At 45.9% G+C, this 72,089-nt stretch overlaps 1 long non-coding RNA gene across 1 annotated transcript; it reads left to right on the top strand.

Annotated features, from left to right (window-relative positions):
• The first annotated feature begins 46,641 nt into the window (after nucleotides 1-46,641).
• Nucleotides 46,642-47,704, top strand: LOC135368581 (uncharacterized). Its single transcript, XR_010414824.1, has 2 exons — nucleotides 46,642-46,742; nucleotides 47,563-47,704. It is a non-coding gene; the product is annotated as an uncharacterized LOC135368581 (long non-coding RNA).
• The last annotated feature ends 24,385 nt before the right edge of the window (nucleotides 47,705-72,089 follow it).

The raw sequence follows: 72,089 nt of genomic DNA, 5'->3' as shown, positions 1-72,089 counted from the left end.
TGATTCGAGGTACTTAAATTTAATATTTTTTCTCTTTCTTTCGTACATTATGGGCCAAACAATCCTCCATTGGAACTGTCGGGGTCTTATTGCAAATGTCGATGACATAAAAGACCTCTTCGAGGAACATAGGGCGGTTTGTTTTTGCTTACAGGAGACAAATTTACACCCACAAAGCATAAACCACTTTCGGAGATACACCGTGTTCAGAAAGGATCGTTTAGGGTGCGCGCGCGCATCGGGAGGTGTGGCTGTCGTTGTCCCGCAGTCTATACCTGCAAGGGCCGCACCCCTGGTAACAAACCTAGAGGCTGTTGCCGCTCAAGTATGTCTCGAACGGGTAATTACTGTCTGCTCTCTGTACTTACCGCCAGCAGAAAACATAGACCAAGCAGAGTTTGAACAGTTATGTGATCAGCTTCCTCAGCCCTTCATGATTCTCGGGGACCTTAACGCCCATAATCCGCTGTGGGGCAGCTCAAGGCTCGACAGTCGTGGCAAGCTAATTGAAAGGGTTTTACTGTCAAAGCAGCTCTGCCTTTTGAACACTGGTCTCCCAACGTACATAAATTCTGCCACTCAGACATTTTCACCCCTAGATATTTCTTTGTGCAGCCCCTCTCTGTATTATAATGTCAATTGGGATGTGCAAGCAAACCCTCGCGGTAGCGACCATTTTCCAGTTGTACTTAGATTTCCTGGTCCAACAAGTAGCTTAAGAACACGACCGCCTCGATGGAACCTTTCCCGCGCGGATTGGAGTAATTTTAAGAAAACAGTTGATTTGTCATCTCTGTCTCTTGAGAGAGGAGATATTGAAGAAGCAAACAGAGTGGTGACTGATGGGATCATAAATGCAGCTGTTCTATCCATTCCACAAACGTCTGGGAACCTGCCAAAGCGCTCCAAGCCTTGGTGAAACACCGACTGCAAGGATACACGGAAGGAGCAAAATCGGGCATGGAGTATCTTTCGCAAATATCCAACCACAACAAACCTAATCCGGTTTAAAAAGGCTAGGGCTAAAGCCCGTTGGACACGGCGCCAAGCCAAAAAAGCGTCGTGGAAGGACTTTGTCTCAAGTCTGAATAACAACACACCTTCAAAGGTAATTTGGGACAGGCTCCGAAAAGTAAAGGGAGATTATGCTAGTTTTTCTGTTCCCCTACTACAAGTAAATGGCGTTGTATGCCAAAACGTGCAAGAACAGGCAGACGCCTTTGGAGAACACTTTCAGAGCATATCTAGCTCTTCACATTATAGCACTGACTTCATTAAAATCAAGGAACAGTGAGAGAAGCAGACCGTCCCCCTTGGATCTGGCAATGGGTACACTTACAACTCCTTATTTACAATGACAGAACTGCTGAGGGCCCTATCACGCAGAAAGGTTACTGCACCAGGTCCAGATCGTGTGACATACAGCATGCTAGAAAACCTATCCAATTCCTCGTTAGAATGCGTTTTAGATTTCTTCAACACCGTATGGCGAGAAGGATCACTCCCCTCTGGTTGGAAAGTAGCGACCATAATCCCGCTGTTGAAGCCAGGAAAGGATTCATCAGATCCATCTAGCTATAGGCACATAGCGCTCACAAGTTGTTTGGGAAAAACTTTTGAACGCATGGTCAGCAACCGCCTCATATATTTTTTAGAGGAAAATAACTGCTTGGATCGATACCAATGTGGCTTTAGGGCTGCACGGTCGACAACGGACCAGCTTTTGCGCCTTGAAACAACAATTAGGGAGGCTTTTGTAAGAAGTGGGCATTGTGTCACTGTATTTTTTGACCTGCACAAGGCCTATGACACCACTTGGTGGTACGGTATTGTTCGAGACTTGTATGCAATGGGACTTCGCGGTCGCATGCTGCGCTGTATTTCGAATTTCCTCGAAGGGAGAACCTTCAGAGTCCAGGTAGGAACAACACTGTCCCGACCATTTGTACAGGAGAATGGTGTCCCACAGGGGTCAGTTCTAAGTGTCACGCTCTTTATCGTGAAAATGAACTCAATAGCAAAAGCAATTCCTCCCTCAATTAAGTACTCGTTGTACGTTGATGACGTGCAGATTTCCTATTGCTCTTCAAATGTTACTGCATGCGAGCACCAGCTCCAGCTGACAATCAACAGGTTAGTGAAGTGGTCAAATGAAAATGGCTTCCAGTTCTCTCCTGTCTGTGTCCACTTTTCGAGGCTTCGGGGAGTTTTCCCTGAGCCAGCTTTGAAGTTGCGCAGCCACCCAATTAATGTACAGCCTGAGCACATATTTCTCGGGCTCATCTTTGACAAAAATCTGACATTTCTGCCACACATGAAACAACTCAAGAATAAGTGCATTAAATCCCTTAGCATTCTAAAGGTACTTTCACACCGGTCCTGGGGAGCAGATCGCGAAGTACTGAATCGCATCTACATCTCCACTGTCCTTTCTAGATTGGACTATGGATGTGCTGTTTATGGGTCGGCTCGACCAACTGCTTTGAGGATACTCGATCCGATACATCACCAGGAACTACGCTTAGTCCTTGGTGCATTCAGAACATCGCCAGTGGAGAGTTTGTATGTCGAGTCGAACCACTGGTCACTCGCAAGACGGAGGTTTTTTTTCTTAGCGCCACATATGCACTTAGGGTTCGGTGTTACCCCCAACATCCAGCGCTCGAATGTGTGCAGGACACTCAATACAAGCAACAGTTTTTGAATAAACTGTCACAACCACTTCCTTTTTGCATGCGCATCTCTCAGGAAGTTAAACGATGCAACTTTGCTGAATACGATTACAAGGTCATGGAATTTAACCAAAGGCTGCCTCCATGGCAACCACCTCCATGTTTCAACAAGTCACTAACAAAATTCAAGAAATCTGACACTTCACAGGCTGTTTTGTTACAAGAATTCCTTCATCTTAGAGAAAGCTTTAGCAAGCACACAGAGTTTTACACTGACGGTTCAAAAACCAGCACAGGGGTTTCGTGCGCCATGGTTACGGGTTCACACACGAGCTCACACCGTCTCAGAACCAGCACGTCCATTTTTACCGCAGAAATGTATGTGATAATTTTAGCACTCAAGTACATATTGCACAATGAAATTACATCATCTGTAGTATATACAGATTCTCTGAGCTCACTGCAAGCTATTTGCAAATTGCACCCAACTAAGGACTTGCTTGTTCACCATGCGAGGTGTTTAGCGAGTATGATCTCGGAGAGGTCTTACAATCTGATGTTCTGCTGGATACCCAGCCATGTCGGGATACCTGATAATGAGAGAGCTGATAGTGTTGCCACAAGTGCACTAACTGAAGACCCTCTTGAACCCTCTTGAGGCCCCGATTCAGGATATTAGACGGGCATTAAGAAACGTCATCAATGATCAGTGGCAGATATTTTGGGACACGCAGGATAAAAATAAGTTACATTCTGTCAAGCCTAATCTAGGGAGAAACTCATCTCCACTTCCTAACCGTCTGCATGAGGTGGTACATTGTCGGCTAAGGTTGGGTCATACATTCCTTACTCACGGGTATTTGTTGCGGCGTGAAGACGCCCCGGAGTGTCACCACGGGGGGGGGGGGGGGGGCGCTTTCTGTTATGCACATCCTCATTACATGTCCATCCTATGAAGATGTTCGTCGACGTCACTTCTATCGTTTTTACAGATATTGTTTACCGTTTCACCCGGCCCTTTTGCTGGGTGATGAGGCTGAAGTACCTTTTACAGCTGTGTATGAATATTTCAAGGACATCCAGCTAATTGGTCTCTTGTGATCTCATACTGTTATTTTAGTCATTTTATCATATGTGGTAACTGTCACCGGTAGTACTTAAATAATCATCTCTGATTTTACTTTTGCCATCGTACATACCATTGCTTGGTGCTCTATAGCCTTGGTAGCTTTTGCGCCAATAAACCGTAATTATCGTCATCATCCTTTCCTCTTCCCTTGCCGTTTGCTCTGACGGCGCTGATTCTGGAAATTCCACGCCTTGGCGCATGTCGCCGTGTAACGCGGACGTGGTTCTTCATGTTAGGTGTCGCCGATATTTCTTCTGAAGACTCCTCTGTCGGTTTGCACCCAGTAGGAGCGCGGGGTAGACATAACCTTGCCCTGACCTTTTTGTACTTGTTGTTTTCGTCCCAACGCGGGTCTTCTCGGGTCGTTAATAACTGTGGAGGGTGTTGCGGGACCCTACTTCGCAGATGACGCCCCATCAGTATCTGTGCTGGGCTTTTTCCCGGGAACGCTGGGGTGTTTCTGTAATTCAGCATTGCGAGATGAGGATCGTCTGACATCTGAATCAGCCGTTTGACCGTTCTGACCGTTCTCTCGACCTGTCCGTTTGCTTGAGGAAAATACGGGCTAGTGGTCGTGTGTATGAAACCGTACAGCTGTGCGAATCTTTTGAATTCTTCTCCGGAAAATTGATGCCCATTATCCGTCACCAACTTACGGGGAATGCAGTGCCTAGCAAAAATGGACCTCAACCGCAGAATGACTGCCCGTGGTGACCAGTCGTCCGTTAGTTGTGACACCTCCGGGAATCTTGAGCGGTAGTCCACCACAAGTACATACTCTTTTCCGTCAGGGTGGAACAGATCCACTGCTATCTTGTCCCAAGGCAGCGATGGTGTCTCTGTAGGAACAATGTGTTCTGAAGGCTGCATTCTGTATTCTTGACAGACAGGGCAGGCTTTGACAATGTCTGCCAACTCCTTGCTTCGGCCAGACCACCAAACGGAGTCCTTTGCCTCTTCTCTGCACCTGTAGATTCCCTGGTACCCTTCGTGAATGCGACTAGTATCTCTGCTCTCAAAGAAATTGGGATCACAATGCGTTGTCCACATAACAGGATATCTGTGCTCGCGGAAAGCCTGGATATGTGCTCGTGGTTTGCATTTCTTGCTGGAGCGTAGTGTTCGAGGGCCATCCATATTCGCAGTATTCTCAAAGTGATCTGCAGACACCGTCTTGTTTCTGAGCTTCGCGAACACGGCTCAGCCTTTTATCCGACGCGGGAATTATGTCAATTGCTCCCTGGACATACGCAGTAACGTCGTCGACAGTGAGGTCGTTTTTATACCCTTCGTATACAATTATTCTCTACGGCAGCGTTTCCCAAACTTTTGGCGGTGACGGACCCCCGGAAGCGATTAGAACCAATTCACGGACCCCCCCCCCCCTCCCCCCTCCCACACACACACAAATATACCGGGATACGCGCTGTGTACACTGCATTGCAGACCGCGTTTAATATGCGCGACAGGGTATGATAAGGAACGAAATTACATTTGTGCAAGCATAAACATGGTCAAATGACTGTCTAGACAGAAGCGAAGTTGACTTCCGACGCCGCGTTCAGTGTGAAGGATGGTGCTGCTTGCTGGATGCTACAAGGGCACTGATGTCAGGTTCGATTGAAGACAGCAATTTTGGAAGTTCTGTGTGTTTGGAAATCGGGCAGCATGTACGAGCGCGTGTTTGTGGGGACAAAAATCCTCACTGAAATGTGAGAGACGGTCGCGGACCCCCATGGACACTCTCGCGGACCCCCAGGGGTCCGCGGACCACACTTTGGGAAACACTGCTCTACGGTGTCTGTCTCACTTCTGTATTTCGCTTGCCTAAAGAGCTTTCTGTACGGTTAGTATACATTTCTTTTATACCATCTCTATGTCAATTTTGTATTCACCCTGCATGAAGACTTTTGTATAAAAATTGTATTCGCTTTTGGTCATACACATAGAGTTGATATACACTTATATAGAAGTCTATAGGTACTATATACAGTGATGGCCACTAACTACTTCTACAGTAGTTTAACTATAACTACTAACTACTTTGTGATTGAGTAGTATAACTAGTAGTTCAACTACTTTTCAGGGGAGCAGTTAAAACTACTTTTTTTAACTACTGCAATGTAGTTTAACTACATCTATAACTACTTAACGTTGTCAAACAACACCAATCCTTTGTAGTGTTATTGGACACCTAAATATGAATCACGAGCAATGATAAACTTTGGCTTGAGCCATTGCTACGATCGTCAAATACAAAGCTTGCGGCGGGATTCTTTCTGTGCCTACGCGATAAACTAAGTTGCAGAATTATTTCACAGCAAATGAGGCTTCACTAGACAAGCATTAAAAGTGAAGATTTAGTACACATGCACGACATGCACGACACAATTGCTCTGCACCTCCGTTCTCATCAAACAAGTAGCTCAAGGTAAAAGTCGGAAGCACAGTCGTGCCGTAAAGCTTGCGGCAAAATCCGAAGTAGTTGCACCTTCAGTAACCTAACTACTGTAGTTAGCTACTTAAAATAGTAGTTTAACTAGTAGTTGCCACTACATTTCTGCAAGTAGTTGGTAACTACTTTTTAACTACAATCAGGTAGTTTAACTAGTAGTTTAACTACATGCCATCACTGACTATATACCTGGTCTATAGGCCATTTTCATAAGGGATAAGCCGCACCGCAGATATGCAGCAGGAGTCATTTTGGGGAACACTTTGAAAACGTTCCGGCGGCTAAGTCGAGGGCAATAGGACGCGACTGATTTGTTCGCTAAACAAGTGATGCAGATACAAAATCAATAGTGACTTTAATTCCGTGAAAACGGGTATGACTTTTTCGATAGAAGAGAGGCTAACGTCAGAAATATTGCAGAGCGGCTCGCTAAGGCATTTTCTGAAAGCTGTGTCTATAACTTCCGTCGAGATTCTCCTCCAGGATGCGTCCACCTACTGGGCCACTTGGGAGTGGGTTGGAGGACGGCTCTGACGTCTTGCAGTGAATATTCTTTGGCCACCCTGCATCCATGTTTCCCACTCCTGACGAATGTAGGCCTTGGAGGTGTTGTAACAACAACGTCGAGTGGTTATGCACATATCTGTTCCTGCTTTTCCTAGAGAGTCCTTTACGGCGTCGCACAAACGTGCCCGCATAGAGTTCATCATGAGCACGCTATTGGAATTGAAGATGCCACGTCTGTTACAGCAGTCTTCAGTCGACACATTCATCATCTCTTCATTCATGCCCCCTTTTTCGTTGACCCAGATGATCACACCCTTTGGAAATTCTTTCGGGGTAGTCTTGTGCTTGAATATGATCATGAGCGGAACCTTGCCTCCCGTCGCCGTGCAGCATAGCACAACCGTGAAAGAAGACTTTCCTGCATTATTTGTAGTAATATGAATCGCCTTCTTTCCTCTTTCATCAACAGTCCGCCCCATAGGCATGTCGAAGGTGAGCGCCACTTCGTCGGGGTTGGCCACAAGCGAAGCGTCTACAGTGGCGGTTGCTACAAACTTTCGTAAGCTTCTGACCTTTTCTTCCCCATTCCCGAGGTAGTGTCTAGTCCACCGTTGGCCGTGCACGAACGCTGAGGTGGTTTCGTTCCATAAACCTTAATCACCACGATGTCCTCCAATATATCGCTGATGGCCATTTCGTCGGCGCGCTGCTTTCCCTTGAGGCGGGTTGCAACCATGGAAATAGCGCGAGAATTCTCTCTTGCCATGTAGATCCAGATCAAGGTATATATAAAAAGGTAGCGACAGTCCCACAGGGCCCTGCGTCTTCAAATCTACGCCATCGTTTGACGGTCAGCGCCATCCATCCGTTGTGTCGACAACTAGAATTGTGACGTCACTCATGACAGCCGGTGACTTCAGAGTCAACGTCAGTTGTGACGTCGGTGCACGTGTTTATGCACTTCCGTTAACTTCCCTTTCCCCCACATCCCGCACGCGCTTCGTTTTCCTTTACTTCCATCGCGACACCGAACAGTTGTTCGCTGGCCGATGGATCGTCTGTTTGGCCATGGATGTGGCCCACAGAAGAGAGATATGAAACACTAGACAGAGAACACGTCATGTTAGAGAAGAGTGCACTGGTAACAAGTTTGATGACAAATCACTCATAGTAACATATGACAACTCGGGTGAACATTGAGAGGTTTGTGTGTGGTAGCCTGACGTTTACAGGGTCCGCAATCAGCATACACAAGGCTATGCACAGTACAAGACATTGTGTGGTGCAGTTATGATCTCATAGGAGGCTAGTTTCATCTCAAACCAAACAATCCGGTACACTTGATGTCTCGAATGAACGGGAAAAAATATATATGTTGAGGCCATCGGTGAGTTAGGTCAAATAAATGATTTCGGAATTATCTGCGCTGCGCGGTTCGGGAAATAGGAGAGGAAGAAAAAACTGCCTCTCAGAAGACGACAGGTTTGAGCGTTCCCTATAAGGCTATTTACTGTCGCATCATAGTAATTTCTTGATCTGGCTTTAGACCACCTAGGGCACAATAGGCTCCTGGGTTGGCACTGCTGTGTCGGTTTTTGTTTGTCTGCAAAAAAATGTCAAAGTTGACTCAAAGCGCCGAAAAGCACCATATTCACTGAAACTTTGCGGGCGATGTAAAAGACGGATAAGATTGAGCTTTATGCCGTTTAATTTGTCATTGATGGGGCTATCGAGTTATATATAATTTGTTAGTCTACTCTGTCAGGAACATAAGCGATACCTCTTTAAGCAGCATCATACCACCGAAAAATGACGAATTTCGGAAGCCTTTATCTCGAAAACCCCACCACAAACTTACGTCGAAAATTTTATATGTTGTAGGGAGTCCCTCGGACTAGGCGCAGAAGAAAAATAAAAATTCGGATTTGCTCCGTAGGCGCACTGTGGATTTTTTGCCACCCCTATACGCGGAGCGCATTCAAGCGGTGGCACTGTGTCCCGCGTGTTTTAAAATATAATTTTCCAATGGGACTTTCAACTTCTGTCATATGAAAAGTAATTGCTAGCATTTGAAGCCGTTCTGAGCGTTTGCGTTCATAACAGTGTTGCAATCGCTGAATGTAGATTGTGGAGCAACCAGATGTGCTCGCATTTTTTTGCGGGATGTCACACATGAATTGTAAGTGCTGGGAGCCCGTGAAGAACAGAATGCTTTAGAATACTTTTGCGTCTTTATAAGAGGTATATTTGTCCACGGTAGCATATTTACAGTACACAAAATAGAAAGAACTTGGCAGCGAAGAAGACAAGGTAACGAAGGTAAGAAGGTAACGTCAGTTATGCAGAGCATCCCGGGTGGATGAGAGTGCCCGTGTCATGAACTGCTTTAGGGTGTTGTAGGAGCCACTTTCCTTAATGTCACTTTTAATGGCAGGTTCTTGTCAGATTTTCTTGATAGGCTCTTCTCACGTTACATGCTCCTTACTCCTGGATGTTCCTTGCAAGGCAACACCGAAAGCGGTCTCCAGTTTACGACTTGTGTTTCTGCCCATTTCTTCATGTATTTGGGAGTGTTTCCGCTGTGCATATGCCTCATCTTTACCTAAGCGGTGTGACGTGAATGGCTTCAGATGATATATACACTAAAATGATTTCTTCGACCACGTCGGGCTGGTGCACAAACGGCTCACCCTGTGAGCTCCCTTCAAATGTGAGCGACATTGCTGCTTGGTGTGATTCAGCCAGCTTTGCTGTGAAGTACTTGAAGCAGCTTCTGCACAGCTAGGCCATTTCTGTTACGCCTTCGGATTGATCCGCTGGAACCACATTCTTTATGGCAGCTACGCCGATCTCCGAAGCAAAGCGAAAGTTCTTTGTCCGAAGCACTTTTTTCCTGTGTATGAGGCGGTAGTCAGCGTAATACACACGGTCAGCGCTGTACAACGAGCAGGCCATTGAGGTAGGTGTGATGCCAGAACGACACAGTACAGTAATGCAGATGTCTTCACATACTCTGTATAAGGGCACTCCGTGCACTTCTGTAGTCGAGGATGATGCGAAATTTTGCAGTCCAAGCACGTGCAGACTGATACGTATTCAGTACAAGTCATACAATCGCTTCTACAAATACACAAATACACGCTTCTCAAAGTACACGCTTCTACAAATCATACAAATGCTTCTACATATGCACAAAGATGCGAAATTTTGCGCAAGGTGTCTTCCTAGAGCTAATCCCACTAGGGCGAAGAACATATTGGACAGCGACGGCAGTCGAGCTGTTTCGGCAAGGTTCACAAAAGGCACCATGAATTAGCCGTGTGCGATCATCATCACGAATCAGCTGTGCGATTTCCGCCGTCCGAGGTCATGCAGCCGTAGGAAAGGAAATGTTCTACAGAATGCTGGAAGTCACTGCGTCTCTCCTGACATAATGTGTACAGTAAATATGCTTGTTTATAATCACCCTGAACAGATATACCTCTTACAAAGATATAAAAGCATTCTGTTCTTCACGGGCTCCCAGCACTTGCAATGCATGTGTGACATCCCGCACAAAAAGTGCTAGCACATCTTGTTGCTCCACAAGCTACATTCAGCGATTACAACACTGTTATGAACATAAACGCTCAGAACGGCCTCAAACTGTAACAATTACTGTCATGTGAAGACAGAAGTTGAAAGTCCCTTTAGAAAATTCGATTTTGCAACACGCGGGACACGGTGCCACCGCTTGAATGCGCACCGGGTATAGGGCTGGCAAAAAATTCACAGTGTGGCTACCGATCAAGGCCGAATTTTGATTTTTCTTCTGTGCATAGTCTAAGGGACTACCTACGACATATAAAATTTTCGAGGCAAGTTTTTGGTGGGGTTTTCGAGATAAAGGCTTCCGAAATTCGTCATTTTTCGGTGGTATGGTGCTACTTAAAGAGGTATCGCTTACGTTCCTGACAGAGTAGAGTAACATTATAATATATATACATAATTATATATACCTGGATAGCCCCATGAATGACAAATTAAACGACATAAAGCTCAATCTTATCCGTTTTTTACATGGCCCGCAAAGTTGCAGTGAATATGGTGCTTTTCGGCGCTTTGAGTGAACTTTGACATTTTTTTGCAGTCAAACAAAAACCGACACAGCAGTGCCAACCCAGGAGCCTATTGTGCCCTAGGTGGTCTCAAGCCAGATCAAGAAATTACTATAATGCGACAAGAAATAACCTTGTAGGGAACGCTCAAACCTGCGCGCGACAATATCGTCTTCTGAGAGGCAGTTTTTTCCTCCTCTCCTATTTCCGGAACCGCGCAGCGCAGATAATTCCGAAAGCGTTTATTTCTCCTAACTCACCGATGGCTTCTACATATATTTTTCCCTGTTCATTCGAGACATTAAGTGTACCGGTTTGTTCAATTTGAGATGGAACTAGCCAGGGGCCCTGCTCAATTTTGGATTACAAGAAAGCTTTCAACGAAGCTAGTCCATTCGACCATCGCACGTCACTGCGACACAAGTTCTACAATCTGTGGTAGTGCACTATGGAATATATGCCACCGGTATGACACGGTACCGCAGGCAATAACTCTCAATATACAAGGGGTATTCAAGGCAAACCGTGACTTTCTGTCTCCTGAGTGAACAAATGGCTCGCGCTACTTCTTTTTCGTCGTTTTCGCACGCGACAGACCTCCGCGTTCACCACGTGGTGGTGCAAAGTTTGCGCAAAACAGAAGACACGTGCTGGACAAGATGGCCGACAAAGAGGTGAGCGCGCACATCGAACAACGAATTGTCATGTAGTTTCTCGTGAATGAAGGCGTAGTGTCATCTGAAATTCACAGATGACTTCAGGCTCAGTATCGCCACGATACACTTAGCCGCAGCAAAGCGTTTGAGTGGTGCAAACGGCTCCTAAACGGCCGTAAATCAGTGCAGGACGATCCCGGCCCGGGCGGCTCAGAGCCCAGTGTCAGAGTTCCTGAGAACATCCAACTTGTAGAGCGCCTGATCATCAAGGACCGACAGATAACATGTCTCGAACTTCAACAGAAACAACAACAGAAAGAGCAGGGCCGGTTGGTACAACTCCATTTGTAGCGACAAGAATAAGGACACACGGTTAGACACTGAATGGGAAAGAACAGGTCGCAACTTTCAACCACTTTTACTGGAATGAGCCGAACATGAAACCAAATACAATGGATGGTACAATGGATGGTGATTTCTCGAACTGGCTCGAAAGACGGACCTTTCTTGGAGGAACGTTGAACACTATCCTTCATGAACACCTCCAGTTTCGGAATATTAGTGCCCGTTGGGTCCCGAGGCAGCTCTCCGTGTTTGACCGGCACAGAGGACTGGAAATCTCCCAAGAACTAAGGTACCGTCTCGACACTGAAGGACAGCCGTTCCTTGATCGGATCATCACGTGCGATGAAACGTGGATGCACCATTTCACTACTAAGTCTAAACGCGCATCAAAACAGTGGAACCATTCGGGCTCGCCAGCTCCCAAGAAGTTCTGTAGCACCCCGTCTGGGGGTAAGGTCATGGCCACGGTTTTGTGGGACAAGGCTGGCGTTGTTCATGTTGATTGTCTGCCCAGCGTTAATGCCATCAATAGTGCATATTACTGCCAGCTTCTCAGGATGTGCATAAGGCGCTGAAGCAAAGTGGCCGGGCCTCATCACCAAAGGCGTCCTCCTCCAGAGGACAATGCACGCCCACATACCACGCATCTCACGACACGCACTTTACAGGAACGTGGCTGGGAGTTACTGCCACACCCCCCTTACAGTCCAGACCTCGGCCCCAGCGATTTCTATCTCTTCAGGCCACTGAAGGCGTTCCTTGGGGCCGCCACTTCAGCTGCGATGACGAGGTCAAGAATGCGGTCCGATCATGGCTCCTACGCGCAGGTAAGGATTTCTACGCTGCTGGCATCCAAGCCCTGGTGAAACGCTGGGACAAGTGCAATAGTGCAGCTGGAGATTACGTTGAAAAATAAAACTAATTTCTCGCCTGTAAGTTCATTTTACTTTTGCGAAAAATGAAAAGTCCCGATTTGACTTGAACACCCCTCGTACAATCTGTATATGACCTGTAACTTTCACATACAGATCACAAGTGAACGTAAGACGCACCAAGGCGGCACTCGAAAGGGCTTGGAGAGTTATTTCATCTGGCACATCTGTGATAATTCCGAGTGGATTGCTTCACCCTTGTAAAAAGTGTTGAGTAATCCAATGCAGCAATGGACCATTTGCGTGGGATGTGGCGCCCTCTCGAATGTCGTCTGCAACTGGCTGAAATAAAAATGCATGCGAGGAGGAGCTGCTGCTGCAACAACAGTGCGAAGTACAAAATGCATGATAAGCGCTAAGTCTCACTATATTACTCAGTAAAGCAGTCAATACTACGAACAATGTTTCTAAGCTCCCCAGAAGCATTTACCTGGTCTTCATGTGCACCGAGTAAAACTATGAAAGGGGTTCAACAAATATGTACAAACGACAGCCCCAATAATTGCAACCTCAGCCCTGCTGCCCTCGGATGCACTGTACAGTCGTTCAGCTCTGCATTTTTGCGTCCTCACGGATCAAAGCAAATGCACTCCAAGAAAAGGACTGAATACGTCACCATACACTGACTGAGAACACAGAGCTGAAATGTTTCGTTGGAGCATTTCTAAGATTTCCCGAGAGCTTAGACCTGACCCCTTGGGCAGTAAGGAACCCGTCAACATCGCACTCAGAAGCTTCGTCACAGATGTTAGCAAATACAGCAATATCCGCGTTTACATGAATACGAGACAAGCATATCGCTTCCAGTAGTCGAATCGAATCCACCCATGTAAACGGGTCAATGCGATAGGAGAGCGTATCGCATTTAATTCGCTAAACAGAGATGGACCGAGACGGTGGACGCGCATTCAGATTGTGCATGTAAACAGACGTTCGCATCAAGAGAGGAAAAGGAGAATTTTAGTTGTCGATGCGCCAAAAAACCCTAATCATCATCATGATCAAAAAGGAGAATTATGGGAAGGCTCCCGCCGCGGGACAGTTGCGTCGTCTGCTACTGCTAGTAGCAGACGATGACGAGATGGCGACAGCAGGACGTTCCTACTCAGTCTTCGCGCGCGAAGAAACACAAGCACTCCTCGCAGCGAACTCAACATTAGTGAACTATTCTACTCAAGGCGCCAGAAGAATCAAGTACATTTCGAAAGGGTTGAAAAATAAATAGATGTTCTCGGGTAGAAATGGAGCTGGCAACACTTGCGGAAATACTAGGCCGTGATCTACGCGCTGAGTCATCGGGCCGGGCCGCATAAAAACATGAAGGTCCGGGGCCGGGCCATGTTACGATGCGCCCGGACCGGGTCGGGCCCGGAAAAGTCGGCCCGTGCAGGGCTGTATGCACACCTGCCACTTTTCGCTCTTTTGTGTACAACCCAACAAAGATGATGTCAGGCATGTTGGATATCCATTCGGCTACTGTGCTTTTTTTCTTTCAATGGCCAGATCTTTGTATTTGCAGCAACTGAAGATAAATATAAACAGCCAGTGTGTATGTCAGCGATTGCTTCTGATCCCGAGATCGCGGGTTCGAACCCGGCCGAGGACGCCAGCAACTTGGCGGCAGGGAACAGGTTGCTTAGGCACGCCGTCTTCCGCGAGGGACGTTAAATACGGGGAGCCGTGTGATGAGCTTTCATCGCACGTTAAAGAACCCTCAGGTGGGCAAAAGCAATCCACAGACCGACCGCTGTGGCGTCGCTCATGATCTCAGTTGTCTCGCGACGTAAAAACCCAATTATTATTATGTCAGCGATTGGTCAGTCACTGTCAGTTACTGTTGTGTGTCGTGCTGTTTCTGTGTTTCCTGGTTCTGAGATTTTATCCATTTTACTACACCAACTGAAAGCAGAGCAGCTGCAGCAGCAAGCAGATATAATGTTTCAGCAAGAACAAGAACTCCCAGATGAAGAAAGACAACACATGGAGAGAGTTGTGTCCGGCATAAGCACGTCATACTTCTAAGCCACGCAAATGATGTTAAACGAAATGAACATGCAATCTCGCCCAGTTGCCTCTTTCAACAAAGTTTAATCCAACATAGCCGTGACCATTATGTTTTGTTGTAGTCATCCTTTTAGCACTTTTACCCCACCATGTTTTGGCGCATTATAGCCTCCGTCGATGCTGCGCCATTAAAATACTATTCATCATCATTTTATCCCACCATGAATCTCTACCAACAAGCCCAAAGACAAGTGTTACTAAATTATATTTAATCACTTATAAACTTTTTAACATCCAGCATCAATGTTGCCAACATAACTAAGGACAAACAAATGGGATACCACAAGTATTCAGATGATTTCAATATATGTTATATATTGAGAAGAATAAATCGCATTTAAATGGTGATGATATATTAGAAGAGATGCACAGATACAAATGGAGGAAAGAAAAAAGAAGACATAAATAATACATTTAGACAAATAAAGAAACTAGTGCTAAAAATAGTGTTCATCTGCAACTAGGCACTTAAATGTGACATTTGCACATTTCTGAAGTACGAGCAGCAGATCTTTTTTACATACTTAACCTCAACCACACTCGTAGCATGTTTTTGCACCATGTGTTTAGCAGCACAGCGAGCAGCACATCGGAAGGTGTTCATGATAACTGTTCTGAAAATATAACTCAATCCATGTTTCTTTAAAATAGGTGACATCCAGGGCCAGCGAGAGTGTGGGGCAGCCGGGGCTAGAGAGTGGGACCCAAGACCTGTCGCAATCATATAAAGAAGCAAGACTTGGACTGTGTAACCGCCGCTGCCAAATTGTTACGTGCGGCTGCCAAATAGCAACCTGGAAGAGCAATTGCTGTAAGGTACTGTACACAACTGCAGCCTTTCGTAAGCATTATTGCGACCGTCACTGAAGTTTAATTTAGCCGCATATAACCGAGTAGCACTCCACGTGTTAAAAATTGCGATAATGAACACGATCACGGCTCGAGCTTAATAGCTCGATTGCATCTTTCAGAGATTCAGTTTATCAATTTCTTGTATTTTTAGTGCTGAAATACGATCAGCGGAGTATTTGTAGATTCTGATGATATAAATTCTGAGTAAGCCATATTTTATCTGAGCAAAAATTGCGAAACAAAAATAACGTTGCTTTCTCGGCTTGACTTGTAAAATTCTAGGAGCTAATTCTTGGGTCAAATTCACGCAATGTGAAAACAAAATATCCTGTTCATGAGGCAAGACAGTGTGCACTGTGGATTTTTCTTTTTTTTTCAGAAAAGAAGGTAATGACCCTGACTAGGAATTGATCTACAATACTTCACTTTAAGGGCAAGGCCTGGAATCCCAAATTTACACTGAAATTAAAATGAAAATCAGACTATCCACAAATTCAGTTGCATTTTCCTTCAAAATACGTTTTATTACAAAGTAGGTTGTTCATAGAGGACACAAGGCACAAGGGCGCATAAAACCGTCATGGAGATGTATGTACAAAGTGAGTGTGTATGCATATCCTCAAAGTGTTTCGACAAATAAAGATGTCAATAATGACTGCTTTTTACATGACAAAACATAGATTGTGGTGTTATACTGGCGCCTCCAAAGCTTTGAAGCAATTAGGTTCATGACATCATGACAACAACACTGCAGCAAAAGTGCTCGAATAATGGAGCAGTTTTCGAACACTCAATACAGTACAGGGAAAATAAATTTTTGAGATTTCACTTAAAGGGACGGTCTCGTACTCCCTGCCCTTTTCATAAAGCGTACCGTTCGATTTCCCTTTGTTAAAAATGGAATACTGCTAATTTACACGACAATGATGCTTCGAAATGAAGTGTCGCTGACGACGTACATGGAGAAGGAGTACGTGTTTATTTAAAAACCGCATTAGATACTCGCGGAAAGAAAACACGTGACTTAGCTTCCACGTATCCGATTGTGCGCCACATTATGGGAGACCCCACAGTCAATGCTCGGACTACATTCTCCGCTCGCGGAGGTATATGCCTGAGTGTCCCCATTTCGAGAGCAAAGGGAATTACTCAACCCAAGGTGCTTCTGCAAGTTACAATTTTCATGACAACGACGGCGCACCCGCAGGCCGACGTCATACGTGACGTATGCATGAGAGAAGCGTAGTTCGTCGTCTGCTCTTACGGCACGTTTCGACAAATTCCTCGAAAACGACTTGGTTATTCGGAATGAAACTTTGGCGGTTGTATGTGTACAGTACTCGTGAAATTAGTTTTGGCTAAGTTTCGGAATCGCCCGGGCTGTACGAGACCGTCCCTTTAACCAGAAGCATGAAACAGTTTGAAATAACGAGACTCGACTGTTCAAGGTATATACATATATTTAAAACTATTTGCTATTCATTAAAATTACACATCTGTTTCTTTTCACTCAAGACGGTTCTCCATGTGGAACAAAAAGGAAGTAGGAAAATGTGGCATGCAAACAAGCAAAAATCTGTTTGTCTCACTACGTTTCGTACAAGAAAGCACTGCTCCTGCACCAAAACTTTTTTTTCTGCTCTGCATTATCATTAAAAGTGTGTGCTCATATTTCGCAGAAGTAATTGCTGTGAACGGTTGAGCTTACAGGGAACAAGCAGCACTAAAATATTTCCCACTTCCGTAACAATAGCACTTTTATACGGATCAAGTGAACAGTTCACTGTTTCACCAGTTGGGCAAACCACCCTCTGGAGACTTGTTGCTGTCACCGAGTAGCAAAAGTTATGCCTGTCAAACCCGTCGCAGTGAAATACATTCATGACAAGATACAATGTACCCGATGAAAAATAAATAGTGTCAATTTGCCCAAATACTGGGATGTCGGCTTTCTCCAAAATCATTATGTCACCTACATGGTACACACACTTATTCACTGTACCAGTGTTGACACTGAAAACTGTGGAATCAAAATATTGTTTGGCACACTCATGAACGTCTTCTTCTCTGATTATTCTCGCAGCTGACATAATGAACTCATCCCCAAAGGAGAAAGACTCTAGCTCATAACACTGCTGCAGCTGGTGTCTTGATGCCAGTGTACTGCAGATATTTCTAATTCTTGATCTTAGATGCCACTGCCTTGAGACTCTGGTGTTTTGACTCAAATCTCATTGAGCAGTACTGGCTGAGTGGCCCAAGTTGCTCGATGAAGCGAGGGTAATGCACAAGAAAGTGCAGTTTTGGCTTGATTGATACGTCAGGGTATCTGGTTACAAGGTGAGAAGGGCCACTGGAGCATCACATGTGACATCTTCACCCTGATAAGCGTTGGAGGTTTACCAATAGGGACACTGAGCTAACAGATAGAGATAAGGTAATAGGAATCACAACGGTAATATTCACACTGAGAGCATAAAGTAGGAGGAACCCACATGCTGGAAAGGACACTGAACAAAAAGCACGAAACATGACACTACTGGCACGCAACTAACCTTTACTTCACCAAATCTAAGGGCTTCTGGACGTATCTTCCAACACGCACACAAGAAAGGACGTCCAGGCATCACGAAAGTTCTTGAATTTTAACTTGAAGATATGCTACAAAGCCACGTGATATCTCAGGAGCAAAGCTGAGGTTAGCCACTTCACGATAGAGTAGGAGTATTTCCCAGTCCGGGTTTCCCACTGGAACACTCTCGCCGAAAATGAGAGGCACGAGCCGCAGGAGACACCATTTCTGTGATGCAGTCCCTTTCAGTTTAGCGTTGCCATTGATGAAAGATTTTGGAACAGGCTCGGGCTTATTCTTCCTGTCATGGAAGCCGTATGGGAATGTATTTATCTTGCTTAAGTCATCAAACTTGAGAACACCGTCACTAATAAGTGCAGCAAGAACCTGTCGCAAAACATGCTCAAACGAGCCCTCAAGGATGTCATGCATGATATCTGGTGGTAACTGCACTGTGACGTCAAACCGTGGCAATTGTAGCAATGGAGAAGGCCCTGTCACGCCCTATATTCTCTTACTGGCATTGCTGTTCACTGGTACGCAAGGCAGATGCATCTTGTGGGCATCTAGGCTCCTGATCACACAGTGTTGTTCTGTAGAAATTCTTGGAATGGCTTTGGATGATGCAAGACAGAACCGGCAGAACCGGCCTGCGTTAAAACAGCAAGTGAAACCTCCAAGACGGTTGAGAGAGAGATTGTCTCCACAAAAGCAAAAAATTGTAGCTTTTATATTTTGTTGGGTGTTTCCAAGGAAAACCGATATTCCGTGCTGCTCGAGCTCTCTGATGTCTTCGAGCAAAGGCTTCAGAAACTCGTCCATGCCAAACTTATTAACGTGCACATTGCGTGCTAACAAAAGAAGATGGATTGCAAAATGGATTGCAGCTGTGATCGGTATTTCGGGTGAAGGTTTAGCAGCAAAAAGTAAACACATACAAGTTTGTATTTACCACGTGCTGCACCCAAAGGATTAGAAATCTCCAGTTCATCAGTGTACATGAACAGGAAGAGAGTATACTGCTCTGGTTCTGACATCAAGTCTCCAAAACTTCTTTGGTAGAGTGCACCATCAATGAAGTTCTTGAGCAGCGTTTCACTGTCATGTCCATTTGTGTCCTGTCGCTCAACAAACTTAGAGGAGAACTGTGGCACTTCACATAGACATTTTAGCAGCGGTCCAAGAGGAACATACTGAAAGCTTGCTTTCTGATCTGAAAACTTGCATTCTTGAGGACCAGCATACGGGAAAGTATTCGCAAATTGCACTCGTTGATGATGTGTCTCTAACCCACTGAAGATGTCAGTCAGAAAGGAACAGCTCAGACGTCTCTTCACGTCCTCATTCTCTTCAGAACAGGTCAAGGCTTGTGAAACCTGCTTTGCAAATGTTTTTACAATACTTTGCAGTAGTGACTCAACAGTGACTCCCAGTGACTGAACATGGCAGAAGCAACTGCATGTGGCACCCTGTGCTTTTCTGCTGTCTTCAAGTAAAACTTGCAAATTGCCCTCCTCGTTTCGGAAATAAACTCTTTAAATTATGTATGCTGCTCTTTCGGACCACAGTCGTGTTCTGTACCATGTGGGTGAAACACAGCGTCGGTAGATCTATTGGTTATTTGCTCTTCTGCGCAGTTGGAATGCTCATCTACTTGCTGCTGTTGAACTTTGCGGACACTGTCGTTCAGTGTGACACCGATACAGGTGCTTCCGATATGATTCAAATCTGCTGTAGTTTTTCTGGCAGCCATTTATTCCACAAACAACGTGGAACTTGCAGTCGAACGATTGGTTTTGTGCGATGTGATTCACCACACCTATCATTCTGTCGGCGCAGAAACAGCATTTCGGACAATACGTGACCGGTATTGTCCAGAGGGAGCAACGACAGCAGAAGAGGAGCCTTACACACTCAACAGCTAGTTCACTTCCATTGGGAGTAACATCTCGGTTATCTGCGACCGATGCCAAAAGTGGCCGGAAGTGGCGACACTTTCTCCTCATACGGTAGTTCCGTCCGCGAGAAGTCCCCTGGAAGGCACTGCTTTACTCCATTACGTATCACAAGGCGACACAAATCCGTACTGCGTTTCGGCTGGTTAGCAGGCTCATACGCAGTATCGTACTCTCTGTCTACGCCGACGCGGACGTTTGGCCATGTGAGTTCGGCAGGTTCGGCACGAAATATAAACGCACAAAGGGAAGAGCCATATGGAAGCGCTCTCTCTTCTTGAATGGGTCGTGTTGCCAGACTACGCTGTGCACATCGGCCAAGTCAGGCGGGCTCAAACCAGTTCATGTTTTGATTTGCTTTTGTGCTTTTATCACTCGAAGTGTGTGTGTTTGTCTCGTTATTGCCTTGGTCGTCTCTATGGTTGACGTAACCACCGAATTTTATTTCAGTTTTTAATTTACAACAGTAGAGAGGAGGTATATGTTTACGAAGAAGAAGAACAAACAGCCTTTTTCTACGCTCTCAGCAACGGTGACCTGCAGTGTTTGTCAATAAACTACATATTTTTCCCTTGAAAAGAATGATTCTCTAACAATGCACACACCATCCGAAATTGTGCAATATCGGTAAACTGAGCCCCAGAGAGTGAAATTATTGTGCGCTTCGAACTTGATGGGCACCCTGTGATGCTTGGTTCAAATTGTGTCGTGCGAAGGCTCCTTTGCCATTGGGCATGAAATTTTCCACATCTCCTGCGGACTATATTGGGGGGGGGGGGGGGGGATATGTTTATTATATATAAAAAAAGTAAGAGGGTAAGGTTAGCCACCGGTATGGCGGCTTGCTATTCCCAGGGAAAAAAAGGGAAAAATAAAGGCAAACCCTTCGTTTATGCAGCTGATAAATTGCGAGCGTCTGCAATGTTTGCTCGGTTTTTCGGAAGACCATCGCTACTGTAATGTTCGAAAAATAGCTACCAGGAATCCAGAGAAAATAAAAATGGCATTCGATCCAAATGAAAATTTTCATGCATCAGTATTTTTTTTTTTTTTTTTTTTACACGACGCTCAGAAACAAGGAACATGTTTCACTCTTTTATCAAAAGGATCAGGTCATTAAGTTAACATGAGTCAAGAATTACATCCCCTTTAATCCCCCGCCACCTGCAGTTTTTGACTTTTTACTTGCTCGTTTTTTTTTTTTTTTCCTTTTTGTAATTGTGCTCAAGAGATTCAGCCGTTACGCATAATAATGTTTGCCTCCGAGACGTATTTATTAGCTTGACAAACAAGGAAAGGTCAGTCAGTGGATGACGGCTTGGTGGTCCTGCCTAACCCACCTTGCGGTAAGGATGAACTTGCCGAGAGGCTGTTCAATAAGAACCAGCGTCGATGCCATAGCTTCTTGTATTTTTTCTTGTTTTCATAAACAGCAACCCTACCTTCTTTAGCCGTTCCCGTTTATGTATGTACCCTTCACTTAAAATTCATGTAAGCGGACAGGATTTGCGATAAAACGGCCGCACAAGACAAAAAAAGTGTGTGTGTATGTGCAAACAATATAAAGACGACACTAAAAAACACTGAAATTTAGAAAGGAGGTCTTTCATTACATGGTCGATTGGGCGGCAGTTTTAATGTGAGGTTTTTGTCTGAGGGTTTTGTCCGGCCATTCCACCGAACGCCGTTTCGTGGAGTCCGACTTATCCAGCGCCATTTTATCGAAAGCTTATGACCGCTCTAAATAGCACCACTAATTATTGCCTACGAAATAGCAAGCAGGGCGTCCTCCTGTCGCGACCGGGCGACCAATACATCCCTCGTGAATTTCAAGCAATGTCGAAATAAAGTTCCGCTTCAGAATGATACCGCTATGTATATTTGGGGGTATCCCGAAATGCGACCGTTAAGAATCCACCGTTTAGAATCCCATATGCCCAAAATCCCAAACGGTGCTAGCGTAGCGTTGCGTGCGTGCCCAACTGTGGGGAGCCCCCAACGGCGCGGTGAACTGTCAAAAAAACTTCAACTAACCTAACCTCTGAAAACTGACCTAACCTAACCAAATTCTAATAACTTTTGCTACTCTGATGTGACCGCCATGCTAAGCTTCACGGTCTCCGAAGGCTTTGTTTTTATTCACGACAAAGACTTCAACTGACGTCAAAATCACGCTATGCCGTGAGGTTTGTCAGTAATATCCATTATTCAACACTATCATTCCGCCATTCTTCATATTGAAGCTCAAATGTAGAAATCTGGGATTTTGAACATCTAGGATTTTAAACTGTGGAATATCGTGGCATCCCCGTATATTTTACACTAGAACACGTGGCCGCTCGAGAAGATACTAAGGGCAGTCGAATATGCTCGAAGTCCCTGGAGGCGGCTGCCTGAGGCCATGAGGGCCCTCACGCTGGACCTCATGAGGGACAATGCCTCACGACTGTCCTCATGAGGAACATTCAGCGTGGTCTGACCTTACTCACACTCACTTCATCGTCGTGAGGTGAGGGTGAGGCGTCCTCATGAGGGTCCTCATGAGTGAGGCCGCCCAGCTATGCTTCAGCGTCGACGCCGTACTCCCTGCCGGCTGCCCTGTTCCTGTACTGGTCCGTGAAGTCAACAACTTTTAGTTTGAAGTCACTGTTGTAGATATGCCTCCGCGTTGGACTCATGCCCCACCTCTAACTGCCCTGCCGGTGCAGATTGCCGCGAGGGCTGTCTTCTTGTCAAATGACTAACTTAACTTAGGACTGACGCTTAGCGGATTGTGCCCTTGTTGCGTGTTTTGTTGTTAATCGACGGATAAATGGTCTTCCAGAGGACACTAATGACTGTTATCTCTTTCTTTAAAGCTGCATGGGGGAATGTGCCAGGAAGGTCAGTTTGCTCGAACGTGGATGCGACCCTGTTACGTATTGTCCGTGCCTTGGCAGGGCGGTCCCGTTTCGGAAAAGATGAGACACTGACGGCCCTTTTGTTTAAACAGAGGTATGTGGAAAAATACCAGGGCAAAATACTCATCAAATAAGCCGCACAGCGGCCGTAAAAAAAAAAAAAAAAGAAAGTAAAGAAAAAGCGCGCGCGTGCGCCGCGATTGCTACGCGTGAAATCACGGTAAACATCCATGACTTGAAAACCCGAGACGAGGTAAGGACGAAAACAGACATACATGTCTGTTTTCGTCCCTACCTCGTCTCGGGTTTTCAAGTCATGGATCGTCACCACCAGCTCGCTTGCTACCTAACTTTCCTTTCGTACGGTAAACATGATCAGAACTGTCGCAGCGCATTTCTAGTCTGCTAATCGGTCGAACTGGATACTAGCTTGGCCTAGCCAAGGAGTCTCTTGACGCACATGCGCGCCGTCACTTTGACGCTCCAGCCACTGTGATGTTCGTTTTGTGTTAATTTTGTGCGTTTTCCCCAAGATCACGGACATGTTCCCAATGTCAAGTACACACTAACTAGCTACTAACTAGCTTGCAGTTTGCTTCTATCCAAGCTGAGATGTACAAAGCAATGCACATCTCCGCACAAAGACCGCTTTTCTATTCCTGAGGTTATGTACCTTGGCGTATCTCTAAAGATATCGTTTAGGCCCAATGTCGACAGCCACTGTAGCTTGATACCTTTGAATATCGCTCTTGGACAACGAAACACCGTGTATGTGGACACGTAGTTCACACCCGCTCTGCACTGACTCCTTCGAAACGGCTACGCAAAGTTAGGCTCGCCGCTTCCCAATCTCGCTCCTCTAAATTGAGTAAAAAATTGTCCAAGGCACACTGGAACTGAAACTAACACGGAATGTGGGCATTCCACATCGTTAATTAGAAACCAAACACGCCAGAGGGCCTCCGACGGCGGATCGCGGAGCTGCGCCATGCTGCGTCAAAATTCGATTTTTCCTGCGCCAAGGGCTGCGCCAGAACGCTTCAAGGCATTCCGAGCACTGCATTGATAAAAGCAGTGTTTGCTTCTTCGGATCATGAGAAACCCACGGGCGTCTGAGGACATCGTAGCAGGTTTGTGAGTGAACTTAATTTGTGGGCACAAGCAGGAATGAATCGCCTGTAAAGTTTTATCATTCCCTGATGGTCTCGCAGCATGCGGGACGACGCCGGTGTTGCAGAATTTCGCACTCCTTCAACCTTGCGGTCGAGAGGCCGAATGCCTTCGCTGCTGCTGAAGTCGCCCAACATTCCACCGAGGACCAAAGTCGCATTTCGCAGCATTGACAACGATTCCATACTCAGCCAAGCGAGTGAAAATGGTACGAAGATCGTCCTTGTGCTCTTCCGGTGAAGAACCTGCGATGAGTATGTCGCCGAGGTACGCGAAGGGAAGTCCCCTTAGGACTTGGTCGACAAAACGCTGGAATGTCTGCGCAGCGTTGTGGAGACCACAGGGCATTCGGAAGTATTCGAACATGACAAAACGAGTCACAATGGCCGTTTCCGTTACCGGCTGCCATCTCTAGTGACTGGCGCGAACATTTTCCAAAAATATGCAAGGTGGAATGCACTTGCGAGCTCTTGCACGATCACGGTGGTGGTACTAGCACATGCAAGCTGGAGATGGGAAACGCGGCGATGTGACGACGGCGAACGCTGCGGTGGGCAGGAAGAAGACCATTGGGGGGCTGCGACTTCAAGTTAAAGTACTGCAATGTGGTCGGCGAGCACAGAAATATCGGCCAAGTGTGCAAAGCTGGCGATGTCTGCATTGGATAGACTGGGCTCAGGTTGTGGTGATGGGGCTACGCAGACAATCTGAGGTTCTGTCATCAGGGAAACCCTGTCAGCGAGATGGGAAAACTTCGTAGGCTGATTAGAAATGCCCCTGAGAGCTATCTGGGCTTCGGCTTACCTAAGCCAGACCACGGGTTCCGCAGGCTCGAAAGAGGGCAGTGAGTGACACGGCAACGAGGTGGAGTGCGGGCGGAGCTGAAGAAAGAAGTGCGGTCTGGGAAACGGCGTGATAGAGAGCCGAATTCAGAAGGGATAGCGAAGGACTCTAACCAGGAACCTGAGGCGGCGGCAGCAGAGTGGTGTTGGAGCAGGAGTAGTGTGCCTCGATACTAGCTCCCTCAGCATAGGGTGAAGATAATCGCGTCTTCTCCTACGAATTTCCGCCATATTGCCTCCCACGCACAGCTCGCAATGGGCCCACAAAAGTGTAGCTATACGCTTAGCGACACACTACATTTTCGAATTTAGTCAACAGTAGCAGAGCAGGTTTGAAAAAGTTGGTGAAATCGGTACACAGCATTCGTGCATGATAAGCGTGGGAGTCATTATGGAGCTAGAGGGAACTAGTTTACAAGCACCCTAGGCAAGACGGCCGTCGAACGCCGCAGGAGGTGTTCCGGTAGTGATCTTACAGAATAAATTCTGTACCGCAAAGATCCAGAAGTCCTCCAGTCGTTCGGGACACCACCCTACTGAAAAATCCTATATGTAGATCCTCATATGATGTTATTGGATATATGACCTATAAGTGGTGTAGGTACCACAGGAGTTATAGGTTTTATAGGTGCAATATAGGTATTATATGAGATGTAGGACCTGCGTCTCCTATATGATCTGTACATTGCGTGTATGGGGACACGGTATGAAATTTGGCTGTGGCGATACATGCATACACATGCAATGAACAAAAATAATAACAGAGGAGTACAATAAAATACCGTCTACTTCCCTTTATTTATTAATACCATTCACAATTTTTTTACATTCAAGGACACAGCTGTAAAGGCTTGCAATGCCGTGGAGCAGATGACGGAGTTGCATGGGTGAGGCGTATTCCTCATCTGTTTCACAGTAAACACAAATCAGTGAAGAGCTCTGCAACGTACTTTGACGCGACTTACTTGATGTCTTTCAACATTTCCGTGACGTATCTGTTCATTTTCCCACGTCGTGTGTGTGTTGGTTCATCTGCGTTGTTCACGGAAAGGCAGTGTCTAGAGAACCGCCGCGGCGGTATTCTTCGCTTGCCTTGCTCGGATCGGCTGCGGAACCGCCGCCGTTGTGCGCATGCGCTATGTTGCTGCCGCCGCTGTCATTGCCGCCGCCGGCCGTGCCTTTTTTTCTTCGTGTGTTTGTGGGGTGCGTCACTCAGTCTCAGAGCTGAATTTATACCGTGCTTTGCCGACAGCATTATTTTCTTTTTTGTGTGTGCATGGAAACGGTTGCTGTCTGATGCAATCCGCAACTGAACACCTATACGTAGTAATGTTCACAAACTGGGACTGTGCGCGATCGTTGCCTCGGGCTGTCATTCTGCGTCTACAAGTCCGATATAAACCATTATGAAATATACTGTCACGAGTAGTTTTGTGGGGTGCTAACAGACAACATGGTCTTTTACCGAAATTAGTAAACTTAGGCGGAGCTAAAGGAACCACACCTGATACGATGTTCAAATGCACTTGTCGCGCATTATGCGTCCTCCGCTTCCCGTGCTGCAAGTGGGCTTCTCGTAATGCACTGTTACGGGACGGGGCGACGACTTGCGAAATTCAAGGCAATTAAGCAAAACGAAAACCCGAAAATTACACAGACGTTTGCGCTTGCTAACAAAAGCTCACAAACACCTTTGTGTGTCCTCTTCACTTTTTGAATGATGAATGAAACAAATGAAGTGTATTTCTGTTCAGTTACACAAGAGAATCTTCTTCTGCAAAGGCTACCACAACATTTTCATATTTACAGTACTCAGGTCTATGAGAATGGTTGCCCTTGGTGAGAAGACTAGATTAGGGCAGCGACATATCAATATTAAGTGAACTGCCTGGAGCAACACAACTGATATTACTTCCTGCATTTCTTGCTCGTGCATGACTCACAAAACCAGTTACTGTTTCTAGGACCTTTTGTCAAGTGGCAGCACTTTAAGTGTTGCCATTCCAGGCAGCAATCACAAATTATGGAACTGCTGGTGCTCAGGTCATCATTGCAAGCTTTACAGTGCCATGGCTGCTGCTGTTTCACTTCACGGACATGCTGAGCTAGCGCCCATCCGTTTTGTGTGAAGTATTCTTGAATGAGGTCTAGATTCACCCCTTCGTCCAAAATGGCTTGAGTGAGTGCTTCTGGCGCTTTGTTTCAATTTCCTGCTCACCTGGATCAAGAAAGGTAAATGAAGGTAAAAAAGCACTTATGGTTATTTTGTACAGTGCACTTAATTGACTACCTCCAAAGGTGTATGTGTAAGAAATTAACTTGAGAAATATTTCCTTCAACCTCCCATACATCTATACCTCAGAAATGGATGTAAAAACTGAAGAATCGTTTTGTCAGTGAAGTTCTATGTGTGTCATGTTTAATTTGTCCGATACAAATTAGGTTCCACAGAGAAAGGGATCCTTAAAAAACTTGCGCTATATTGACTTACCAATTACTCCTGTCCGTTTGATAGCTGAGTTTGCTGTATCTCGTGACACGAACCACTTCAGCATTTTGAGTTTTTTCTCTGCTGCAGAAAGCTTTGCAAATGCCACTGGATGGTATCTATGTCCCTTTGGAAGCCCAATGACGGTTACTTCAGCACCTTTTGGGCGACCCCACTTTCTCATTGCTGGGGCCACCTGTATCTTTTTGCCGTCACCAAGAATGGCAGGTACAGCACGCACAACACGCTGCATCGAAGCATTGTTGCTGTTACTTGATCCTGCTTCTGCAATCTCGTGGTTGAGATCTGTAAGTGTACCATTCATCATCAATAGCTGCAAGAAGGCTGAGCTTGTTGCACTTGTGCTATTTGTTTTCGGTGAGCTGGAGAACAAACTATGTCGTTGCTAGGGGAAGAAAATTAGCAAAAGCTCTTTGGCTGCACGTTGAACATATGTTTGTAAGTCCCAAACGACGCCACACCAGCATTGGACAGCTGTTTCAGCCTTATTAGGCCTTCATCAGCAATGCGTAGGTGGGCGACGTTTGAGCGAGTGGCGTCGGAAGGTCACGTGGAACGTGATGTCCTCCCGTCAGGGTGAGTGTTGCTATTTCGTGTATATAATTCAACGTATATGCTGCTGTACTCTTACCCGACGCCTCTATACAAGAGGGCTCTCCACTGTGACATGGACCTTCATTGATATCAGATGCACTCTCAGTCGGATTCTCACAGTCAAATGGGGACGCTAAGCTGTGAATGTTCACTCCGTCCAGCTCTCCTTGTTCACTGTCCACCACATCATGAAGTTCTGGCAAAAAAGGATGCTCCTGAACTGATGGCGAAGAATTGCTTGTAGTGGCAGTTGGCAACCCTACTGAAAAATCCTATATGCAGATCCTCATATGATGTTATTGGATATAGGACCTATAAGTGGTGTAGGTACCACAGGAGTTATAGGTTTTAGAGGAACAATATAGGTATTATAGGAGATGTAGGACCTGCGTCTCCTATATGATCTGTACACTGCGTGTATAGGACACGTTATGAAATTTGGCTGTGGCGATACATGCATACACATGCAATGAACAAAAATAATAAGAGAGGAGTACAATAAAATACCGTCTACTTCCCTTTATTTATTAATACCATTCACATTTTTTTACATTCATGGTCAGAGCTGTAAAGGCTTGCACTGCCGTGGAGCAGATGACGGAGTTGCATGGGTGAGGCGCATGCCTCATCTGTTTCACAGTAAACACAAATCAGTGAAGAGCTCTGCAACGTACTTTGACGCGACTTACTTGATGTCTTTCAACATTTCCGTGACGTATCTGTTCATTTTCCCACGTCGTGTGTGTGCTGGCTCATCTGCGTTGTTCACGAAAATCGATCCGTGAAAAGCATCTGAAATTCACAAATTCGTCGTAAGTAGCAGGGCCACTGGAGCATCACATGTGACATCTTCACCCTGATAAGCGTTGAAGGTTTACCAATAGGGACACTGAGCTAACAGATGGAGATAAGGTAATAGGAATCACAACGGTAATATTCACACTGAGAGCATAAAGTAGGAGGAACCCACATGCTGGAAAGGACACTGAACAAAAAGCACGAAACATGACACTACTGGCACGCAACTAACCTTTACTTCACCAAATCTAAGGGCTTCTGGACGTATCTTCCAACACGCACACAAGAAAGGACGTCCAGGCATCACCTGTAGAGCAGAATAACACATCCACAACAGTTCGGTGCACCAGAGGCGCCCAGAGCCACAACGAAACGCGAAAAACCGGATGCGAGAACAAACGCGTCCGACCTCAATGAACTTTGCAAGCGAAATGCAGAGCCATTTATAGGGAGAGTTTGGCCATTCTCTGATCTTTTGCCGCCTCGTGGGTGGAGCCTATTTTGACGTCAGAGTCGTCGTTGCGCCGCCCAAAAAGACTGAATCCAAGCAGAATCCGCTTATCAGTCATCTGATGCGCGCCATATTGATGCTGTCCGTCAGCTTTCTTATTGCAATGAATGCAATCTACAGGAATAACCGGCTTATGACCCACAGCCGCCTCCGATAAGAGGGGTTTTGTTGCCAAACTAAAAGAGTTCAAGGACGAAGGGCTTTCGAAGGACAATGTACGCACGTCTCTTCCCTCCTTGCATCGTAAACAACGATCAGCATCAATATGGCGTCGGCGACCGGCTGACAACGGGACAACAATAGAGCACGGCGAGGGAGGTGGCTTAGCCGTGACGTCGCATGACGCGCTTCAAGTTAGGCTCCTCCTAATGGCCAAACTCTCCCTATAAACGGCTCCTGCGAAATGGACGCCAGAGCCCCGCCTGGTGGCGGCGGTGGAAGGGAAGGAAGATGCATGCTGATCAGGCGCTCCTCGCACTATGGCAAGAGAACGGAAAGTCGCGCGAGGACGGGACTAATACTGTCGGAAAGAGGACGCTTTCCCCGTCAAAAAGAGACCTCAATCGCCTTTCTACGCCAACAAAAACCCGATATCCAGAAAAATGCCCCCGGTCCTATGTTTAAGAGGGCCTTGCCACGGTGACCTAACTCAGGAACGGAGAGGGATAGAAAGGTGCCGCAAGTTTCCACGCGTTGCTTATGTCGAGTGCGTTTATCCATTAAAAGGAAATTCGCATCCGCCGCGGGCTTGGAACCTGAAAACGGGGACAAAGTCAGGAAATGGTGGTCGGTGTCAGGAATTTCGAGAATGACGCCTTAAGCGCTGGAAATGGACGGGTGGTTTGAATGAGAAAATTGTAGAGCAGAGAACAGAGCACATGCACACAAAATTTCGACTGAATCGGACGTCGGGTATGCGAGTTGAGACTCCGAACAGTGGGAAGCGTTTCAGAGTTGCGCTAGCCAGACTGGTCGCCTCGTCATTCTCTTAAGCCGATATCGCGAGAACGGAACGTCGCGAGTCTACGGGATCAACGCTGTTCGAAAGAGCACATCGAGACTGTCACAACGAAGGAAAACACGACCATGTCGCAGCAAGGAGAACATTTTGGGGGGAAAAAGCCGTCGGTCCCATGTACTGGGAGGCCAGTAAACGCGGAAACCTGTAACTCGAGAACCACTAAAGTTGGAAAAGTGTGGTAAATTCTACCACGTGCACCGCGTCGATAACAGTATGCTCTCCAAAGATACATCATGTCCGACGCGAGCTTATTTCCGAAAAGGGCCCCGAATTTCGAAAAAACGGAGGAGCTGGTCGTCTACTCCGATGCTCATTTGACACCTGCAGTGCCACATCTCTTGCAACACTGATGACGTCTACGCGCATGAGAGATTGACAAACGATCTGTGTTTTTATTTTCGGATCTTCAGGAGATTCTGGCTTTGTCTCGTAAACGATGTCTTTGAGGCAGTCCCACAAGTAAAAATCTATCGGTGTCAGGTCAGGTGACCGTACGGGCCATCCAAGAGGACCCCTCTCTCCCTATCCATCTCCCCGGGAAATGGCTGTTCAAAAATTGACGCGCCTTATACGGCCAGAGTAAGAAAGTACACTGTCGTGCCGAAAGTACATTGATGTCCTCACCCCAAGCGGCAAGTCTTCAATGAATGCCAGAACATTTTTCTCCAATATTCTTTCTACGTAGCGGTCGCACGTCAAGGTATCTGTGTGGAATATGGGTCGAACCCTTGATCCGTTGAAGATCCCGACTCACCCGTTGCGCGACCACGGCAGCTGGTGCATTACCGGTCGCAGACAACGTGGGTTACCGGTGCTCCCGAAATGAGCATTATTGGCATTTACTTGAGCATTTCTGATGAAATACCCCTCGTCGTACCACAGAACTGCGTCCGCGAAGTTCGGGGTGTTGGAGTCAACGACGAGAAATGTGTTGGAGAAGTACGGGCATCTCGAAAAATCCTGTACTGATAATGGTGTAGGCTGATAATGGTGTAGGCATGGTATGGACGGAGCTTGTTTTCATGCAACGATCTCCAGAAACTTGTTCCTGACGGTTGTGCTTCGAGAGTGAGGTGACAAACGCTGGCGTCCGGGCTTTTAGCGACTTTCGCTAGTGAGGTGTTGGCATTAGGTTTGGCACTTGCGCGACTTCGTTTCTTCTTGGCCGCACTGAACTGACCGGTAGATGACAAGCGATTGTACACGCGTCTTATTGTCAAAGTAGGAAGAACACGGTTGCCAGGAAACAATTCCAGGTACGATCGCCGGCGCTCCCTCAAAGTTCATAGTTAAGCGGCTCCTAATGCCAGTACCATGTTATAACGGCCCATCTCTGCGAAGACAAGAAGGAGACAGTAAAAGATAAAAAAATAATGTCGAACGTTGGGATTGGGGTTTTGTTGATGATGATGATTATTCGGGTTTTTATGGCGCACGGGCAACTAATGTCATAGTGCGCCAAATCTATGGTGAAAATATGACTAGTTAAAAGTGTGCATGGTGGGGTTTTGTGCAACGACCTGAGTGAAAGAAACACTACAAATTGGCGCAGTCGACATGTGGGTAACCTGTACTGTGAGGCCTAACGGGTCAGAAGACGTCATTGTCGCTGCATGTGAAGTGGATGAAGAACCAGAACTCGAGCTACTTCAACGCCTATCCACCCCGGAGTTGAGGAAGTTATTCTCCGGAAAGCTAAACCAACACTGCCGGAGCTGCTGGAAAAAGAAAACGTGGAGGTAAACCTCAAGCTTTCAGACTACGCGAACCTCATTACAAGCGAACTTCGAGGCAGTAGCATTGTGGCAGCGACAGAGATCAGCGCTATAATGACTCAGGTCCTCGAAATGCAGCGCACCAAGTTTCCGCGACAACAGCAACAGATGGAACAACAGCAACGAATGAAAGATGCACTCTCCACAACTCTGAGGGCTAGCCAGAAGCCCAAATTTGAGTTGGTGAAGCCGGAGCCCTTCGATGGACAGTTCGACAGCCCAGCATCCTGGTTTAGTTCCTATGAATATGCGTGCGACAAGAACTACCGCCATGTTGACGAGGATCGCGTGAAGAATCTTCGAATGTTTCTCACCGGAATGGCAATGAAGTGGTATGAACCCCGTATTCCAGGCCATTGAGACCAACTCTGGAAAGAATGGAGAGAAAGCTTCATTTCATTTCAAGAAAATTGCTAGATAGGTAGGACAAAGCCTTCCGCTTCCGGTATAGGCCGTCTGAGACGCCTTTACAATACTACTTTGAGAAACGACGCCTACTGCAAATAGCGGACACCAACCTGCCTCAAACATGGGTCGCCCCTCTCATAATACATGGACTCACAAGAGATATGCAGAAGCAGGTTCAAGTAAAAGCTCTTAAGTCAGTCGAGGAGCCTCTCAGCTGCATGAAAGAGTTGTGCGTAGATACTCCACCACGCCATCATACAGACGACCAAGGTCGTGCAAGCACACAGCCCTTCCGTGATCGACGACGGACAGGGCCACAGAACTCCGGAAATCGAGGTTGGCAAACTGGAGAAGCTGTGGGAGTGAGAACACCATACTGTCGAGAGACTGGAGACGACGATGCACTCGATGTACAAGAAAGAAAAAAGTAAAAGAGGGTGAACAGTCCCACCCGTTCGTTGTGTATGTGCATAGCCACACGGAAACTTGGAACATCCAACAAGAGGTTCTTTAATTTCGGCACATCGTGGCCCGACAGCCCGGAGCCACGTAGCAAGTACAGAAGAGAGTCAGAACCACCTACAGCGCGATCTTATACACAGTTAGACGGCGCTCTTATCAAGGTGAAACACGTAGGCACGTGGAACACAATCACAAGAAGCGCGATAAGATTAACCGCGTATACACATCACCGTTGAAAAAAAAGCGAGACTATTTCCCTTTGTAACCCGGCTCTTCTCTGCATCGACCTTACAGTGAACGGAAAAGTTGCAAAGACATTGCTTGACAGTAGAGCCTCAGTTAGTGTGGTAAATAAGAAAATACCAGACGAGACCCGTATCACTCCTGGAAGAATAGTAGACGTCGTCAGTTCAGGAACACCCTTCGTCATCGGGCCGACATCACACTGACTTTTCAAGGAAACACCAAACAGACAAAAGCCTTAGTAATTGAGGACGCTGACTACGACCTCCTCTTGTCCCGTCCAGATAAACATGTACTGGAATGACAAAGTAGCCATGGAACGAGTTAACTCTGAAACATCCACACCTCGCCGCAGGAAGGTAGACAAATCAGGGGACGTCTTCAAGAAGTTTACAGAGCTCCTCTGCATTAGCAAATACCACACTGCAACAACGTATCTAGAAGTGTCATTTGAGTTATGATCTACAAACGTGATTCGCGAGAAGCCCTAGAACATGTCAAGGGATAAGAGAAAGTGGCTACAGCAAGAGCTACAAGACATGCTAGAGGGACAAATAATCCTCCCGTCGGTATCAACGTTTGCCGCTCCTGTAACAATAGTGCCCAAAAGAAGACGGCAGATCTCGGCTGTGCACAGATTACCGGTGCATTAATAGCCAAAACTGACTTGTTACCTTCCCCTATGCCGCGGGTTGACAACATCATTTACCACACTGGAGATATACAGTTTTCTCCAGGTTCGACCTAAACAAAGGCTTCTCGCAAGTTTTTAAAGAGGAGTGCAAGAAAAATGCCGCCTTTACTACTCCATTCGGCGTATGTGAGTACAACAGACCCCCGTTTCGGTGGAAGAATTTCCCGGCGTGGTTTCAGAAAATGATGAACGAAGTCCTGAGCCAATTCCTGGGTCAGCTCTGCAACTTCTATGTAGGTGTCGTCATTGCTTATTCCCGGACAAAGGAGGAAGCATGTGGGCTTGGTGCTCGATGCATTGTCCAAGGCTCACCTCAAGATTCATCACAAAAAAGAGTGAGATATTCAAGGGCCAGGTACAACTCCTCGGTCGTGTGTTCGACGGAAACACCAAAAGCACAAGATTCGAGTCCGTGGTGCGTATCCAGGAGGTAACGAAACCGAACGGCGTCCGTTCTCTGAGAGCGTTTCTTGCACTTTCTGGGCACCTCCGAGCCGTCATACAGGATTATGCCAGGAAAACGAGGTGCCTCACGAAACTTCTACAGCAGAGCGTATACGTCAAGTGGACACCTGAGTGCGAAGATGCCTACAAACTCCTGGTGAAGACTATTTCGTCACATCTAGTATTTACGTTGCCGAATTTTAGTCTGCCATTTGAGCTTACCACAGATGCTTCTCACTATCACTTCTCAAGGCTTTTACAGAACCGGAAGTGAACTACACCACAACAGAAAAGGAAGCCCTAGTTGCTCTCAAAGCGATACGGTACTTCCGACCTTATCTGGAAGGATCACATTCCAAGGCATTCACTGATCAGCAAGCTCTTACATACACCTTCGAAATGACAGCCAAAGGGAAGGTGCTCGGTGGATTAACGAACTGCAGCAGTTCGACTTCGAAGTATCCCACCGACCAGGGGTGTGTCTTGCCGATGCTGTTTCGAGACTTTTTTTGGCAACAGATACCTTCGATCCTGTCACTATTAATGCGCTCAAGCTTTGGGAAGGTTCAGAGCCGCTAAAGCTCAAACGGGGCAGGTACACGGTGTCGTCTACAATGGTACATACGATTCTCGAGCCTTATCGCGAGAGCCCTGAGTCTGGTGGACATGACGGTTTTAGTCGGACGTACGACAAGATTAGAAAGCGCCTTTGCTGGCCTAAAATGAAGAACGACATCCGATAATACATCCGCTCATGTCATGTGTGTCAAAGGTAAAAAATAAAGTACCGACGAACAATTGATGAAACGGCTCTCGGAGAACATTCGAAGACACCTTTTTAGGTCGTGCATGTCGATTTTGCAGAACTAAAGAAAAAGGGGAAGGTGTCCAAAGAACGCAGACGTTTTTGATCGCTATCGACGAATGTACCCGCGTGGCAGCTGCAGGACCGAGAAAAGACGTCAATAGCGTGATTGCACTATTAGGACGCGCTATGTTTCAAGATCTCAAGGTCGTGGTTCCAGAGAACTGCCCAGCATTTCGGAGTAAGAAGTTTCAGACATGGGCTCAAAGTAAAGGTATTGCACTAAAGTATACCGCTCCCTACCACCCAGCAGCGAATGGCCTTGCCGAACGTGTGATATGAGGCTTAAAACAGTTCGTCAACGTCTACCCTGACTTTAGAGGAGTATGGAGGTTCTGCCTACATGCTGCTGTTGCTCATCATAACCAATCCCACACAGCAGGATTGGGATGCAGTCCACACTTCGCTGCATACGGCGAACTCCCTGTGCTGCCGGCTGACAGAGTTCTGGGGATTGACCAAGCTATTGCACTTAAAGAAAAGCGGACACCGGAGGAAGAAAAGCGCTACCGCAGGAGGATGACGAGCAACTTCGATAGGCGCCATAACACTGGCATTGCGAATTTTGAAGCGGGCGACCAAGAACTAGTAAGAAAAGGACTTCCGGCATCCTCCACGAAATATAAAGGACCGTATAACGTTGTGAAGGTGACCAGAGTGAAGGGCGTGTTAAAAACCATTTGGTACCTTGGAGACACCGTCAAGGTGGAACTTGCCTCGGTAGGACACGTTTTTCCATATTATTCCAGGAGGAATGGTATTTCAAGAGAAGCGAGAGTGCAACGGCCCATCTCGACGCAGACGAGGAGACAGTAAACGATGAAAAAGAAGGTCGAACGTTGGGATTGGGGTTTTGTGCAACGACCTGAGTAAAAGGAACACTACACATGTTAGTCTTCTCTCGGTTTATGTAGCGAATGCTTGCCATAATGTGACCTGCTGCAACCAGATATCATGGAAGACTAGGGTGCCAAACACAGGCTGTGACAAAAAACAAAAGGTGGGATACATTGTCTGTCGATAGTGGAATCACAGATGTGACTGGCAAATGTGAACGAAACAGGGACATATTTCGTGGGTTCTTTGTGATAAGACGGTCATCACCAGCATCAAGTTCAAGCCGGGAGAAAGAAAGTTAAAACAAGAGGCAGGGACACTTCCTTCTCTGCCGCTCGTTTTTCACTCGCTTCTTTGCAACAATTAAGCAGTCGGGGATAAAACGGGGTTTTTATATTTTTTGTTGCTATTTCTGTTGCAATACTGTGCACAGTTTTTGTTGCGGTTATCTGTGGAGGCCTTCGTATTCCTGTAAAAAAAGTGAGGTTCGTTTGGCAATTTTCAAATTTATTGAAAAAATATATTTCGCGCAATTAAAAATTGCCCAAGGCCTTCCTCAATGGTGGCAAAAGTTTCCAGAAGGTAATTGCCGAAAGTCCCACAGTCATCCGGCGAGTACGTCGCCAGTTAGATTTTTTATCGCGTTAGGTGAAACACCCTGTATATAGCAATGAAACTATTCTTCAGTTCACATCATTGAGTACAAGTCCGTACTGAAGGCGAAGGTTTTCGAAAGCGGCCTTAGCCTTCTCTGAGATACGCTTGAGCATTCCGAAGTCGGTTTTCCTTGAGCGCTCCTCGATTTCCACAACATGATTGTCACAGCTCGGTAGAATTTGGCGTGACGGCGGAGATCAAACGGAAAGACTCTACAAGGAGCGCTTCTTGTAGCGGCCGTACTTGAGGTGCTGAGTTTCGCAATCGCTGTTCACTTAACTGATGGACAACTTCGTCGGAGGCAGGGCCTTCACCTGACTGTTGTTATTATTTATCTCCCGCTATGAGTGGTTAATTAGGGGAGTATAGTATGTGGAAGACATGCTTCGTCCGAATCACCCCAGCCAACCAGGCATGCTTTCTAGGAAATTTTGAACTGAGTTGTTTTGAACTGGGACTGCTCTCGTCCAGTTAGTGTTCTCTCGTTTCTTGTGTTCTCAGGTTCTACTAGATGCTTGTCGCTCTGCACCAAGTTTCTTATTAGGTCTGCCATAGCAGCAGCGTTTATCTTCCTTCACTTTTTCCAGGTTTTGGGCATAGTTTACAGGGAGGGATATTGATGCTCCGTCCTCCGCTGCACCCACATGTTTGGAGCACCAAGGCGTTGTCTACTCCGATGGTTTATTCTGCAGAGACATTGGCGACAGTTGCAAAGAAAACCCTCATGAACTCAACGGGGATCTCAATCGGGGTGATATGAGACGCCTGCCGAGCCCACAACGGAGCCTTAACGCGAACGGGAAATACTATTTTTATACATTTGCCACTTTTTCTTCTGTTGGTGTACCAGCTGAAAGTAGAGTGAAGTCTTTCTAAGTCAGCTTCTTCGCAAAGCAGCAATCCTTTTTCTCAAGCTGTTCCTTTGCCGTCGAAAACCCAACAAAATATGCCCTGATCAAATAAGGTCATTGCGGGTTTGTTCATGGACCTTAGTCCATGAACAAACCCGCAATGACCTTAGCAGCATTTAATTGCTCCCGAGGCTGAAACACACAACGCCACCTTGGATAGCCACGGCGATAAGAACCGTTCGTTACTGTTAAAAAACGAAAAAGAAACCAGAAGTTCGAATGAAGAACGTAATTTGGAGTTTCTACACAGCGTTTTTATAATACATGGGAACTTTGCAAGCTACATGTTTGAAAACCTAAAAAAAAGCTCGTTGGAGGTCCCAATACTATGCTAGTCTGCCCAATTATCTACTGGCATCCGTCCTTCTTCGACAGGGCCTCTCGCGGTTTGTTTCCATTTTTGTCGAGGGGGCATCTACACACCGCCGTTCGGGCAGTGCAGATGAATAATTCCGGCAGAGACAGTCACTGGCATAATTTCTTGCTCATTTCCGAAAGCGTATTTCACACATTGACGTTCCTTCGCTTTTGGAGGAATATGTTTTCTACTGTGTACGGTTGGGGTATGCTGGAAGTACGTACGATCTTCAAAATTTCTAGATACTTCCGTCGCTTGGCAAACAGACCGTCTTCTCCAGTTACTTGAAAAAAAAAAAAAAGAAAGCGTCCTTGAGATTTGAACTGTTGTGCACGGTGAGACAGTTGTCAAGCAATGGTACATTGCTGTGTTCCCGGGGAAATATTATCTGCTCATTTTTTGCACCCGTTCGCTCAATTCCGCCCCTCTTTTCAGTGACTCTTTTGATTAGTTGTTCCAACTCCCTCTCACGTTTAGCTTCTATATTTATCAAGTTCAGCCTGAAGCTTTTTACAGTAAATGCTGACTAGCTGTCAAAAGGTCGTGGGAACGTTATTCCCACCCTCAGGGCAAAACCTGTCCGTTCCATCCACGGAAAAGGCATAACACTAGGACACACTCAAGATAAACAGAGAAATGGACCCTTGAATCACTTACATGTTTTCAAAATGTCAACACGTCTCCTCGGAGTTCATACCCGGAGTGACAAACCGAACGAAAAACCCAGCTTTCGCCACTGAGCCTGAGCGAGCGCCCTGCGAGCATAGAGTTAATATAGGAAGACTCTAGAGAACGTACTTGACGCGCCGTCAATGGGATTCTCCTATCCCCGACCGTGACCGCCCGGGCGCAGCCATCCGTTCGTCATGGACAGTGTTGGCGGACGAATTTCTGCGCCCTAACTGCAGCGGAGCGGCTCCGTTTGTTACCGACCCTGTGCGGTAACGTGGGATAACAGAGCGGCGGACGTGGGAGGATGGAACTGTTGCGAATTCCTGTCCATGGCGTATGCGACTACGGTTCACGTGGTTTTTGCAGAATTAATTTTTGGAGTATCATGGATCGACGGACTGAAACGTTGCGGAGAACAAGTTCATGTACTGAAGCGTTTGCATAGCATGCTATGCTTAGAACGGGCAGACGATCGGAAAGCAATGCGAAGACGACAACGACGACCGCAGGCATATATCACCCCGCAGGGGGCACCGGCTTCGGCTGGTGTTTGGTGAGTGGCGCCACCACGGACCCCAGCCCCCAGTCCCAAGGTGTTACCTACCGTGCCGAGGGGATGAAAGGTGAAGGGAGAGAAACCATGAACGGAGGCGGTCGAGGTTTTGGTCAAACCCCGGCCAATGGGTTTTCAGTAACTCCGGGACCTTTCCACATGTATGGACGTGAAGTGTGGGAGACAGTTTTGGATCGTCCAGCTCTAAATACCGCATGGGTAAAAAATATTCTTCTAAATCTTTGATCGGGGGCGGTAAGCGCCCTCGCACCGATGGCTTACAAACTGTGCTATTGAACACGCCAAACAACACACCAAAGTTCATCGTCCTGACTAGTGCTGGCCCTGAGCCCACTCCTTTAGGTAAAATGTCGCCCTTTTTCATCGAAAAAGCGGTTGCATCACTTTCAAAAAATGTGACAGAGATCAAACGCATGAGGTCTGGCGACTTACTGCTCAAATGTGTATCCGAAAGGGATAGCAAAACAATTCTGAACGCGACAGAGATGATGGGGCACAAGATCTCAGCTTCTTTACATAAGACCCTGAATACATATCGAGGCGTCATTTCCCTGTCTGAACTGATCGATGTGCCAGCTGAAGATATTCTGGTGAACTTGAAAGACCAACAAGTTATAGACGTCCGCAAGATAAAAATCAGACGAAACAACGAATATATTACCACTAGGAACGTTATACTTACGTTTGACACACCGGTGCTACCTGAGAAGCTTAAGGTGGGGTACCTAACAACCGACGTTAGGCCTTACATACCCAACCCTCTTCGTTGCTTTAAGTGCAACCGCTTTGGACACGCTGCAGGTGCATGTACAGGTCGCCCCTGTTGCGCACGTTGTGGGCAGGAGGGACACGAAACCAAGGAATGTGATCGTGCTGAACATTGTGTCAATTGTTCTGAAAACCACCCCTCTTATTCTCGGTCTTGTCCAAAATGGAAAGCCGAAAAAGAGGTTCTACATCTTAAAGTGACACTTAATATAAGTTACATTGAGGCAAGAAAAAGGGTGTCACCATTTTTGTTCGGAAACAAATCTTATGCAGACAAGGCTAAGGAGAAACCAAGAATGATAACACGCGCAACACAAACACAGGTACAATCCACCAAAACGCAAACTGACATCACACCCACTGTCTTACCAACTACATCCATGACGCCACCTGAAGCTGTGGTGTCACAACTGTCATCGTCCTCCGTGGAGAAAATCTCTATGGATTGTGACGATGACTCGAGCTCGGAACGCTCATTCGTGAGCACGAGCTCACAATCACAGAAAAAGACTGTCAAGGGTTTGTCTGTGAGTGGTTCGCTCCCAGACATCTCTGACAAGGAACTGGCAGAGGCCAGGAAGAAAACCCCTCGACAGAAAATAACTGCGCCAAAAAAGTAGGAAATGAAAGTACAGTCCTCTGATTCGAGGTACTTAGATTTAATCTTTTTTCTCTTTCTTTCGTACATTATGGGCCAAACAATCCTCCATTGGAACTGTCGGGGTCTTATTGCAAATGTCGATGACATAAAAGACCTCTTCGAGGAACATAGGGCGGTTTGTTTTTGCTTACAGGAGACAAATTTACACCCACAAAGCATAAACCCCTTTCGGAGATACACCGTGTTCAGAAAGGATCGTTTAGGGTGCGCGCGCGCATCGGGAGGTGTGGCTGTCGTTGTCCCGCAGTCTGTACCTGCAAGGGCCGTACCCCTCGTGACGAGCCTAGAGGCTGTTGCCGCTCAAGTATGTCTCGAACGGGTAATTACTGTGTGCTCTCTGTACTTACCGCCAGCAGAAAACATAGACCAAGCAGAGTTTGAACAGTTATGTGATCAGCTTCCTCAGCCCTTCATGATTCTCGGGGACCTTAACGCCCATAATCCGCTGTGGGGCAGCTCAAGGCTCGACAGTCGTGGCAAGCTAATTGAAAGGGTTTTACTTTCAAAGCAGCTCTGCCTTTTGAACACTGGTCTCCCAACGTACATAAATTCTGCCACTCAGACATTTTCACCCCTAGATATTTCTTTGTGCAGCCCCTCTCTGTATTATAATGTCAATTGGGATGTGCAAGCAAACCCTCGCGGTAGCGACCATTTTCCAGTTGTACTTAGATTTCCTGGTCCAACAAGTAGCTTAAGAACACGACCGCCTCGATGGAACCTTTCCCGCGCGGATTGGAGTAATTTTAAGAAAACAGTTGATTTGTCATCTCTGTCTCTTGAGAGAGGAGATATTGAAGAAACAAACAGAGTGGTGACTGATGCGATCATAAATGCAGCTGTTCTATCCATTCCACAAACGTCTGGGAACCTGCCAAAGCGCTCCAAGCCTTGGTGGAACACCGACTGCAAGGATACACGGAAGGAGCAAAATCGGGCATGGAGCATCTTTCGCAAATATCCAACCACAACAAACCTAATCCTGTTTAAAAAGGCTAGGGCTAAAGCCCGTTGGACACGGCGCCAAGCCAAAAAAGCGTCGTGGAAGGATTTTGTCTCAAGTCTGAATAACAACACACCTTCAAAGGTAATTTGGGACAGGCTCCGAAACGTAAAGGGAGATTATGCTAGTTTTTCTGTTCCTCTATTACAAGTAAATGGCGTGGTGTGCCAAAACGTGCAAGAACAGGCAGACGCCCTTGGAGAACACTTTCAGAGCATATCGAGCTCTTCACATTATAGCGCTGACTTCCTTAAAATCAAGGAACAGTCAGAGAAGCAGACCATCCCCCCTGGATCTGGCAATGGGTACACTTATAACTCCTTATTTACAATGACAGAACTGCTGAGGGCCCTATCACGCAGAAAGGTTACTGCACCAGGTCCAGATCGTGTGACATACAGCATGCTAGAAAACCTATCCAATTCCTCGTTAGAATGTGTTTTAGATTTCTTCAACACCGTATGGCGAGAAGGATCACTTCCTTCTGGTTGGAAAGTAGCGACCATAATCCCGCTGTTGAAGCCAGGAAAGGATTCATCAGATCCATCTAGCTATAGGCCCATAGCGCTCACAAGTTGTTTGGGAAAGACTTTTGAACGCATGGTGAACAACCGGCTCATATATTTTTTAGAGGAAAATAACTGCTTGGATCGATACCAATGTGGCTTTAGGGCTGCACGGTCGACAACGGACCAGCTTTTGCGCCTTGAAACAACAATTAGGGAGGCTTTTGTAAGAAGTAGGCATTGTGTCAGTGTATTTTTTGACCTGCACAAGGCCTATGACACCACATGGCGGTACGGTATTGTTCGAGACTTGTATGCAATGGGACTTCGCGGTCGCATGCTGCGCTGTATTTTGAACTTCCTCGAAGGGATAACCTTCAGAGTCCAGGTGGGAACAACACTGTCCCGACCATTTGTGCAGGAGAATGGTGTCCCACAGGGGTCAGTTCTAAGTGTCACTCTCTTTATCGTGAAAATGAACTCAATAGCAAAAGTAATTCCTCCTTCTATTAAGTACTCGTTGTACGTTGATGACGTGCAGATTTCCTATTGCTCTTCAAATGTGTCTGCATGTGAGCGCCAGCTCCAGCTGGCAATCAACAGGTTAGTGAAGTGGTCAAATGAAAATGGCTTTCAGTTCTCTCCTGAAAAAACTGTTTGTGTCCACTTTTCGAGGCTTCGGGGAGTTTTCCCTGAGCCAGTTTTGAAGTTGCGCAGTCACCCAATTAATGTACAGCCTGAGCACAAATTTCTCGGGCTTATCTTTGACAAAAAACTGACATTTCTGCCACACATGAAACAACTCAAGAATAAGTGCATTAAATCCCTTAGCATTCTAAAGGTACTTTCACACCGGTCCTGGGGAGCAGATCGCGAAGTACTGAATCGCATCTACATCTCCACTGTCCTTTCTAGATTGGACTATGGATGCGCTGTTTATGGGTCGGCTCGACCAACTGCTTTGAAGATACTCGATCCGATACATCACCAGGGACTACGCTTAGTCCTTGGCGCATTCAGAACATCGCCAGTGGAGAGTTTGTATGTCGAGTCGAACCACTGGTCACTCGCAAGACGGAGGTTTTTTCTTAGCGCCACATATGCACTTAGGGTTCGGTGTTACCCCCAACATCCAGCGCTCGAATGTGTGCAGGACACTCAATACAAGCAACAATTTTTGAATAGACCGTCACAATCACTTCCTTTTTGTATGCGCATCTCTCAGGAAGTTAAACGATGCAACTTTGCTGAATACGATTACAAGGTAATGGAATTTAAGCAAAGGCTGCCTCCATGGCATCCACCTCCAAGTTTCAACAAGTCACTAACAAAATTCAAGAAATCTGACACCTCACAGGCTGTTTTGTTACAAGAATTCCTTCATCTTCGAGAAAGCTTCAGCAAGCACACAGAGTTTTACACTGACGGTTCGAAAACCAGCTCAGGGGTTTCGTGCGCCATGGTTACGGGTTCACACACGAGCTCACACCGTCTCAGAACCAGCATGTCTATTTTTACCGCAGAACTGTATGCGATAATTTTAGCACTCAAGTACATATTGAACAATGAAATTACATCATCTGTAGTGTATACAGACTCTCTGAGCTCACTGCAAGCTATTTGCAACTTGCACCCAACTAAGGATTTGCTTGTTCACCATGCGAGGTGTTTAGCGAGTATGATCTCGGAGAGGTCTTACAACCTGATGTTCTGCTGGGTACCCAGCCATGTCGGGATACCTGGTAATGAGAAAGCGATAGTGTTGCCACAAGTGCACTAACTGAAGATATAACCCCTCTTGAGGCCCCGATGCAGGATATTAGACGGGCATTAAGAAACGTCATCAATGATCAGTGGCAGATATTTTGGGACACGCAGGATAAAAATAAGTTACATTCTGTCAAGCCTAATCTCGGGAGAAACTTATCTCCACTTCCAAACCGTCTGCATGAGGTGGTACATTGTCGGCTAAGGTTGGGTCATACATTCCTTACTCACGGGTACTTGTTGCGGCGTGAGGACGCCCCGGAGTGTGACCACTGCGGGGGGACGCTTTCTGTTATGCACATCCTCATTACATGTCCATCCTATGAAGATGTTCGTCGACGTCACTTCTATCGATTTTACAGATATTGTTTACCGTTTCACCCGGCCCTTTTGCTGGGTGATGAGGCTGAAGTACCTTTTACAGCTGTGTTTGAATATTTCAAGGACATCCAGCTAATTGGTCTCTTGTGATCTCATACTGTTATTTTAGTCATTTTATCATATGTGGTAACTGTCTCCGGTAGTTCTTAAATAATCATCTCTGATTTTACGTTTGCCATCGTACATACCATTGCTTGGCGCTCTATAGCCTTGGTAGCTTTTGCGCCAATAAACCCTAATTATCATCATCAGGCATATATCAAGGTGAGATTCGTAAATGATGAGATTCTGAAGCACTTTCATGGACGACCGCCCTATAAAAATAGGCACAGTGCTGCTTTCATTAATGCGTTGTTGAAAGCTTGTTCAACATGTCGAATGACCTGGAAAAACAAAATATTTTATACTATCAGTACAGATTTCATTAGAGAAGAAAGTAGTTTCTTACTGATCCACATCTGCGATTAACTTAGCTGTGCCTTCACATCCTTCAAAATCATTCAGTCCAAGGCACCTCGAAAATTCCAACGCCTTGTTCACCGAAGAGCTCAGGGTTTGAGCTGCGAGACGTACGTTCATTATTTGGCGGCCAAAATTAATGTGTGCCTTGGTAAGCTTGTTGGCAGCTCGTAGGCCCTCGCTCTCTTGGAGCTTCTGTAGCTCCTCTATGTACTCCCACTTGATAGTCTGTTGACATTACATAAACACCAGGTTAACAAGCATGTAGCTTGGTGTACAAGAAATGTAATATAATGCACTCGAGTGCTTTCAAGTAGTCTTAATTATGGGTGACAGGTTTTTGCGATATGCCAGTGTAGGCCCTTTATAGCATATTCGTGTATAATCTTGACAATGCTGACGGTGTGGGAAAACATTTATTTTCTCACCGCATAGTCATTACAGTGTAGGACTTTGTGGTCCCCAAAAAGGTTTCTGAGCAACTCTAGTCCATGGGCTGCATCAAAGATGAAGAGAATTTTCTTTTCACTGTTGCAGGGATGTGGGAAATACGTTAGGAAACTCTCTGTATATGTGTCATGAATGTTGTATCCCAGGAGTCGTGCCAGCATGACATTTGATGCCAGCCCGTCGCAGACAACAGCCAGAACCTCTAGGCCACAGTCGATCAGGGCTGTGACAGCTTCAGTCAGCATATTTCTCAACACCTCCCCTGACAGGCCCTGATTTAGGAAATATCCGAAAGGTATCTTCCATGGAGATGCAACTCCCACTGCCATGAACACCAGTGCATCACTTGCCAGGGGTGCATCATCCGTTTCTTCAGGGGTGTGAGATTCTCCAAAATCTACGTACCCAATGAACCGTCCAGAAGCCTAGTCCACTTCACACTTCTTTCTAATACTCATTCCGTCCAACATTACTGAGCATAATTTTCCCCTGTCTTCACTGTCTTCATGCCTATGCTTGAGGTGGTCGGGGATCTCTTGCGTGAAGCCTGGCCAGGCCCCAACGACTTTCACCACTGCCGGAGCGTGTCTACTGCAGGCATTGGGAAGAGCTTGGCGACATACTTGTACGCTCGAGGAGAGTAAGAATGCAAGGTCATTGCAGATTTTCTGGTTGGTTGGGAGTACCGACATCCTTTTGTGTGCCGCTTTACATTTTTCCTCCACTCCTTAACTATATCGTCTGGCAGTTCCCTAAATGACTCGATCCTACTTTGAGCCCCTTCTGCCAACAGATTTTTGTTCTCCAATTCATTGACAAGTTCTTGCAGATGTTTAATTTTTGCTTGTGTTCTTTACAGTGTCATCTGTAGCCTGCGACGGGCCCCAATGAGCACACGATTTCTTTGTTGCAACGCCGTATCCCCGTGCTTGGAGTAGTTTTACACTTGTCAGCATGTTCTATGTGCAAGCCTTGATCTCTTGGAATGATAGGGCTACTTTCTACCTCCACAACTTCATGAGACACCTGCTTTAAATTTGCTTTGTTACACATAACACCTCGCATTTTGGGGGTAAGATTCACCTTTTTTTTTTTTTTTTGGGGTGTGTGCTCATAGGATGCACTAGTTGATGCTTCTAAAGGGATGTTTCCCACATCAGGGGGCAGGGCATCTGAGGAAGGGCAATTTGGTGCCTCAGTCATTTGGTGCAGTGTCTGTGACGAGAATCTGTGCTCGGTCTCCTAAGAAATCAATGCATACCACAGGTATTAGTAGCTTTCATCCCATCACATACCGTAGAAGGCTGAGGGAACAAGACTGGCGCTTCAAGCAGAGCTTTGTATATATCTGTGAATTGGCATGGAGTCACATAATATTGCTCCTGGAAACCAAGTCCTAAATTGTGCCTGTTACGGGAGAAGACAAGTATAGAAAGTCGCTCATGTTTATTTTGTGTAACAAGACTTGTGTAGACTGATCTCTAAAACTGATACATGAGGGGCATTCAATAACATTAAAACTTTAAAATTTTCTACAGCACATTGATTCTTGCACATGTTCATAACTCTCAATCTAACTAAGTCCGTTAGGTTTCTGTGAATTTTTATGACGTACCTGTAGCTTAGGTACATTGTATATAACTCATCCATATATAATTACCTCTGATATTTTGAGACCCTGGAAGTACTGAATTGCAAACTGCGGAAAGTGAACGGTATACATCATGCACTCCACTTTTGATTTCAGTCTGGACACAGATGGGTGCAGTGTAACCAAAAATGTGGGGATGAAATCAGATTAGGAAAGAGCAGATATGTGAGAGGATAGGCTTCTTGCTGTTTCCTCAAGGAGGTGCCGTTTAATAAAAGGTAGTTTTTGCAACCGCAAAATACAAGTATATGGTCACCTGTTTTCGTTTATGTAAGACATCGCAGTATGAATGTTCTTCACAGAGGTGCTTCGGCATATGTACCTGCACAGTTAATGTTTACTGTTACATTATTGCTAAACACATCGCTGTAACTTCACACTGGACGTTTTCCGGAGTTCATATGCTGTGCTATTAATGTGCACTTTCTATTGCAGGGAACTTTTTAGGAGGTTTTGTCACAGTACTCACCACAGAGACAATACTGGAAGAGCTGTCTTCTACATTAACCTAGAAGACGATTAATGTATATAGAACGCTGCTACGCAATAAAAACCAATAAATAACAGTTTATTCAGACTTGCCTGAGTTTCCCTCACGTTCTTTGGGACAGCAGCCTTCTTTAGTGTTGCTGTGCGATACGCAGGGTGAAGCTCTAATCGTCAAAGTGTTTGGGGCAAAGTTTCTGGTAGCGTGTCGGAACGAAATTCTGCATTGGAAGCGCTTCCAGCCATCTGGAAAGCAGATTCAGGTTTTGGAGAGGAAAACTGTGGGGCGACAACACAGGGAACCTGTAGTAATCTGAGTACTTCAAGATTTCTTATTATCCGTATTACTTTCGTTTCTCGCATTTCTCCCTCCACCAATATTTTGTAAACGATCTCTCAGAAAGCAGTTATTTATTTAAAGCTGCTCACAAGTCTAGTTCTAGTCTAGTCTAGTCAAGTCAAGTCTAGTCAAGTGTTCTATGTATGTAGTAGAAGACGATGAAGATGAATAAATAAATAAATAAAATAAATAAAGTCAGAGCTTTGTCGTGATACTCACGAGTGAAATGAGACGCCACAGGATTTACTGTGTTTTATTTTACACTTCACGCAGCATATAGTCATCTTCACACACAGATTTTGCGAAACAATCAAGCGGATGCCAAAGCGAAACCAACCGGAATTCTTCTGTTGAGTAATACTAAAACAGCGTATAAAATGAGAGCACAGAACCAAATGCTGTGCTGAAAATATTTATTATTGATTTTTGAAACTGATATTCATCAGATATTCGCACGCATGTCAAGTTGAAAAGATACACAGCAAGAAACAGCAAGTCAGTTTTAGCGGAATGAAACACCAAGCACAGGCAACCCCCTCCATAACCAACGGATGGCGGCATCCTAGCTGTCACACTCCTCCGAGCGAGGCCGAGCCCCCTGCCTGCGAGGTCTCAGCCGACGTGTCCTGGCACCAACCATACAGGCTTTACATAAGTTCACACCTTCCCCACTCACAAAGTTCGCAGAGAATAAGTCCAAAGTTCGGAGATCTTCCAGACCTTCAATCACGTCGATAACGTAGTCGTCAGACGGAGGGCTATCCTGCCGAGGGGCCATCCGCAATATATCAGGGCGTAGGAGCGGAGCGTTGCCAAAGCTGCCTGAGATGTCTCTTGAGGCACAGGTAGCACCTGTGTTAGCTTTTTTTAGCTTCCGTGCAGATGTGTCAGAGGATGTAGCTCGGGAAAGCCTGCGCTGAGAGAATAGGGCAGAGGGGGTCGTCGGGGTGCCTATGTGACAGCAAGAAGCCTCTGAATGGGGTGGAAGCTTCACCTCTGCCGACGGTACGGAGTTGCAGGGGTCGCGCGGACCACTTTTTCCTGGACGCCCACAAGATTGGGCGGCTACTCTCACTGACAATCCAGACGGCAATTGATCATCGAGCTGGCGAGATGGTCACTCATGTTCCAGGGGAGCCTGATCGTCGACACTCGCGGCGCCTTGGAGATCCCCGTACTGGAAGAGGGAAAGCCCCTGAGCTCGTTTACGAAGTGGCATCATATCTGCCGAAAAACAAAAGGGAATACGGTAACTGCAAAATGGGCAAGGAATAAGTGCTTCTTTAAAATTATTGACGCACGGAATTGCTCCAAAACTGTTTCGTATTTAAAAAAAATATATATATAACACTTTTTCCAAGATGAAATCACTTGCAATATATCACATGCTGAAGGGCACTCCTTAGGAGGGCACTAGCAAAGTCCTAAGGCAATGTCTTAACTTTCATTAATTAACTTTTTAATTATAAAAGCTACGAAGTTGTCCCAATGGGAACATCTGTTCCTTTCGGTCACCTGATATCGTAGCCGTTTTGAGAACAAAAATGCGTTAGACAGATTGCCCGCAGAAAATTGGTGAGGGAAAACAATTGTTTGTCTATTTTGTTCATTGCGCTTCTTAGAAGACGCGTCTTTCCTTCACTTCCAATGTGAGAGGGAGAAAGAGCACACTATTGCCTATCGCGTCCTGGAAAAAGATTAAAAGGAAACAGAAAATGCAACCCAAGATAAGGCCGGTTCCGATAGAGCCACCCGATACATTTGTTTTTGTTTCCGCAAGTTAAAGCTCATCTTCGACGCCTGAGGCGGCACTGTGCTCCTTCCCCCTCTCACGGTGGGGATGGAGGAAATACGCGTCTCCGGAAGTGCACAATTAACAAAATACAGAAAAAAATGGGGTTCCTTCACGATTTTTTGCGGGCGATCTATCGAACGGCTACGCTTTTGTTCTGAAAACGGCTACGATATCAGGTGACCGAAAGGAACAGATGTTCTCATTGGGTCAACTTCGTAGCTTTGATAATTAAAAAAGTTAATTAATGAAAGTTAATTAAGACATAGCCTTTGGACTTTGCTAATGCCCTCCTGGTGTGCCCTTCAGCATATGCTATATGGCAATTGATTTCATCTTGGAAAAATTGTCATATATATTTTTTAAAACTATGTTCGAAGTTAGCTGGGACACCCTGTATACTTTGCCACATAATGCATCTGCAATGGACCGTACTTATATAGCCCTTTCGGAACAAAAAATCAGGTCTGCGTAGGACTAACACCTGTATAACACTGTCGTAATGTGACAGCAGTGCATGTAATGAAAAAGTACTACAGTTATGTGAACAAAGATGTAACGACCGTGTAATATTTCAGTAGATGCTAGAGTGAAATATTTAGGTAGGTTTGTAGCAGGTCTAGGTGCAGGTCTCGTAACTGTAGCTTCCCTTTCTTGCCTTCCCAGCTATACAGCTGCCCTAGATCTCGTCGCTCATGACGTAGCTCAGAATTCTTCTAACTGCAACTGTTGTGACATTGCCACCGAGTACCGCAAGATCGAGCACCTGTAAATGGCGTTTTAGCACGGCATACAACGCGTCAGACTGGATTTGTTGGTTAATTCCAAATCCCAAATGTAAGGTCTCAAAAGCTTTGGAGACGCAGAGAAAGTGTTCGTGCAGCTGTTGCCCACAATGTTGTGATTGGCCACTCCCAAACATGCACGCAGGCGCCTCGCTGGGACGGTCAGTCTGGGCTTGGCAGTCGTTGAGAATGGAGCTCCCGTTGGGCTCAACTGCCAGTTGTGAAGTGGACTCTTGGGCCAACAAATCTGCTAGGATGACACGGACTCCTAGCAAGATTTTCGACCTCGAAAATGAGGCCTAAAACCAGGTTGGCATTGGCGAACAGCACGAGCCACCTTATTGCGTTCTTTCGCGGTTCAGCTCTGCGGTACAGCTCTAGTGTTGCCCGGATGCCCTAGGACTCTTCCGCGTGTTGCGTTCGGGCCACAAGTGCATTACTCACGGACGGAAACGAGGGTTGAGACGTGTTAAGTTTCTATGATCATCGAGAGCACCTCTCTGTGCGGTGTGTATTAAGGCTACGGTCCCACTCATCACCCGAAAAGTGTCATTTTCGGTCAAAGGTTACACGGCTTCTCGGCAACTTACGTGAAATATGTTGGTACCGTTGAAAAGCTTGTTCTTTGGGCAAGCTAAGCCAAAAACTCGTTTTTTATGTGATGATCAGCTGTGGCGTTATAAAGCGAGAAGGACGACCATATCTTCCATTTTTGGTGTTTTTCAGTCAAGCATGATGCGAATACGAAAAGAGATATCGCTGTCAATCTTTTTTCAAAGTGACGTTGCACAGTATACAAAGGATAGTCAAGAACATTTTTTCTCGCGTAAAGCATCATTAATTGATTATTGCCTATCAAATTTAAGATAAAAACGCTACTTTTACACTTGCCATGAAAGGCTATTCTGTACTTATTCTCGGCTGAAAATATGATCAGCGGGCAGGTAATTATCAGCAGGAGTGATGTCCAAAGTTTTATCGCAAATGAAAGAATAATAAATAAACTAGCGTGGTTCAAAATCGCACACAGAAATGCAGAAAATATAGTGACAAGCGCCACCTGCCGTACGCGTTTGAAACCAGCGGCAGCTTCGCGTTGCAAGAGGTTGCCGAGAGATGGCACGGGTTCCTATGTGCTGATCACGTCATCACGTAGCGGTTCTCTGACCTCCCTGACTTACGAAACGTTGGCCCCGTGCGTGATTCCGTATACGCAGGTTCCTGCCGCGTGTATTTTTGTTGATCGTACGGTTATATTGTGTCCGTTTGGCTGAATTTCGTGCTGAGGAGTTGCATTATTCTCCGTTGGGTGTGTAGACAGCACCCAGAAAAGAAGGAAAATGCCGTGTCCAAGTACGAACCCTTAGATCACGGTAGTACGGCTTAGATCAGCCAACCCACACACTGCAAGCAAACACCACTGAGCATTCACACTGGAATGGTGGAGCAGATGCTATTGGTCGAAGTTCGGCCTTTGTCACGTTATGCGCACCATTTCGTCGTGTATTCGATCACCCAGGATTGTAATCAGACTACCTAGAAAATCACTCTCTCGCAAAACCAACCTATTTCGTTGCTGCCATCTTTCCTGCATATTTCGTGTTTCTATTCGTGCTTCCGGATTACTGTTCGAGCTAAATTTAGATAGCAAAGAAGAGCGTTTACTATTATTATTTTTGGTGTGTGTTGTTGTTGTTCTACCCTGACAATTACGTCCCCCGCGGGGTGCAGGTTTGATAGGTATTTTCTCAGTCGTATTTTAGGCCCCCTTACTTTTCTGTTGAAATTATTCCTGTACTGTGTGAGAATTTTTCTACCTTTACGAATAACTGGACTCGAAATGTGGTACGTTACCAGATAAAGATGGAACGCGTTACTTTCGTCGTTACCACCCACGTGATCAGAACAGTGCCCGTCGCGACGTCGTTGTGTACGATATAACCAGGTCACGCCGAAGCAAGGATGATCAAACAGCATCGAGAAATACACTCAAAGCAAATATATTCGCACTGGACTGGCGGGAGAGAGGCTCTTGGCGGAACTTTAGACTATGCAAAACGTAGTAATCACTTCGTCGTGTAACTGATCACTCAAAATTATATTCATTTTACCTAGAAAAATTACTTGCTCGCAGAAGACTGATTGAAGTCAAATTCACTAAACGAGTAATCGATCTTCACGTGTTACGTCGAACTCGGTCGCGACGTTGTCCGCTCCACTGAGGCAAACGTTGCAGCTTTCACAGAGGCATAATTCCATCTGAAACATGTCTACCTCACGCTACTTTCGAAAATAAAGATACCGTTCGAGGCAAATTTCGCCAGCGTTCCAATTCGAGAAGCGACATGAGAAGTGCGGCAGACACCGCGTTCAGGGGTGCGTGCAAAATCTCGCCCTTGGAGTACGGAGCCAGGGCACATCATCACGACAGGTAGCTGTGGGTCAGCTTCTTCGCTTCTTTTGTCTTTCAAACACACTTCTCTGTTGGGTTCAGTTTGCTTTCTCTCCGTTTCCTTGTTTGCAATTGCAAGGTACCATGCTCCCTTCTACACCTCCCCATCCTTCCAGAGAAAAGAAAGAGAAAGAGCCGTCCCCCTGTCATTCACGATTGCGCCGTTCCTCGCCAAGAACAAGTTCAAATCCAAGAATCGGGTGCTCCAAGAACCAGGATAAAATTCATTTTGTAGACAAGGGGACGGCATGGTGTTGCAGGCATTTTGCTGTGAGGAACTTTCGCCACGCGATGCTGTTTTATTTGAAATCAGTTTATGGAAACCAATTTCTTGAACTGAGCTCTGATGTTTACATGAGGGATCCTCTGTTCGCTCTCAAGAAGGACGATCACTTCAATCACTTCACCGCAAACTAACGCGGCGGAAAAGACTGAACTAAAGTAGCGAAATCAGCGACTTGACTCTGAGAAAGGACACACCTCTTACCATCACATAAAGTAATAACTGCGCCCAGTACCAAATTTAGGTGGCGGGCTACTGCTACCCGCTACTCCTCTAAAAAGTAGCGCAATTACAAGCGGCGCTACCCATTTCTAAACGATAGTGTGATATATCACTCTTCCTAATTACTAATTATGTATTCGCGTTGTGGCGAACACGTACCCATTTTGACTACATGTTGCTATAATGAGGAGCAATGAGCACGAAAATCGTCGATACCAGCCCTGAAACCAGGATTCTAGACAGAATAGGTTGGCGCAGAAATTGAAAAATGTCACCATATCACCCGATCATGTTGGATTGTGGGGCTAAAGACACGGCTCCGCCTTGTCGAAGTGGAACGCCCTGCGATACGGCATACTTCTTTCCATTTTCCCCACTGAAATAGCGACAAAGTAGCTGTAGCAGCATCGAATCCGCTGCCAAGCTTTGTGGCGGAAATTACTTTTCCGCTAGTGGTTAGAAACGTAGCACATCCGCTCCTCAGCTAATGAAAATCATGTATAGCGATTAGCGACTACAGCACTGCCCATTGTGGTACTGTCACCGCGGCTGCCGTGCGGAATACAGACAGGTCTAAGAGTAAAACGCGCGATTTCCCTATTTTTGCTTCGTTTATGCCATTTCCGTATTACGGGCATTGATGCTGGTCAGTTTCCGTGCGCAGTGTATGCCAGTATGCCATTTCTGTGAGCTGACTTTCGGTGTGAACTGACTACTCGGTTCCATAGGGTAATTTTATTAATAATTTCAAGCTGAAATAATAGAAATAAATGTGAAAACACATAAACAAGCAACTTCACAGCAAAAAGCTGTTGACTACAATGTCTTTTTTTATTATGTTTGTTTCGTCATCTTGCATTTGAGAGGAATTCATTTTTTGCAAACTGTACGTCACATGGCATGGACGCGGCAGGCAGCACCATACATAGAACGGTGTGAATGTTTGGATTTTTGAGCACCGAAGTGAGTAATCGTATATCCTACTCCATTTCCTAATCAAATATGGAATTCAATGTTCGAATTCCAAATCGAATTGATGCTTCTACTATATTGAATATATTTGAAGAGACCCGGCACATGGAGAACAAAAAAAGAGTAAGCGCTATACTTACGCATACATATACGTACCGTACATGTTTGTATTCCAATATATGTTGTATATGTATCCAATTACGGTTATTCAACGAGTAGCTTAATTTATTCGTATTCAATTCCATTTTAAAATGACTATTCACACGTAGCATTTCTTTGCCTAGGTAGTTGCTGTGGGTCAGTTTTGGTGAATTTACTTCCTTGTGTGTTGCAACAATGCGGCCTGTACAGTCATGGGGCTCCCGAGATGTGATACCGCTAGATATATTGAAATATATTTTTGCCTGTCAATTATGTTGCTTTCCCCCCGCATTTTATTTCCCTCTTTACACATCACACCTCTCGTCATCTCACAAAGCGATAAGACGAATCGCAGCCAAATAAAAAAAAAAAGTTATCTTCACCTACTAGTCACGGCCGCTACTATGCGGAATACGGACAGGTTACATAGCGTATAATTGTCGACTTCCCTATTTTACTTCGGTTATGCCATTCCTTTGATTCTTGTCATTTTGTGTGCGTACTGTGAGTTGAACTTCTAGTTTTAACAGAAGTGGTAATTTCATAATTCATTTCAAGAAATCCTGTTTCTGTAAGCTGTATTGAGATAAAACTGCTACCGATCGGCACGTGAACAGACTCTTCACAGCTGACTCGCTGACTGCAATTATTTAGTATTTGCGTCCATTTTTTATGACGGTTGTTTGACCATTTTGCGTTTGAGATATATATTTTTTTATATCTCAAATATATTATATTTTGCACAGTCTTCGTCACACGCTACGCGCGCGGCAGCTACCCCCGTGCTACTCAAACCACGAAAGCATCAAAAATCAACTCGCCGTCTTGCACGACAGTTTCGGCTTTTACGAGACAATGCTCCCTTCTACACACGTATAAACACCGGGTACAATGGCATACAGATGGCATAAAGAGACTCAAGGTCAAAGGGTCCAGTCGGGAGAATCGCGCGTGGGACAGTTGTCCCCCGCGCGATTCCCCCTTTCGGGGTCATCCACGGAAACCGCGACGGTGGCGCCCCGCCGTAGCAAGTCCGTAAGTAAATTCAATATGGCTACCGTGAGACCGTAGCCTTAGGAGGAGGGAGGAGGAGGAGTGTCGTTGGGAGGAACCCGAGAGGTCTGAACATGAGAGAACTGATGTTCTGAGGCTGGAACAACATAGAAGGGACAATCACATACAAGGCCTCAAGTTGCCTAAGGAATTAACGGTGAAAGATGAAAGTCACTGAAAAGGTTAGCCAGCTGTAGGAGCGGTAATCCAGAAGATGTGGGTTCGAGTCCTACAGCTGGCTAACCTTTTCAGTGACTTTCATCTTTCACCGAGAGGTCTGCCTGCCTGATTAGGCGGCATGTTTCTCGGGAACGGAAAGGTGGTGGAGAGGAGGAGAGGAAAGGGTGAAGTGGAAGACCGAGCGGAATGGGGCTGCCTATCTGCCGGGAGTTAGCGTCGGCGGAGGGTCACGAGGGATTCTTCCCTTCCTCTGTGGTGTCTCTCTCTCTCTTCGGCCGCGCTCTCTCTACATCTCTGGCCCACCCGGTTCTCGCGCGTCGAGCGTAAGTGTACGGGCAAATAGTGCAGCCGCTAAACAACTCACAAAGCTTCATGGTTCTCCAAGGCGGTGTTGAATATCGTGTGTTATGGGCCTCGAAGTATTTTTTTTTCTTTCTTGTTCATTTTTGTGTCTTGCAGTCGCAGAGACTCAGTTATTCAGTTATTAATCAGTTATTCTCATAGAAAAAGAAAGTCCGGAAAATGAGAATTATACACCAAATGCAAAGGTGTCCATCGTGTTTTCGTCGAACGGCACAGGAGAGCACGGTAAAACTGACTGTCAATCCCAATTTTGAAAATTTTGATGCCCTCACAATACCGGTCGGACTTACAGTTCGACCTTATAACAGCGTTGCCGATTGGTGCAGCAAATGGCTAATGGTTCTGAACACTAATAAATACAAAGTCATGCGAATCTCACGTACTGATTCAACTTCGCCTAATTATATACTGAACAACGCAACCTTATCAACTGTTCAATCTTAGAAGTACCTTGGTGTGCATATAACCTGTGACCTCAGTTGGAAGAGCCATGTGGACTACGTCACTAATAATTCTTACCGTTCATTAGGTTACTTGCGGCATAATTCTTCAAATACCCGTGCCAACATCAAGCTAACAATGTACAAGACTTTAATTCGTCCGAAACTGGAATACGCATCTGCCATTTGAGATCCTAGTTCTTCCACACTAACTACTGCCATTGAAATGATACAAAACCATTCTACGCGTTTTATACTATCAAACAACCATCGCAGTAGCAGCATCACATCAATGAAAGAATCTCTGGGTTTGCCGCCACTTCAGATACGCAGGAAAATATCTCGGCTTTGTCTCTTTCATAAAATTTATCCCCACACCGAATTGAGTACACAATTTATCACTCGCCCCGTTTACCTCTCGTCCCGCACTGATCACTGTTGTAAAGTTCACATTCCTTCATGTAACGCTAATTCTTACTTTCATTCTTTTTTCCCGCGTGCAGCAACTGAGTGGAACCACCTTCCACGTAACATAGTTGACATAACTAACCCAGATTCATTCCACAAAGCAGTCTCTCAGCTCCTGTTGTTATAGCATTGTTCTTTGTTATTGTATTGTTATTTTCATACTATTTTTAGCTTTGTGCATTCTTTTGCCTCACTCCCCTCTGTAATGCGATTGCGATTGAGGATAATAAAATGAAATGATGAAATGAATACACAAAAGACAGTACATATATGTAAGGAATTTAGTGTTTAAGAGGGGATATCACCCGCGGCGTTTCGTCGTTTCTGGGCACGAGATGGCGCCGGGATCTACCCAGCCACGAGGTGGCGCTAGGGGCGCCGAGTGCTGTAACTAGCGCCGTTGTTCAAGAAGCGCGCGATACAGCGCGGTGACATGTAGTCCCCACAGCATGCGTGACCCTGTTGTTTTTGTTCGCCCCGACTTCGCTCGGGATGCGCGGTTAATCTCCTAAGAAAGGAGGGGTTCTTGAGGAGAACGCAGCTTTGAGGAACAAACGCATCTATTCATGTGTCTGTCGGCTGCTTCCTTGGTTTGCACTCTGTTCGACTTGTGTATCGTTTTGCTGCTTCACCAAAATCTCCCGGCTGGAAGAGTAGAAAACGGTTCACGATGGCGAAATAATTTATTCTGTGTTGGCATCAGTGGGGCTGTACTTATGCTATGCAATGTTCGTTTGTAATACCCTCACCAATTAAACAAAAAATACTAACTTGTGAATTTCGCATGTGATGGTACCAACCGTCTACCCCATGAAGGTGCACCTTCAGCAACTTCATTTTTGCGACAATTCCCGAAATCGGCACCTAGTGGCTAGCACGTGGTCCGCCAATTTGACCGAATGCTGCTCAGTTGAATGCGGTTTTGTTCAAGACGTTTGACTGAACGCCACTTTTGACTGAACACCTCCTTTTGTGTACAAATTTTACACGAGAGTATGACTTATGTATTTATTCTCGCTCGGTACTGAATAAGAAAAAAAAAGCACACACATACACATCGTATACATGTTTTCTTTCCCTTTTGTATCTTCGCGCAGAAAAAGTATCAGGTTGGAATGTCCGAATACGATCATTTGGGCTGGAGTTGAACATGTGACAGGGATGGGCAGTATTTAAATACATTGTATTTAAAATATAAATACATGTATTTAAAATACGTATTTAAATACAGGCAAGAAAAATGTATTTATATTTATATTTAAATACCGTTTTAGGCGTCTTTATATTTAAAATACACTTAAATACACATATCTCATCCTCCTGTATTTGTGGGCTTCTCTCGAGTTCCACATCGTTAGCCTCCAGCGATGAAGGATAGCTTGGTTAGAGGCTACAGGTCACTCATCCCGTGTGTTCAGGGATTTCCGTCCTTCTAGAAAACACCACAATGCGCGAATGAGGGCATCGCCGCCCCCGTTGCAGCGGGAGGAACTGGACAGGGCAGACAGACGGGACAAGAACTTACAACGACGACTCAAAACCGGCAAATAAACACTTTATTCAACATACAGAAAGTGGATGAAGCGATAACGGGTTCATTAGCTGGTTTTGAGTCGTCGTCGGTTCTTCTCCCGTTACCGTCCTAACACCCCCTTCGCTGCTCCTGAGACTCAAGGTGACGTTTCCGTTCAATGGAAAGTCGGTCCACGCAAGATGCTAAAATCATCACACTGCATCACGGAAAAATAAAGAAATATGTGGGCATTGTGTGCAGCAGAGATGCATCCATAGGTGGCTCCATTTATACACTAATTTAAAAGAATAATGTGCCTAGACGGCTCAAAGTATTTACGGAAGTAGTTACAGTATTTAAATACTGTCTTATTGTATTTATATTTTGTATTTAATTACTTTCAATATAAAGTATTTATAAGCAGTATTTAAATACATGAAAACATGTAGTATTTTGTATTTATATTTAAATACCCGAAAAGTGTATTTATGCCCATCCCTGACATGTGATATTATCATTATCTTATACGTTATGCACGGACGCAGGGATGCAACCGCCCCCTGTTGCGCGTGCACGTCTTGAAGTATAAATTAATGCCAGAACAAACGTTTAGCAAATAATCTGAATGCTAGCAAACAAAAATACGAAAATAATGGTAACTACTTGTAATAAATAAAGCTAAACAATAACGACCAGTAATGGCAGGAAAAGGGTGCTCGGTGTTGCTCGTGCATGCCCCATAAGCGGCGGAAAGAAAGACTGTCTCATTGAGAACTCAGCCCTTAAACCGGTAAATGATACTTAATGAATTAATTAAGTAGTTTTGTCATAATCCTTCAATGTCCATAAAAACATTTTGGGTGCTCAACAGAACCGCGCTGTACGTACACTTAAGTGCACTATAGCAAACGATTGAATATCTGACATATGTGCTATTATATACTAAAACTCTGCCACAAAATTTTGTTTTCCTTTGTTTTCCTTGCTGAGATAAGATGACATTGTTGAAAGCTAAGCAACATACTGCAAAGATACAGCAAAGACAGAGAGAGAGAGAGAGAGAGAGAAAAAGTCAACTGGATCATTTTTCTTTTCTCTCTCGCTGGCCGGTATCATTTTTTCCGGGGCCATTCCTACGGGACTATTCTTTCTGGGACCATTTCTTCCTACACCCGAGACCGACATCGCAAGAAACTGTTCACATGTGCGCACCTCAACGTGAGAAGAAAATCATTCAACGCAGCCGGCGCTGGGCTTGAACTCGTTAGCACGGGAAGCCAAGTACAACGACATGTCCATTCACCAAGTCGGATCAACTGGAAAATATGTAGTGCTTGACAGGCACTTCGCAGAGCTCCCGCAATCATAGCCGCTCAACCTGCTTGTTTCCGTTCCTCACTCTTCTTTCCGTTTCTGTTTGCTTTTTCGTACTGCATGACGGCATGTAGCTGAGAGGTCCACTACCTACTACACTACCACTTCCACTACCACTTCATAACATATGAAGCTGACCTATCACACCCCCAGTGATAGCATTGAAAGTGGTATTTGCTTTAGAAATACCTGGAGAACTTCCACCTGCATGTTATGGGAAAGAGAATGGATTGGGTTTCAGATAGCCAGATAACTGACTTTAATAAATAGGGCTATAACTATACTGTACATGGAGCACATTACAACAAAATTACACTAAGAACATAGAGCTTCGCTTGTCAATTGCAGACGCAGAACACAGAATACGCAACCATCGCAACTGGGCGATTCCACGCGAAATGATCCAGCGGACCTGCTCGGCCCCCACAAAACGATCCCAAATTTTTACGAAATTTTTTTAGCAGTCCCTAATAGTGCAAAACAACACACCACGAAACATTTCTTCCCAAATCTCATTGTGGCGGGTGCTACACACGAGCAAAGTTCGCAGCGCTGGCGAAAACCGTGCCTAGCGTGAACGGCTACTGCGGCTCATAGAAAGCACCTAGAACTGTGCGGTTTCTTTTGCGTATAGAGGAAACTATGCTCTACACAGCGTCCAAATCCCGGTTGTCGTGCTGCAATCGGTGCAGGTATACAAAGGCCGGAAGTTTAGCAATGTTCCTCCTACTTCGCGATTTTTTGGAGAAAATCAAACCATTAAATTTTAATGAATATTTTTTCCTGCCAAGGCCCCAAGGAATACTTCAACAGGAAAAATCGCCAGACACGTAACTTTCATAGATATTGCAGGAAAAAAAAAAGAGGAAGTATGCGATTTTTCCAAAATTCGCTACAATCGAGCGCAAAACACGCAATGAAGAGGTCGGAAGAGACGCCTGAAACCAACGCAGTTTTATAGAACGAGCCTTCCTCTACAACATATTAAAAAATCTCGAGGGTGTTTTTTCGTATACAGGAGAAAATATTTTGGCTGGTGCCGAATTTTCAGTTGCTCAGCTCATCATCGCCGCTCGTCCCTGCGCCAAACATATCTTTCGACGCTTCCAGATGTTCGGAACTAACACGCGCATAGGACCAAGCGAATCGACGGGACAGTCCGAACTGCAAGGACGAGCCCAATACCGAGAATAGCAAGCTGAGTCATTACATGCCCACTTGTGCCCGCTTCTCAAAGGCCGGCAGGAAAAAGAATAGCCCCGCTGTAGTGGAGCTTAGCGCCCTTCCCCCTTTTTTCCTGGGAAAGGGAAGCTCAGATAGTATGCTGAAATAAGGGTCACACTTGGCGGATAAATACCTTCTGGACGTAAAGCCCGCGTCGTGGCAGCACCGGGCGGCAAAAAAAAGTTGTCCCGAGGAAGCGCTGTACCTACACTCAGATATTTTCATTTATCTCAAGAACGGTTGACTTTACACGCGAGATAGTGGCACCAAAACGTGCAGGACACATTTTAGAAGAAAATGGATTGAGCAAATGTCGCCTAGGGATTATTTCTTTTTCTGCTATTCGCTTCAGAAGTCCAAGGTCAATTTTTGGCTATCTTCCACACGTTCTACAACGTCTCAACGAAAAATCCAAGCGAAAATTGAAAATTTGATGAATCCATTTTCTCATAATTGTTAAAAGCTATCAAAAGAGACCGATATCGTGAAGATCGGACGGGTATTTATCGAGAAAAACAAAAAAGTTTGCCCCATAGAAAATACATGGGGCCGCGACGGGTGGTATCCCCTCTTAACTGCAAAACGTGAGCATTTCTATGTACATGACATAAACATTTATGTATAAGTGTACACTAAACCATCAAGCAGCCAGTAAACAGCCACAAAGCCACAAGCAACGGCCTCCCTTAGCTTACTACGTACTTCGAAGCTGTGCCATCTCTCTATTCCTTTGTATTGAGGGGTCAACATGCAGAGTCTTTCTTAGTGCGAACTCCGTATGCACGGTGCCGTCGGTGCGTGCGGCACGCAGGTGCACTGTACAGTACAGCAAGAGGAAGCCGGAGAGAGCGCCAAGAGAGAGAGAGAGGCGAGACCACGGAGGAAGGGGAGAGGCTCACGTGACCCTCTCCCGACGCTAACTCCCGGCAAATAGGCAACCCCTGAGGAGATAGAGTACCCTAGAGACGGAGAAATCAGCTATTTAGAGAAAGCTTGAGGAGGAACAATGTTCCTCACAGGAGGGGGAGAGTAAGGAGTCGCACCGAGCCCAGCACTCAGGGTTGATCGCAACAGACAGCCGAAGTAGCGACAGACGCAAGTAGCTACTCAGATGGTGACGCTTTTGCAGATGTACCTGAACGGTCTGCTGCAAAGCTGAGGAGCAGTGACGTAAATACGCATGCATGTGAGACTGTACGAGGAGACTGTGTGAGAAACCGATTTGAGACTATGCTAGCTCAATGGGCTGCCATGAATGTTAGAGCGCCTACAGAGGACGCTTTGGGTGTCATATGTGAGAACAAGTCCGACGCCAATGCATGCACTATAGAGCCTGCGTCGGCTAACTCCCGTTGTTTGTATTGTACTGTTGATACGTTGGTGTTCGACACTCTAGATTGAACACGATACACATTTCACACCTTTGCGTGTGCAGTTTTGTTCCCGCCTTGCGAACACGGCTGCATGGTGAGTCATCAGACTTGGTAGTGAAGGGACTTGCCCTCTTTAGAGACTTTTCAGACTGTGACAAGCCTCTGCGCTGAAGTTTTGATTTGTGATTTTTTTGCCAGAACCCGGTTTACTCGGTCGCCTCTTTTTTTTTTCAGAGGGTTTTGTTTAAAATCACTTTCATTGATACACTCCTCCGTGAATAGATGAGGATTATCTCCAGACGTCCGCGCATGAATAAGCATTGTGGCACGCGGAACACTGGCGTTTATCTTTCCTCGGGGACTCGAGAAACATGAATTGAGGCCAAACTTGCCATATGTAGGGAACTCGTTTCCTGCGACCCCTTTCCTGTATTTGTACAGATTTCGCTTTCAGCCACTAATGGGTTTTGGATTTGTAACATTGTTTATTTGTGACAATTATATACTCCTGGAAAGTATCCTTTGTAATTTGCTCGCTTCAGGATTGGAGCATTTTGGACACCTTCGGTAACGGACCAATCCTGGGGCTCAGAAGTGAGAAATTTACATGTTTGAATTTGTTTGTGCAATTTGTGGGCGGCGCCCTGATATGTCATAGTATGATAGAGTGTCATAGTTACTCCTTGAGGATGTAGTAAATATAAAACACCATTTGGGGAACATGAATTTTAATCCCAAACAGAGTGTTCTTAGGGACAAGCTACATACTCCCCTAATGGAGTTGTGACGCCACCTTCTTTCTTTTTTTTTTTTTTCGCAGTGTAGCCCGAAAATGTCCATAGCGTCAGGCTTAGGCATAGCGGGAGTTCCGTGGACGGCTGGGCGGCTGACGTACTGCTACCATGCTGCTAAGATAGTAGAGTGCAGAGGACCGCCATCTGCCTACGCAGGTCCTCTGCCACTGGCGCAGGCTCGCCCTCGTGCTTGGTAGGCTTTTAGTGCTTTTCGTACTGTGGATGAAGACAAGCAAAATCGTTCGCAGCCGCCTCACTTATGAGGGGCGTCCTCAAACAGGCCTGCGATAGCGTACTTTAGTTCGTTTGTAGCTACCACGTTTGGATGATCGTGCACTTTCACTTTCACACTGCCGTCTTCCGGAAACCAGGATGCCTACTTCTGAATTGTCCGCTTGCACGGTGGATGACGGTGAAATGTCTAGGAGAGCTTTCACAGGGTTTTATGCTCTTAGTTGGACGTACCATAGGACAACTTGGGTACGCTCTTCAACTCTTGGCTGTCGCATAGTAGGGAAAAAGTAAACAAACTGCACACAAGAAATCAAAAGCAAAGGATGACCAGCGAAAATAATAACGAAAGACCAAGCAGAGTGTGTTGGTTGAAACTGTTCAGAATGTTGTTTATTACCCAACTACAAGGTACGTCATACTAGTACACTTCATTAAACATACATACACACGGTAAATAAACTATCAAACAAACTATGAACAATACATAACGACGAGCCACCCGCCTTGACCAAGCGGCCCATATCTATCAAGCAGCAGATCGTAAGGTACATAATTCTGCTCGAGAAAGAAATTGTGGGAGGAGCTAGGGTACCTTGCATTCGCACTCCTGGTGAACAAGTCTGCATCACAGGCCCGTTACACTCAACAACTGCGCCTTTATGCTAAATCGTGGCCAGCTTTGTTTATTCTTTACTAGTGGAATTGGGATGTGTAAGGATAACAAAAACACAAGGAGGTTGGCTTACAGCAAGCTCCTGTTTTTCAGACCATTTGCGCATTGAGGGAGTGGTACCGGTTACGGTTTATGTACGTTGCTTCTCCATATATGTCGGTGCAGAAGGTGCAGTTATTCCTATATGGGAGAATCAATAGCACGAATATAGCAAAACATGCCACATGATGTTTAGAAACCTTCCTTTCGTGTGCTCCACCTCCTCTGTGGTTTGCAGGAAAGTGGAGTACCTTTTTTGAAGCTTTTCGTAAGTGGCTTTGTTCGCAGTTGAGATGCATCGACTGACCGCCAAATGAAGGCCAAGGACTTTCACTGGTCGACGGCCAATGCCTTGTCTGGTAACTGTCAGTTTCATAAAATCGGAGTGCAGTAAGGGCCTTTGAAAGTGCGTCACACTGGTCTCATCTCCTGCCCGCGGTGCACGTTTTGAAACTGCAGCGGAACAGCACTGTCACTTGCGTAGGCAACGTCTCTGAGTAGTTTGAACGCGGGACCCTCATCCTTGCGTACCCACTTGCCACCAGTCCCCCCCCCTCGCCACACACACACACCAAAAAAGAAAGCTAAACATTTTCTAAAGTTGGCACTAACACTAGAAGCTGTAAAAAACGAGTTACCAATGATTTACCTCAGTCTCGCCGATGAGTAGAGGTGAGTGCGGGTAAGTAAACTTGGACCTGCACCCGTACAGTACCCGCGCGTGTGTGACCCGCACCCACAAGAATTTAGTCTGGGCGACCCGCACCTGCACCCGCGGTGCTGTGTGTATACCCGCATTGGGACCCGCAGGGTGGGGAATGGCAGGATAGGCTTGCCGTTGTTGGCCAAACAGAAGTGGGCGTCGTCACGACTATAGCAAAAAGAAAGAACACAACACACAAAGAAAGGACGGACGGATGGAGGATAGAGGAGGATGAAGGATGGGGATGTGGTGAGGGTGCACGAGTTCGTCGGGGAGAGCAAAGTATTAGATGGGTCGTTGAGCAAGGTCTGCCTTCTGCAGAAAGAGAATGAGGTTTCTTCCTTTGGCGGAAAGTTCGGCAGAAGAACCACCGGGGTAGAGGAGGTCCGCTAGCGTGCCCGGGGTGGAGCGAGGGAGATGGGCTTCGCGCGCAGAATTGTATGCTCGGCAGTCTCGTAAGATGTGCTCTATTGTTTGCTCGGGTTGTTGACAGTGGAAACAGCAGGCGTCACCCCTAGAGCCGATCTTGAATAGCTGAGAGTTGGTGAACGCACACCCAGGGGGAAGTGAGCGGTATACACGCGCTCGGCCGCCAGCTCGAACCCCCGTTTTCTTGTTCACCCTCTGGGTGATGAAGATGACGATGCGGGCACGATACGCCAGCCTTATCCCAAATCAATGAATGCGTTCCTTCTGTTCGTTATTGAACGTCCACTTTACCGCTGTTTCTATTTTAAAACAATGGAAATTGTGAGTGTTGGCTACGGGGCTCGGACGCTTCAATCGTATGTCGATAAAACTGCAATTCACTAAATAGCCATATATGTCTGCATTAATAATCGAACTCGCCCGCCAGCACCTGCCTGCTGCAGTCCGCCACGTGGATTTATTCGGCCAACGATATAGGGCATTGCTGAGCTCGCGTGTGACAGAAAGGGATCACTTACTTGGCCATGGAGTGCGGGTAATGCCGGTATACCCGCATTACCCGCGGTCGCATAGCGGCTACACCCGCATTTTACCCGCTACCCGCAGCGATCGCGAATTCCTACACGGAAATCGTGACGATGTGCGGGTAACTGCGGGTAGCCGCACCCGCGCTCAACTCTAACGATGAGCCCTGTTCGCCACGATGTTCTTAGCTGCAGGACATCCCTCAGTCCGTCGTAAAGGCAAAAACGCTGCATCTTTTCGGAAGAATTAAGAAACTGCTGCTCAGTGTAGGAGAATGCATCTTCCCGCAATCGGAACGCATGCTGCTGCGTCATGCTTCGAGCAGCAACAGCAGCAGCATGTACGCCACAAAAATCAGCCATCCTTCCCCACACAAAGAAAAGCACATTCTAAGGACGCAAAGATCATGTCGCCAAGAGCAGAACCAGATGTCCATACGATATCCAGGATTTTGCGAATGATATCCTACTGGCAGAGTTGTACGTAACTCGTTACCCAGTAACCAGTTACATTTTTTGGTAACGAAGTAACGACCTAGTTACTTTTCTAAAAATTGTAACTAATAACGTATTCAGTTACGAAAATCGGTAACTCCTTACTCGTTCCTGTCTTTCGTTTACGCTTTCTTTCGTTTACATTTACTTCAACATGGACGGCAGCGTCAATTACTATGTGGGAATTCACAATATTCCGTACGCGTCTCACACGAGGTGACCTGACCTCAGTGTTCAGCTCCTGGGAGCCTCTGGTCGACAGTCATTCTTTTGTTGAGTCCTAGGGTGACCGGCATGACGAATGCCGCAACGCTTTCCGGTCGTGTCATTGCTGATGAAAGCATTATTGGAAGAAGACCCTGGATTATTTCTTGTGTGTGTGTGTGTGTGTGTGTGTGTGTGTGTTACCTCCTAGTCTACTGGACATCACCCGTACTGCTATTGCAGAAGCCTGGTACTTCATTTTGACAGTCCTGGGGGCGTCCTGCATGACATTTTCAGGATCGTTTTCAGGACATTCCAGGTTAATGCGAGTACGCCGCCTTCCCCTCCTCCCAGTACGAAAATTATGTATATACATTTACGAAGGTCTTCCTTTTACTTTTTTCACCCTGGGCCACAGTCACCGCGCGCATCATTATCTGTTACTCGTGTTTCTATGTTTCTCGTATTTCACACGATGGAAAATGGGCGTGGAGCACCAAAAGCTGAAAGAGAGAGATATAAAAGGCTCTGGGCCGCAAAGTCGAAGAAACTTCAGAAAGGCTGTAGCATTGCTTTTTCTCTTCTTTTTTTTTGTATTGTTCACTTTGTGAGATGAGCCACAGAAAATTGTGGACTCATCTTCCTAAACTCATCTACCTAACCGTCTAGCCTGCTTCTTTACCGTATCTTCTCTATTGCTATTCCTGAGTCAACAACAGACACAAATTCTAAAACATTGTCACACTGATATCGCACTGAAGCGCAGGATCCCATCGTGTACTCTCGAGGAGTGCCAATACCGCTGTTCACATTTAATCCACCCCGCATATCTCACCAATTGCCTCCCTTGGGAAGCTTTAGAAAGCTGGAGAAGCATACTTTCATTCATAATTGCTCACTGAAGTGGATCTTGCGTTGGTACAGTATTGTGCACCAGCTATTGTTGATCTGACTGCACGAGCATAATTCCAACGGCGCTTTCTGGCACACTTGCAGGTCTTGCATTTCATTCTATTTTTGTTAAGCTTATTGTAATATTGCAGAAGATGCACCCTTCTGCTCGTCTCCAGTATGAAGACAGCATAAAGGAAACCGACGAACACTTCAGGACTGTCTCCTCGAGAAAATGCGCTTGTCAAAATGTAAATGCCTCCAATAGACAATGATCGAAGATGAGAATGAACGCCCCAAGTGGGCTGCAATTTGTGCATATGTACTATTGTGTATTATGTACTATACTACCTTAAAATCAAAGTATTATGTATTGGTATTACGAGGGTGATTCAAATGAAAACCTTAAATATTCATTGGGTAGAAATCCAGCGAACCGGTAGAGATGTAGGAAGGGAGTTGCCTCAGGACAGAAGCCGCCGATATTTCGAACAGAGACTGTTCTTCTTCTGGGCACCGTCCTCATCATTGGCATGGTATTTAAAGGGTTAGGTGTGACGTGTTTAAAGGTTCATGCGAATTGTGGGTCAACAGCCCGGAGGGAAGAAAGGTCCGTACGGGTTTTTACGGCGGGAGTGAATGGCTGCTTTGTTAGAGTGTGGAGGGGATTATGTGAACGTAGTGATCTAGGCTACAGACCGGTTGCAGAAGAATGGAAGGTTCACGAACACGTGGACGAAACGGGACAACAGGCAAGAATTCGCAAGCATGGCGAAAGATAAGGAGGTTAGTGGTTACGTGGGGAAAAATTCCAGAACGAGCAAATCTTTTTTTTTTTTTTTTTTTAATATATATTTGTAATGCAAAGTTGTGGCATGCAATAAAGAAAGTAGAAAGCAGTGGCCATGCAGAACATAACAGATGATAATGGAGGTAGAAGGGAAAAGCATATTTTATTTGTGAAGTGTTTCTAGGGTGCCTTGTGATTTGTTGATACCGGACGGGTGAAGAGCGTTGAACTTGTATATGAGATAAGACTCCCTATCACGTCTGTCACGTGTGGATCTAAACCCGGTTTCTAGAATATATAGTTTAATGTTGTCAAAATTGTGACCAGGAACGTTAAAGTGTTCGGCGACTGCTTTGGGGAGTTTGTTGGACGTGTCGGTTCTGTGTCCGGTAAGGCGGTTGTTCATTTGTTGGCCGGTTTCACCAATGTATTGCATAGAGCAGTCGCCGCATTCAATGCAGTATATAACATTGGAGCTTGTGCATGTGAATGCGTGGTTAACGGGGTGGGTGTAATTGCTCGCAGTGCTTTTGATGGAGTTAGCGTGTTGAACGTGCTTGCATGTTTTGCAGCGCGGGAGGTTGCAGGGTCGTGTTCCCGTGTACGGGGCGCTCGTTTTGCTGATTTTGGCATTGACCAAGGAGTCTGCCAGGTTTCTTGCGCGTCGGTATGTCACCTGTATGGGATTTGTGAATATGTTGTTAAGTCGGTCACTGCTTTGGAGGAGGGGCTCGTGCTTCTGTAGAATGGCTTTGATATTTGGAAGTGCGTTGGAATATCTTGTGATGAAGCTTATTTGGCACGCGTCGGGATTTTTTCGGTTTTCCAGAACCTCGTTTCGATCGAGTGTGAGTGCCTTGCGACGGAATTCGGTTAGGAGGGAGTCTGGATAGTCCCTTTGGGCAAGTGTACTGCAGAGTTCGTCAAGCTTCTCAGCGTAATCTGTGTCGTTTGAACAAACTCTGCGTAGTCTTACACTCTGCCCATTAGGAATTCCAACCTTACAGTGACGCGGGTGGTGACTCTTGAAGTGAAGGTATTGTTGTTTGTCAGTTGGCTTTTTGTACAGGGTTGTGACGAGGTTGCCGTTGTCTAGTGATATCGTGGTGTCGAGGAAGTTAATTAAGTGAGTTGACTGTTGTGATGTGAACTTTATGTTGCTATGCGCGGTGTTCAGTAGATCTACGAACTTTTGAAATTCATGTTCCCCGTGTTCCCATATTATCAGTATATCATCGATGTATCGAAGGTACACCGTGGGTTTTAATGAGAGGGCGCTGAGAACTTTGTTTTCTAGGAACCCCATGAAGATATTTGCGTATGTGGGTGCAACAGGTGTGCCCATACTTGTACCGTGTACTTGTAGGTAGTATTCACCATTGAACTCGAAGTAGTTCAGTTTAAGAACCAAGTCCATTAAAGCGAGTATGGTTTCCGTGTCTTTTCTGGTGTTTGTAGTAGAAAGGGTATTGCAGAGGGCTGTGATTCCGTCGTTGTGTGGGATGTTAGTATACAGTGATGTCACATCCAGCGTGGCTAGTATTGTGTCCCTACCAAATGTACGAGTGTTGTTTATATCTCTGATTATTCTGAGGAGGTGGGGTGTGTCTTGTACATGCGATGGCAGTGTTGTCGGAATATGGTTTAAATAGTGGTCCAGGAATTTCGAGAGTCTTTCTGTTGGTGTGTTGTTATTAGATACAATTGGCCTGCCGGGGATGTCAGCCGTGTAGAGCTCGTTGGCGTGTACCTTGTGGATTTTGGGCAGTAAATAGAAACGACCTGCGTCTGTGTTTGATGGGGTGAGATATCTGAGGTCATCACGTGTGATGAGCTTTCGTTCGTGGAGGTCCTGTATGGTATGGGTTATTAACGCCGTGTACTCCTTTGTTGGGTCATGGTCCAGTTTGAGGTAGTGTTGCGTATTGTTGAGTTGCCTATGTGCTTCAGAGATATATTTATCTGTGGGCCAGATGACGATACTCCCACCCTTATCTGCGGGCTTGATAATGATATCATCTCTGTCAGCTAGCGCATTGATGATGTCACGTTGTGTTTTAGTGAGGTTGTGACCACGCGAGCTTTGGGAAATACCGCGAAGGATGTCGTTGCTTACTTGTTTAATGTATAGGTCTAGTGCGGGTTCTCGGCCGTGATTTGGTGTCCAGGTTGATGGTAGTCGGAGGTCGTTGTTGTTTTCTTGTGTTGTATGAGCGAAGAATTATCTCAGGCGAAGTCTTATCTCATATACAAGTTCAACGCTCTTCACCCGTCCGGTATCAACAAATCACAAGGCACCCTAGAAACACTTCACAAATAAAATATGCTTTTCCCTTCTACCTCCATTATCATCTGTTATGTTCTGCATGGCCACTGCTTTCTACTTTCTTTATTGCATGCCACAACTTTGCATTACAAATATATATTAAAAAAAAAAAAAAAGATTTGCTCGTTCTGGAATTTTTCCCCACGTAACCACTAACCTCCTTATCTTTCGCCATGCTTGCGAATTCTTGCCTGTTGTCCCGTTTCGTCCACGTGTTCGTGAACCTTCCATTCTTCTGCAACCGGTCTGTAGCCTAGATCACTACGTTCACATAATCCCCTCCACACTCTAACAAAGCAGCCATTCACTCCCGCCGTAAAAACCCGTACGGACCTTTCTTCCCTCCGGGCTGTTGACCCACAATTCGCATGAACCTTTAAACACGTCACACCTAACCCTTTAAATACCATGCCAATGATGAGGACGGTGCCCAGAAGAAGAACAGTCTCTGTTCGAAATATCGGCGGCTTCTGTCCTGAGGCAACTCCCTTCCTACTTCTTAAATATTCATTGTGAGGCAAATGTAAAAATAGAGAAAAAAAATACACATATCTTCCAACCTAGTCCCCATGGCATGCAATGCATGTATTCCACCCCTTCAGAAGTGCACGTATACCTCGTGAGAATAATTCTTTTGGTTGTGACTATAGCGACTCCTGCACCGCGGTGTTACCTCTTTATCGCTTCAGAAATGATTGGCTCCCTTCGCTTCTTTAAGCCCTTCGAACACTTGAAAGTCACTGACGGCGAGGTCGGGTGAATAAGGCGGTGTGGGAGACAGAGCCGTAGCAAGGCAAGTTTGCCCCTTGGGCAGGGTAAATCTAAAGCACCCCCCCTCTCCCACTGCGTCAGAAGCCCCATAAACAAAGAAATGAAGCCCTTGTTTGCGCTGTCGAGATAGTAAATTCAAATTTTCTTCGTTGGCACTTTATCGTGTCCAACCAACCTTCTAGGGCCTGCTGTTCGGCGCCCTCTGAGACGAGGCGGACCGGGGCCGCTGCCCCTCACGCACCCCGGTCTCTACGGCTGTGGTGGGAGACATTCAAATTTCATATCCTCGATTATCGCAACCGTTGAATGGGCAGTATGGGGTCGGGCTTTGTTATGCTGTAACAGTACAGTCGTAACAACAGTCAGAAGTCGTCATCGTTTACTCCTGAGTGCAGGGCGAAGGTGATTTTAGAGCAGATCTGCATAAGCAGTACTGGTCACTGTTACTCCCCTTCCCACGTAATGCTCGAAAATTACCCTATTTGAATCCCAGCGGAGATTGAGCATGACTTGACCTGCTGATAATTGGATGCGGAATTTCTTGGGTTTGGGCGACGAGCAAATGGACCCGTGCCCTGCTCGATCTTTTCGTTTAAGGTTGGTCATAGTGCACCGAACTGAATGAATC

Source organism: Ornithodoros turicata, chromosome 1 (assembly GCF_037126465.1).
Source record: "Ornithodoros turicata isolate Travis chromosome 1, ASM3712646v1, whole genome shotgun sequence".
In the NCBI taxonomy this organism is placed as follows: Eukaryota; Metazoa; Arthropoda; class Arachnida; order Ixodida; family Argasidae; genus Ornithodoros; species Ornithodoros turicata.
Note: the sequence above shows the minus strand (reverse complement) of the source record. Positions and strands in the feature narration are given on the sequence as shown.